Below are 71,612 nucleotides of genomic sequence, written 5' to 3'. Positions count from 1 at the left end.
TGCGCTTGGATTGCTTTTCTTATTCCTCATTCTTATTCTCACAACACTTGTAATCAAAACAAGAGACACCAACTGTGTGGTGGTCCTTGTAGTGGACTTAGTGTCCCATTTGTTTGAGAAGAGAAGCTCACTCGGTCTAAGTGACCGTTTGAGAGAGGGAAAGGGTTGAAAGAGACCCGATCTTTATGACCACCTCAACGGGGAGTAGGTTTGAAAGAACTGAACCTCGGTAAAACAAATCACCGTGCCATCCTTTCTTATTTGCTTGTTGTCGGGGACCGTAATTAGGGGTACCCCCAAGACTCCTAATCTCAGCTGGTAACCCCCATCAGCACAAAGCTGCAAAGGCCTGATGGGCGCAATTCCGATCAAGGCTCCGTCCACTCAAGGGACATGATCTCGCCTCGTCGGAGCCCAGCCTCGGGCAGGAACGGTAGACCAAGGCAGATTCGCGCCTCGCCCGAGGGTCTCCTCAAGCAATGGGCGCACCTTCGACTCGCCCGAGGCCCAGCTCGGGCAGGCTTCACGGAGAAGCAACCTTGGCCAGATCGCCTCGCCAGCCGACCGGATCGCAGGAGCATTCAATGCAAGGATCGCCTGACACCTTATCCTGACGCTCGCTTTCCAGTCGACAAGGCCGAAGTGACCGCAGTCACTTCGCCCCTCCACTGACTGACCTGACAGGAAAACAGCGCCGCAGGTGCTACTCCGACTGCTGTGCCACCCGCCAGGGTGAGGCTGATAGCAGCCAAGTCCAGCCTCGGGCGCCATAGGAATCTCCGCCTAGCCCGACCCCAGGGCTCAGACTCCACCTCGACTCCGGAAGACGGTCTCCGCCTCGCCCGACCCCAGGGCTCGGACTCCACCTCGACCTCGGACGACGGTCTCCGCCTCACCCGACCCCAGGGCTCGGACTCCACCTCGACTCCGGAAGACGGTCTCCGCCTCGCCCGACCCCAGGGCTCGGACTCCACCTCGACTCCGGAAGACGGTCTCCGCCTCGTCCGACCCTAGGGCTCGGACTCCACCTTGACTCCGGAAGACGGTCTCCGCCTCGCCCGACCCCAGGGCTCGGACTCCACCTCGACTCTGGAAGACGGTCTCCGCCTCGTCCGACCCCAGGGCTTGAACTCCACCTCGACTCCAGAAGACGGTCTCTGCCTCGCCCGACCCTAGGGCTCGGACTCCACCTCGACTCCGGAAGACGGTCTCCACCTCGTCCGACCCCAAGGCTCGGACTCCACCTCGACTCCGGAAGACGGTCTCCGCCTCGCCCGACCCCAGGGCTCGGACTCCACCTCGACTCCGGAAGACGGTCTCCGCCTCGCCCGACCCCAGGGCTCGGACTCCACCTCGACCTTGAACGACGGTCTCCGCCTCGCCCGACCCCAGGGCTCGGACTCCACCTCGACCTCGGAGGAATCACCGCCTCGCCCGACCTTGGGCTCGGACCGATCACGCCACAAGGGGGGCCATCATTACCCTACCCCTAGCTAGCCCAGGCTACGGGGAACAAGACCGGCGTCCCATCTGGCTCGCCCCGGTAAAACAAGTAATGATGGCACCCCCCATGCTCCATGACGACGGTGGTTCTCAGCCCCCTACGGAAGCAAGGATACGTCAGCAAGGATTCGACAGCCCCAACAGCTGTGCTTCTATAGGGCTCAAGCGCTCCTCCGACGGCCACGACGCCACATGAACAGGGCTCCAACACCTCTCCGACAGCCACGTCGGCATGTACATAGGGCTCTGGCTCTCTCTACTAGACACGTTAGCACACTGCTACACCCCCCCTGTTGTACACCTGGACCCTCTCCTTACGTCTATAAAAGGAAGGTCCAGGGCCCTCGTACGAAAAGGTGGCCGCGCGGGAGAACGGGCTGACGTGTAGTCTCACGCCCTCTCTCTCTCTCTCCCTCGCAAACGCTTGTAACCCCCTACTGCAAGTGCATCCGTCCTGGGCGCAGGACAACACGAGGCCGCGGTTCCCCTTACTGTTTTCCCCCCTTGTGTCTCCGTCTCGCGCCGACCCATCTGGGCTGGGACACGCAGCGACAATTTACTCGTCGGTCTAGGGACCCCCCGGGGTCGAAACGCTGATAGTTGGCGCGCCAGGTAGGGGCCTGTTGCGTGTTGACGAACAGCTTCCTGTCAAGCTCCAGATGGGGAGTCTCCAGCAACCTCTCCAACCCAGGACGAAGCTCCATTTCGAGAGTCTCGAGTTCATGTCCCTCGACGGCAGCTACGACATGATACTCCTTCCTCCGCCGCGCGACAACGACAATGGCGGCTGTCAGCCCGCCCGCCGGCGGCGGAATCGATGACGTCTTCCCCGCGTGGCGGAAGAACAGCATCCGAGTCTATCCTGTCACCTTTCCCCGTTGACGGGGAAGGAGGCGGGGCAATCGTAGCCAAGCAGGAGGCGGCGCCTCGTCGGCTGTCGAGCGAGTCGATGACGCCGGCGCCCCAGCGGGGGACACGTCGGGCGTTGACCTCGCGTCTGAGACGAAGATGAGCGTCGTTTCCCCGCGACACGCCAACCCCGAGCAGACGGGCGACGCCAACACGCTCGCGAAGGACTTGCTGGGCGTTAGCCTCGTACTTGAGATAACGGTGCAGTCTGTCCCTGACGCGACTTCGTCACCATCCGTCGATCAAGAGGTACCGTCTGTTTCCCATCCTGTGCCTTTTAGATTCAGCTTCGACCCACCAAGCAACCCCGCTTCGGTGGACGCTTTCATAAAGGCATATCCAAACCTTCCGGGGTACCATATGTGGTCAACCTGGGAGAGATTGACGGTCGTCTCGACATACGGGCCCCCGGGTTCCGATGAAGACGACGAGCCTGACTCTGGTTGGGATTTCTCTGGGCTCGATAACGCCAGTGCCATGCGGGACTTCATGACCGCATGTGACTACTGCCTCTCCGATTGCTCCGATGATAGCCATAGCCTCGGTGACGAGGACTGTGGCCCAAGTCGCGAATGTTTCCACGTCGATCTAAAGGGTCTCGACGAAGGCAACCACCTTGGTATGCCAGAGGACGGCGATCCCTCTAGGCCTGCGCCTCGCGTTGACATCCTTCGGGAGCTAGCTGTGGTCCCAGTCCCTGCGGGGGGTCAGGACACACAACTCGAGCAAATCCGCGAGATGCAGGCCAGGCTCGACGAGGAAGCAGGACAACTTGTGCAACTCCGGCAGAACATCGGGCAGGAGCGGGCAGGCCGAGCACCAGCCGGAGAAGCGCGTCATCTGGCCCAAGACGTCCAGCACCGCATCACCGACGATGCCAGGGCAAGGCTGCCCCCGGCTTCCAGTGGGGTCGGCCAGAACCTGGCTACAGCAGCAATACTACTCCGAGCGATGCCGGAACCATCCACCACCGAGGGGCGGCGTATCCAGGGAGAGCTCAAGAATCTCCTAGAGGATGCCGCGGTCCGACGAGCCGAAAGCTCTGCCTCCCGAAGGTAGGGATACCCCTCGGAGCATCGCGCCGCGACTTCCCGATTCATGCGGGAAGCCTCGGTCTACACCGGGTGCACGCGGGACATAGCGCCTGCGGCCCCGGGCCACCTCGGCAACTGAGAGCACCTAGAGGGGGGGTGAATAGGTGATCCTGTAACACTTAAAACTTAGGTCACAAAAACTTGGTTAAGTGTTAGCACAATAACCGCCAAGTGGCTAGAGAGGAATCTTCAACAAAACACAATAACCAACAAGATCAATCACAGAGATGGCACGGTGGTTATCCCGTGGTTCGGCCAAGACCAACGCTTGCCTACTCCACGTTGTGGCGTCCCAACGGACGAGGGTTGCAATCAACCCCTCTCAAGCGGTCCAAAGACCCACTTGAATGCCACGGTGTTTTGCTTGCTTTTTCTCAATTCCGTTTGCGAGGAATCTCCACAACTTGGAGCCTCTCGCCCTTACACTTGAAATTCACAAAGAACACGGAGCAAGGGAGGGATTAGCAACGCACACAAGACACAAGAATCAGAGTGTCAATACGCACACAAGTCGCAACAAGAGCTCGCAACACAACTCAATGAGTTCACAACTCCACTAGAGCTCTATATGCTATCACAATGAAACGAATGCGCAAAATCGATGTCTTGGTGCTTAGGAATGTTGTAGGAATGCTTGGTGTCCTCCTCCATGCGCCTAGGGGTCCCTTTTATAGCCCTAAGGCAGCTAGGAGCCGTTGAGAGCAATCTAGGAAGGCTGATCTTGCCTTCTGTCGACTGGCGCACCGGACACTGTCTGGTGCCCGATTTTCTTCCAAAAATGGCGTAGTCGATCGTTGGCAGCCTGAGAGCCGTTGGCGCACCGGACATGTCCGGTGCACACCGGACAGTCCGGTGCCCCCTTCTAGCCGTTGGCTCGGCCACGTGTCCCGCGCAGATCGTGCGGCCGACCGTTGGCCCTGCCGACCGTTGGCTCATCGGACAGTCCGGTGCACACCGGACAGTCCGGTGAATTATAGCCGTACGTCGCCGGTGAATTCCCGAGAGCAGCCACTTCGCTCGAGCCAGCCTGGTGCACCGGACACTGTCCGGTGCACCACCGGACAGTTCGGTGCTCCCAGACTCAGCAAAGTCTTGGCTGTTCGAGCCAAGGCATTTTCAATTGGATTTTTCCTGTTTCCAGCACTTAGACACAATACATTAGTCCATAAAACCATGTACTAAGTCTGAGAAACATACCTTTATCTTTGATTTGTACTTTGTCCACCTTTTTACACTTAGGCACTTGTGTTGGACACTAAACCACCAAAATACTTAGAAATGGCCCAAGGCACATTTCCCTTTCAATCTCCCCCTTTTTGGTGATTTATGCCAACACAACATAAAGCAAGTAGAACAAGTACAAAATCACTTCAAATAAAAACTCAAATTGTTTTGATTCAAATTTGACATATATGGATCATTCTATGCCACCACTTGGTTTGTTTTTGCAAATCAAACTCAAATTCCTATCTCTAAGTCAAATCCACTTGTAGAGACATAAAGAGAGGTTTTCTAAAGAAATTTGATCAAAGATTTCAAAAACTCCCCTTTTTCCCATAATCAATACTTCTCCCCACAAGAAGCCAACTTTTGACAAGAGAGACAATAAAAGAGTTTTGACAAACCAAAAGCTCTATTCTACTATTTTCAAAATCTCTCAAGTCTCAAGTGGTAGCTGATCCATTTATCGCTTTGGCCTTTATTTTCTCCCCCTTTGGCATCAAGCACCAAAACGGGGTCAATCTTGGCCCTTTAACACCATTGCCTCACCAAAATCTTCAAATAAGAACACAAAGGCAATAAGAGTATAAAGATGAACTCGGAAAAGTTACTCTTTTCATCGGAGTGCAGTGGAAGTCTTGCATGGTCAAAGTCCACCTTTTCCCTTTCAATCCTCTTTTGAGACTAAAAACAGCCAAACTCAAGTACATGGTTAGTCTCAAGGGGTCAAGTTGTAGCACAGCTCCCCCTAAATATGTGCATCACTTCTAAAGAGGACTTGTGAGGTCCAGGGAGTGTTTGTACAACTTGAGCACCACAATAAGCAACAAAATGCAGAATGAACATGATCAAAGGCATAAACACATGTATGCTACAATTCAATCCAAGTTCCGCGAATCTAAGATATTGAGCTCACTACGTAGCCTGCAAAAGGTCTTCTCATCTAGAGGCTTGGTAAAGATATCGGCTAGCTGGTTCTCGGTGCTAACATGAAACACTTCGATATCCCCCTTTTGCTGGTGGTCTCTCAAAAAGTGATGCCGGATGTCAATGTGCTTTGTGCGGCTGTGCTCAACAGGATTTTCCGCTATTCGGATAGCACTCTCATTATCACATAGGAGTGGGACTTTGCTCAGATTGTAGCCAAAGTCCCGGAGGGTTTGCCTCATCCACAGTAGTTGCGTGCAACATTGTCCTGCGGCAACGTACTCGGCCTCAGCGGTGGATAGGGCAACGGAGGTTTGTTTCTTAGAATTCCATGACACCAGGGACCTTCCTAAGAATTGGCACGTCCCTGATGTACTCTTCCTATCGACCTTACATCCAGCATAGTCAGAATCTGAGTATCCAATCAAGTCAAAGTTAGACCCCTTTGGATACCAGATCCCGAAGCAAGGCGTAGCGACTAAATATCTAAGAATTCGCTTCACAGCCACTAAGTGACACTCCTTAGGATCGGATTGAAATCTAGCACACATGCATACGCTAAGCATAATGTCCGGTCTACTAGCACATAAATAAAGCAGAGAACCTATCATGGACCGGTATGCTTTTTGATCAACGGACTTACCACCTTTGATGAGGTCGGTGTGTCCGTCGGTTCCCATCGGCGTCTTTGCGGGCTTGGCGTCCTTCATCCCAAACCGCTTTAGCAAATCTTGCGTGTACTTCGTTTGGGAGATGAAGGTGCCGTCCTTGAGTTGCTTCACTTGGAACCCAAGGAAGTAGTTCAACTCGCCCATCATCGACATCTCGAATTTCTGCGTCATCACCCTGCTAAACTCTTCACAAGACTTTTAGTTAGTAGAACCAAATATTATGTCATCGACATAAATTTGGCACACGAAAAGATCACCATCGCAATTCTTAGTGAAAAGAGTTGGATCGGCTTTCCCGACCTTGAAAGCATTAGCAATTAAAAAGTCTCTAAGGCATTCATACCATGCTCTTGGGGCTTGCTTAAGTCCATAGAGCGCCTTAGAGAGCTTACACACGTGGCCAGGGTACCGTTCATCCTCGAAGCCAGGGGGTTGCTCCATGTACACCTCCTCTTTGATCGGCCCATTGAGGAAAGCGCTCTTCACATCCATTTGGTACAACCTGAAAGAATGGTGAGCGGCATATGCTAGCAAGATACGAATTGATTCTAGCCTAGCCACAGGAGCAAAAGTCTCCTCAAAGTCCAAACCTGCGACTTGGGCATAACCTTTTGCCACAAGTCGAGCCTTGTTCCTCGTCACCACCCCGTGCTCGTCCTGTTTGTTGCGGAACAACCACTTGGTTCCCACAACATTTTGCTTGGGGCGAGGCACCAGTGTCCAAACTTCATTGCGCTTGAAATTGTTGAGTTCCTCCTGCATGGCCAACACTCAGTCCGGATCTAGCAAGGCCTCTTCTACCCTGAAAGGCTCAATAGAAGAGACAAAGGAGTAATGCTCACAAAAATTAACTAATCTCGAGCGAGTAGTTACTCCCTTGCTAATATCACCCAATATTTGGTCGACGGGATGATCCCTTTGGATCGTCGCTCGAACTTGGGTTGGAGGTGCCTGAGGTGCTTCTTCCTCTTCAACTTGAACATCCTGTGCTCCCCCTTGATCATGCGCCTCCACTTGAGGTACCTGTTCGTCATCTTGGGTTGGGGGATGCACCATATTTGAGGAAGACGGTTGATCTTGCTCCAATTGTTCCTGAGGCCGTACATCTCCAATCGCCATGGTGCGTATCGCGGCCGTTGGAACGTCTTCTTCATCTACATCATCAAGATCAACAACTTGCTCTCTTGGAGAGCCATTAGTCTCATCAAATACAACGTCGCTAGAGACTTCAACCAAACCCAATGATTTGTTGAAGACCCTATACGCTTTTGTATTTGAATCATAACCAAATAAAAACCCTTCTACAGCTTTGGGAGCAAATTTGGAATTCCTACCCTTCTTCACTAGAATGTAGCATTTACTCCCAAATACACGAAAGTACGATACATTGGGTTTGTTACCAGTTAGCAGTTCGTATGAGGTCTTCTTGAGGAGGCGGTGAAGATAGACCCTGTTGATGGCGTGGCAAGCCGTGTTCACGGCTTCCGACCAAAAACACTCGGGGGTCTTGAACTCTCCAAGCATAGTCCTCGCCATATCAATGAGCGTCCTGTTCTTCCTCTCTACCACACCATTTTGCTGAGGTGTGTAGGGAGCGGAGAACTCGTGCTTGATCCCCTCCTCCTCAACGAACTCCTCCACTTGAAGATTCTTGAATTCGGACCCGTTGTCGCTCCTTATCTTCTTCACTTTGAGCTCAAACTCATTTTGAGATCTCCTTAGGAAGCGCTTGAGGGTCCCTTGGGTTTCAGACTTATCCTGCAAAAAGAACACCCAGGTGAAGCGGGAAAAGTCATCAACAATAACTAGACCATACTTACTTCCTCCTATGCTCAGATAGGCGACGGGTCCGAAGAGGTCCATATGCAGCAGCTCCAGAGGTCTTGACGTGGTCATCACATTCTTGTTGTGATGTACTCCTCCCACTTGTTTACCTGCTTGACAAGCTGCACAAGGTCTATCTTTTTCGAAATGAACATTGGTTAGACCTATCACGTGTTCTCCCTTTAGAAGCTTGTGGAGGTTCTTCATCCCCACATGTGCTAAGCGGCGATGCCACAACCAGCCCATGCAAGTCTTAGCCATTAAGCATGCATCTAGACCGGCCTCTTCTTTTGCAAAATCAACTAAGTAAAGTTTGCCGTCTAGTACGCCCTTAAAAGCTAGTGAACCATCACATCTTATAAAGACAGACACATCTACATTTGTAAATAAACAATTATATCCCATATTACATAATTGACTGACAGATAGTAAATTATATCCAAGAGACTCAACTAAAAACACATTAGAGATAGAGTGCTCATTAGATATTGCAATCTTGCCTAAACCTTTCACCTTTCCTTGGTTCCCATCACCGAATATGATTGAATCTTGGGAATCCTTATTCTTGACGTAGGAGGTGAACATCTTCTTCTCCCCCGTCATATGGTTTGTGCATCCGCTGTCGATAATCCAGCTTGAACCCCCGGATGCATAAACCTGCAAGGCAAATTTAGGCTTGGGTCTTAGGTACCCAACTCTTGTTGGGTCCTACAAGGTTAGTCACAATTGTCTTAGGGACCCAAATGCAAGTTTTATCACCCTTGCATTTTGCCCCTAATTTCCTAGCAACTATCTTCCTATCTTTTCTACAAATAGTAAAGGAAGCATTTAAAGCATGATAAATTGTAGATGGTTCATTAACTCTCCTAGGAACATTAGCAACATTTCTCCTAGGCATATTATGAACAACATTTTTCCTACCAACATTTCTATCATGCACATAGGACGAACTAGAAGCAAACATGGTATGAGAATCAAAAGCATTATATGCATTATAACTCCTATAAGCATTTCTATATTGTCTCTTGTCATGATACATAAAGGCATGGTTCCTTTTAGCACTACTAGCCATAGGGGCCTTCCCTTTCTCCTTGGTGGAGATGGGAGCCTTATGGCTTGTTAAGTCCTTGGCTTCCCTCTTGAAGCCAAGGTCATCCTTGATTGAGGGGTGTCTACCAATCGTGTAGGCATCCCTTGCAAATTTTAGCTTATCGAAATCGCTTTTGCTAGTCTTAAGTTGGTCATTAAGACTAGCTATTTCATCATTTAATCTAGAAATTGAAACTAGGTGTTCACTACAAGCATCAATATCAAAATCCTTACACCTAGTGCAAATCATAACATGTTCTACACAAGAATTAGATTTATTTGCTACTTCTAATTTAGCATTTAAATCATTGTTAACACCTTGTAAAGTAGAAATGGTTTCATGACAAGTAGATAGTTCATAAGAAAGCATTTCATTTCTTTTAACTTCTAAAGCATAGGATTTTTGTGCCTCTACAAATTTATCATGTTCAGCATACAACAAATCCTCTTGCTTTTCTAAAAGCCTATTCTTATCATTCAAGGCATCAATCAATTCATTAATTTTATCTACCTTGGTTCTATCTAGGCCCTTAAATAAACATGAATAATCTATTTCATCCTCATCACTAGATTCGTCCTCACTTGAAGGAGCATAAGTAGAGTTTCGAGTACATACCTTCTTTTCCCTTGCCATAAGGCATGTGTGACGCTCATTGGGGAAGATGGATGACTTGTTGAAGGCGGTGGCTGCGAGTCCTTCATTGTCGGAGTCGGATGAGGAGCAATCCGAATCCCACTCCTTGCCAAGATGTGCCTCGCCCTTTGCCTTCTTATAGTTTTTCTTCTTCTCCCTCTTGTTCCCTTGATCCTGATCACTATCATTGTCGGGACAGTTAGCAATAAAATGACCAATCTTACCGCATTTGAAGCATGAGCGCTTCCCCTTGGCTTTGGTCTTGCTTGGCTGTCCCTTGCGACCCTTAAGTGCCGTCTTGAATCTCTTGATGATGAGGGCCATCTCTTCATCATTAAGTCCGGCTGCCTCAATTTGTGCCACCTTGCTAGGTAGCGCCTCCTTGCTTCTTGTTGCCTTGAGAGCAAGGGGTTGAGGCTCGTTGATTGGACCATTCAATGCGTCGTCCACGTACCTTGCCTCCTTGATCATCATTCGCCCGCTAACGAATTTTCCAAGGACTTCTTCGGGCGACATTTTGGTGTACCTGGGATTCTCACGAATATTATTCACCAAATGAGGATCAAGAACGGTAAAGGATCTTAGCATCAGTCGGACGACGTCGTGGTCCGTCCATCGCGTGCTTCCGTAGCTCCTTATTTTGTTGATAAGGGTCTTGAGCCGGTTGTATGTTTGAGTTGGCTCCTCGCCCCTTATCATCGCGAACCGTCCAAGCTCGCCCTCCACCAACTCCATTTTGGTGAGCAAGGTGACGTCGTTCCCCTCATGAGAAATCTTGAGGGTGTCCCATATTTGCTTGGCGTTATCCAAGCCGCTCACTTTGTGGTATTCATCCCTGCACAAAGAAGCTAGAAGAACAGTAGTAGCTTGTTCATTCTTATGTATTTGCTCATTAATGAACACAGGACTATCCGAACTATCAAAGTGCATTCCACTCTCTACAATCTCCCATATACTTGGATGGAGAGAGAATAGGTGACTACGCATTTTGTGGCTCCAAAATCCGTAGTCCTCCCCATCAAAGTGTGGAGGCTTGCCGAGTGGAATGGAGAGCAAATGTGAATTTGAACTTTGCGGAATACGAGAGTAGTCAAAAGAAAAGTTCGAATTAACCGGTTTCCTTCTCTCGTAGTCGTTGTGGTCGTCGTCCTTTTGGGAAGAAGTAGACTCATCGCTGTCGTCGTAGTAGACGATCTCCTTGATGCGCCTCGTCTTCTTCTTCTTCCCTTCTTTCCGTCTATGGCCCGAGCCAGAGTCGGTAGGCTTGTCGTCCTTTGGCTCGTTGACGAAGGATTCCTTCTCTTTGTCGTTGATCACGATTCCCTTCCCCTTAGGATCCATCTCTTCGGGCGGTTAGTCCCTTTGTGAAGAGAACGACTCTGATACCAATTGAGAGCACCTAGAGGGGGGTGAATAGGTGATCCTGTAACACTTAAAACTTAGGTCACAAAAACTTGGTTAAGTGTTAGCACAATAACCGCCAAGTGGCTAGAGAGGAATCTTCAACAAAACACAATAACCAACAAGATCAATCACAGAGATGGCACGGTGGTTATCCCGTGGTTCGGCTAAGACCAACGCTTGCCTACTCCACGTTGTGGCGTCCCAACGGACGAGGGTTGCAATCAACCCCTCTCAAGCGGTCCAAAGACCCACTTGAATACCACGGTGTTTTGCTTGCTTTTTCTCAATTCCGTTTGCGAGGAATCTCCACAACTTAGAGCCTCTCGCCCTTACACTTGAAATTCACAAAGAACACAGAGCAAGGGAGGGATTAGCAATGCACACAAGACACAAGAATCAGAGTGTCAATACGCACACAAGTCGCAACAAGAGCTCGCAACACAACTCAATGAGTTCACAACTCCACTAGAGCTCTATATGCTATCACAATGAAACGAATGCGCAAAATCGATGTCTTGGTGCTTAGGAATGTTGTAGGAATGCTTGGTGTCCTCCTCCATGCGCCTAGGGGTCCCTTTTATAGCCCCAAGGCAGCTAGGAGCCATTGAGAGCAATCTAGGAAGGCTGATCTTGCCTTCTGTCGACTGGCGCACCGGACAGTCCGGTGCACACCGGACACTGTCCGGTGCCCGATTTCCTTCCAAAAATGGTGCAGCCGACCGTTGGCAGCCTGAGAGCCGTTGGCGCACCGGACATGTCCGGTGCCCCCTTCTAGCCGTTGGCTCGGCCACGTGTCCCGCGCAGATCGTGCGGCCGACCGTTGGCCCTGCCGACCGTTGGCTCACCGGACAGTCCGGTGCACACCGGACAGTCCGGTGAATTATAGCCGTACGTCGCCGGTGAATTCCCGAGAGTAGCCACTTCGCTCGAGCCAGCCTGGTGCACCGGACACTGTCCGGTGCACCACCGGACAGTCCGGTGCTCCCAGACTCAGCAAAGTCTTGGCTGTTCGAGCCAAGGCATTTTCAATTGGATTTTTCCTGTTTCCAGCACTTAGACACAATACATTAGTCCATAAAACCATGTACTAAGTCTGAGAAACATACCTTTATCTTTGATTTGTACTTTGTCCACCTTTTTACACTTAGGCACTTGTGTTGGACACTAAACCACCAAAATACTTAGAAATGGCCCAAGGGCACATTTCCCTTTCAGCAATGAGCACCATCGCCGCGACCGTCGTGCCCAACTCGACGAGAGGGTGCGCCGAGGCTACCACCCCAGGCGTGAGGGACACTACGACAGCGGGGAGGATAGGAGCCCTTCGCCCGAACCACCCGGTACGCAAGCTTTCAGCTGGGCCATACGACGGGCGCTGTTCCCGACCCGGTTCCGGGCCCCGACTACCATCACCAAGTACTCGGGGGAGACGAGGCCGGAACTATGGCTCGCGGACTACAGGCTGGCCTGCCAGCTGGGTGGAACGGACAATGACAACCTCATCATTCGCAACCTCCCCTTGTTCCTCTCCGACGCCGCTCGAGCCTGGCTGGAGCATCTGCCTCCTGCGCAGATCTCCAACTGGGACGACCTTGTCAAAGCCTTCGCTGGCAACTTCCAGGGCACATACGTGTGCCCTGGGAACTCCTGGGATCTCTGAAGCTGCCGCCAGCAGCCGGGAGAATCCCTGCGGGACTATCTCTGGCGATTTTCGAAGCAGCGCACCGAGCTGCCCAACATCACCGACTCAGATGTCATCGGCGCGTTCCTCGCCGGCACCACTTGTCGCGACCTGGTGAGCAAGCTGGGTCGCAAGACTCCCACCAGGGCGAGCGAGCTGATGGACATCGCCACCAAGTTCGCTTCTGGCCAGGAGGCGGTCGAGGCCATCTTCCGGAAGGACAAGCAGTCTCAGGGGCGCCAGCCGGATGACGTCCCCGAGGCGTCCGCTCAGTGCGGCGCGAGGAAGAAGGGCAAGAAGAAGTCGCAAGCGAAACGCGACGCCGCCGACGCAGACCTTGTTGCCGCCGTCAAGCACAAGAACCCTCGGAAGCCTCCTGGAGGCGCCAACTTGTTCGACAAGATGCTCAAGGAGTCGTGCCCCTATCATCAGGGTCCCGTCAAGCACACCCTTGAGGAGTGCGTCATGCTTCGGCGCTACTTCCACAAGGCCGGGCCACCGGCGGAAGGTGGCAGAGCCCCCGACAACGACAAGAAGGAAGCCCACAAGGCAGAGGAGTTCCCCGAGGTCCATGACTGCTTCATGATCTACGGTGGGCGGGTGGCGAACACCTCGGCTCGGCACCGCAAGCAAGAGCGCCAGGAGGTATGCTCGGTAAAGGTGGCAGCGCCAGTCTATCTAGACTGGTCCGACAAGCCCATCACCTTCGACCAAGACGACCACCCCAACCACGTGCCAAGCCCGGGGAAGTACCCGCTCGTTGTTGATCCCGTCATCGGCAATGTCAAGCTTACCAAGGTCCTCATGGACGGAGGCAGCAGCCTCAACATCATCTACACCGACACCCTTGGGCTCCTGCAGATTGATCTGTCCTCGATCCGGGACGGCGCGGCGCCCTTTCACGGGATCATTCCCGGGAAGCGCGTCTAGCCCCTTGGACAACTCGATCTGCCCGTCTGCTTCCGGACTCCCTCCAACTTTCGAAAGGAAACCCTCACGTTCGAGGTGGTCGGGTTCCGAGGAACCTACCACGCGGTGCTGGGGAGACCATGCTATGCCAAGTTCATGGTCGTCCCCAACTACGCCTACCTCAAGCTCAAGATGCCAGGCCCCAATGGGGTCATCACCATCGGCCCCACATACCGACACGTGTATGAATGCGACGTGGAGTGAGTGGAGTATGCCGAGGCTCTCACCGAATCCATGGCCCTCATCGCCGACATGGAAAACCTCTCCAAGGAGGCGCCAAATGCGAAGCGCCACGCCGGCAACATCGAACCAGCAGAGGCAGTTAAGTTCGTCCCTCTCGACCCCAGCAACGACACCTCCAAGCAGATCTGGATCGCCTCCGAGCTCGACCCCAAATAGGAAGCAGTGCTCATCGACTTTCTCCGCACGAACGCCGAGGTTTTTGCGTGGAGTCCCTCGGACATGCCTGGCATACCGAGGGAAGTCGCCGAGCACTCACTGGATATCCGAGCTGGAGCCTGACCTGTGAAGCAGCCTCTGCGCCGATTCGACGAAGAAAAGCGCAGAGCCATAGGCGAGGAGATCCACAAGCTGATGGCTGCAGGGTTCATCAAAGAGGTATTCCATCCCGAATGGCTAGCCAACCCTGTGCTTGTGAAAAAGAAAGGTGGGAAATGGCGGATGTGTGTAGACTACACTAGTCTAAACAAAGCATGTCCGAAGGTTCCCTACCCTCTGCCTCGCATCGATCAAATCGTGGATTCCACTGCTGGGTGCAAAACCCTATCGTTCCTCGATGCCTACTCAGGGTATCACCAAATCAGGATGAAAGAGTCCGACCAGCTCGCGACTTCTTTCATCACACCTTTTGGCATGTACTGCTACATTACTATGCCATTCGGTTTGAGGAATGCGGGTGCGACATACCAAAGGTGCATGAACCACGTGTTCGGGAGCACATTGGTCGAACGGTCGAGGCTTACGTCGATGACATCGTAGTCAAGACGAGGAAAGCCTCCGACCTCCTCTCCGACCTTGAAACTACATTCAAGTGTCTCAGGGCGAAAGGCGTAAAACTCAATCCTGAGAAGTGTGTCTTCGGAGTCCCCCAAGGCATGCTCCTAGGGTTCATCGTCTCCAAGCGGGGCATCGAGGCCAACCCGGAGAAAATCGTGGCCATCACCAACATGGGGCCTATCAAGGGCTTGAAAGGAGTACAGAGGGTCATGGGATGCCTTGCGGCTCTGAGCCGCTTCATCTCGCGCCTCGGCGAAAGAGGCCTGCCCCTGTATCGCCTCTTAAGGAAGACCGAGCGCTTTACTTGGACCCTCGAGGCCGAGGAAGCCCTCGGGAACTTGAAGGCGCTCCTTACAAGCGTGCCCATCCTGGTGCCCCCCGCTACCGGAGAAGCCCTCTTGATCTACGTCGCCGCTACCACTCAGGTGGTCAGCGCCGCGATCGTGGTCGAGAGACGTGAAGAAGGGCACGCATTGCCCATCCAGAGGCCGGTCTACTTCATTAGTGAGGTACTGTTCGAGACCAAAATCCGCTACCCGCAAATTCAGAAGTTGTTGTACACGGTGATTCTGACACGGCGAAAGTTGCGACACTACTTCGAGTCTCATCTGGTGACTGTGGTGTCATCCTTCCCCCTAGGGGAGATCATCCAGTGCTGAGAGGCCTCGGGTAGGATTGCAAAGTGGGCGGTGGAGATCATGGGCGAGACAATCTCGTTCGCCCCTCAGAAGGCCATCAAGTCCCAAGTCTTGGCGGACTTTGTGGCTGAATGGGTCGACACCCAGCTTCCAACAGCTCCGATCCAACCGGAACCCTAGATCATGTTTTTCGATGGGTCGCTGATGAAAACAGGAGCGGGCGCGGGCCTGCTCTTCATCTCACACCTCGGGAAGCACCTCCGCTACGTGATGCGCCTCCATTTCCTGACGTCCAACAATGTGGCCGAGTATGAGGCTCTGGTTAACGGGTTGCGCATCGCCATCGAGCTAGGGGTCCAGCGCCTCCACGCTCGCGGCGACTCGCAGCTTGTCATCGACCAAGTCATGAACTCCCACTGCCGCGACCCGAAGATGGAAGCCTACTGCGACGAGGTTCGGCGCCTGGAGGACAAGTTCTACGGGCTCGAGCTCAACCACGTCGCTCGACGATACAACGAGACTGCAGACGAGCTGGCTAAGATAGCCTTGGGGCGGATGACGGTTCCTCCGGACGTCTTCTCCCGAGACCTACATCAACCCTCCGTCAAGACCGACGACACGCCCGAGCCCGAGAAGGCCTCAGCTCTGCCCGAGGTGCCCTCGGCCCAGCTCGAGGCGCCCTCGGCTCAGCCCGAGGCAGCCTCGGACCCGCCCGAGGCACCCTCGGCCCCCGAGGGTGAGGCACTGCGCGTCGAGGAAGAGCGGAATGGGGTCGCGCCTAATTGAAACTGGCAGACCCCATACCTGCAATATCTCCACTGAGGAGAGCTACCCCTCGATAGAGTCGAAGCTCGGCGACTGGCGCAGCGCGCCAAGTCGTTTGTCTTGCTGGGTAACGGAAAGGAGCTCTACCACCGCAGCCCCTCAGGCATCCTTCAACGATGCATATCCATCGCCGAAGGTTAGGAGTTATTGCAAGAAATACACTCGGGGGCTTGCGGTCACCACGCAGCACCTCGGGCCCTCGTGGGAAACGCCTTCCGACAAGGTTTCTACTGGCCAACCGCGGTGGCCGACGCCACTAGGATTGTACGCACCTGCCAAGGGTGTCAATTCTACGCAAGGCAGACCCACCTACCCGCTCAGGCTCTGCAAACAATACCCATCGCCTGGCCGTTTGCTGTGTGGGGTCTGGACCTCGTCGGTCCCTTGCAAAAGGCACCCGGGGGCTTCACGCACCTGCTGGTCACCATCGACAAATTCTCCAAGTGGATTGAGGTCCGACCCCTAAACAGCATCAGGTCCGAACAGGCGGTGGCGTTCTTCACCAACATCATCCATCGCTTCGGGGCCCAGAACTCCATCAACACCGACAACGGCACCCAGTTCACTGGCAGAAAGTTCCTAGACTTCTGCGAGGACCACCACATCCGGGTGGATTGGGCCGCCGTAGCTCACCCCATGACGAATGGGCAGGTAAAGCGTGCCAACGGCATGATTCTGCAAGGACTCAAGCCGAGGATCTACAACGACCTCAACAAGTTCGGCAGGCGGTGGATGAAGGAACTCCCCTCGGTGGTCTGGAGTCTGAGGACGACGCCAAGCCGAGCCACGAGCTTCACAGCGTTTTTTCTAGTCTATGGGGCCGAGGCTATCTTGCCCACAGACTTAGAATACGGCTCCCCGAGGACGAGGGCATACGACGCCCGAAGCAACCAGACAAATCGAGAAGACTCACCGGACCAACTGGAAGAGGCTCGGGACATGGCCTTACTACACTCGGCGCGGTATCAGCAGTCCCTGCGACGCTACCACGCCCGAGGGGTTCGGTCCCGAGACCTCCAGGTGGGCGACTTGGTACTTCGGCTACGACAAGACCCCCGAGGGCGCCACAAGCTCACGCCTCCCTGGGAAGGGCCGTTCATCATCGCCAAGATTCTGAAGCCCGGAACATACAAGCTGGCCAACAGTCAAGGCGAGGTCTACAGCAACGCTTGGAACATCCGACAGCTACGTCGCTTCTACCCTTAAGATGTTTTCAAGTCGTTCATGTACCTCGTTTACTTACGCAAATAAAGTCTAACCTTCACGGAAGGGTCAACATTGCCTCGGCAAAGCCCAACCCTCCCTCGGGGGCTAGAAGGGGGGAACCCCCTCTGCGTCAAAATTTTCCTCAGAAAAAGTCTTTCCGCCAGAACATCTTTCGTGCTTTTCGACTACTTCGATAGTGGAATCCTGAAAACGACAGAGTACACGTAAGCAGGCAAGGCCGACCGAGCCGAGGGACTCCTACGCCTCCGGGATACAGATACCTCACTTATCACTGAAAGTCGCCTAGAGGGGGGGTGAATAGGGCGAAACTAAAATTCTCAAAAATGATCACAACTACAAGCCGGGTTAGCGTTAGAAATATAATAGACTCCACGAGAGAGGGTGCAAAACAAATCGCAAGCGAATAATCAAGTGAGACACGCGGATTTGTTTTACCGAGGTTCGGTTCTCTCAAACCTACTCCCCGTTGAGGAGGCCACAAAGGCCAGGTCTCTTTCAACCCTTACCCTCTCTCAAACGGCCCCTCGGACCGAGTGAGCTTCCTTTTCTCAATCACTTGGAACACAAAGTTCCTACAAGGACCACCACAAGATTGGTGTCTCTTGCCTCAATTACAAGTGAGTTTTGATCGCAAGAAAGATTGAAAGAAAGCACGATTGCAAAAACCAAGCGACAAGAGCGACAAATAACACACGGATCACTTTTTCTCTCAAGTCACTAATCACTAATGATCTCTTTTCTCAATTGTGAAACTTGGAGAGATGGAGGCTTTGAATGTGTCTTGGAATGGATTGCTAGCTCTTGTATTGAATGTTGAAGGTTGGAATGCTTGGGTGTAGTGAATGGAGGTGGTTGGGGTTGTATTTATAGCCACCAACCACTTCCTAGCCGTTACTCCATTCTGCTGAGCGCGGACGGTCCGCCCGCCAGGTCCGGACGGTCCGCCCCTGTAGATCAACGGCTGAAAATGCAACGATCAGCAGTAACGGCTATATCAACGGCTATATTGCATTTAATGCGTCGTCAGATGTCAGACAGACCCAGTCACGGACGGTCCGGTCGTGCACCCCGGACGGTCCGCGAGCCCGCTATAATTCATTCTTCCGAACCCGTCACCTTCGGGTTTTTCGGATCCTTGCCTACCGGACGGTCCGCGCCTGAGGCCGGACGGTCCGAGCGAGGTCTCAGACGGTCCGCGCTTATCCTCCGGACGGTCCATAGTGCAGACTCGGATTTTTGCATTGGTTCTGTCCGAGGGTCATCCCTGTGTCGCGGACGGTCCGCCGCAAGGGCCCGGACGGTCCGCGCTTGGCCTGTTTTTCCAAAAAGCTTCTCCTGTCCGGAATAATCTACGGTATTCCGGACAGTCGATTTAGTATAGTTGTAGATGAACCTTTGACACCTGTAGAACATATAATCTAGAGCAAACTAGTTAGTCCAATTATTTGTGTTGGGCAATTCAACCACCAAAATCAATTAGGAAGTAGGTGTAAGCCTATTTCCCTTTCAATCTCCCCCTTTTTGGTGATTGATGCCAACACAAACCAAAGCAAATATAAAAGTACATAATCGAACTAGTTTGCATAATGTAAGTGCAAAGGTTGCTTAGAATTGAGCCAATATAAATACTTACATGATATGCATGGATTGTTTCTTCATTTTTAACATATTGGACCATACTTGCACCACAAGTTTTGTTTTGCAAATTCTTTTGTAAATTCTTTTCAAAGTCCTTTTGCATGATAGTCAAAGGTAAATGAATAAGATTTTGAGAAGCATTTTCAAGATTTGAAATTTTCTCCCTTTGTTTCAAATGCTTTTCCTTTGACTTAAACAAAACTCCCCCTCAAATAAATTCTCCTCTTAGTGTTCAAGAGGGTTTTAAGACAACAATTTTGAGAATACTACTTGCTCCCCCTTTAGAACATAAAGATATACCAACAATTTTGAGAATACTACTTGCTCCCCCTTTAGAACATAAAGATATACCAATTTGAAATTTACCAATTGAACATCATTAATTTTTAAAATTAGGGTGGGTGGTGCGGTCCTTTTGCTTTGGGCCAATACTTTCTCCCCCTTTGGCATGAATCGCCAAAAACGGATACTTCGAATGAAATATAGGCCCTTGTAGGTACTTTCTCCCCTTTGGCAAGGAAAACATATAAGAGAAGATTATACCAAAGATGGAGAGTGATGCGGAGCGACGGCGAAGGATGAGTAGTAGAGTGGAGTGGAAGCCTTTGTCTTTGCCGAAGACTCCAATTCCCTTTCAATATACCTATGACTTGATTTGAAATATACTTGAAAACACATTAGTCATAGCATAAAAGAGACATGATCAAAGGTATATTTATAAGCTATGTGTGCAAATTAGCAAAAGAAATTCCTAGAATCAAGAATATTGAGCTCATGCCTAAGTTTGGTAAAAGTTTGTTCATCAAGTGGCTTGGTAAAGATATCGGCTAATTGATCTTTAGTGTTAATGTATGAAATCTCGATATCCCCCTTTTGTTGGTGATCCCTAAGAAAATGATACCGAATGGCTATGTGTTTAGTGCGGCTATGCTCAACGGGATTATCCGCCATGCGGATTGCACTCTCATTATCACATAGAAGGGGAACTTTGGTTAGTTTGTAACCGTAGTCCCGCAGGGTTTGCCTCATCCAAAGCAATTGCGCGCAACAGTGGCCTGCGGCAATATACTCGGCTTCGGCGGTAGAAAGAGCGACCGAATTTTGCTTCTTTGAAGCCCAAGACACCAAGGATCTTCCCAAGAACTGGCAAGTCCCTGATGTGCTCTTCCTATTAATCTTACACCCTGCCCAATCGGCATCCGAATAACCAATCAAATCAAATGTGGATCCCCGAGGGTACCAAAGCCCAAACTTAGGTGTATAAGCCAAATATCTCAAGATTCGTTTTACGGCCGTAAGGTGTGATTCCTTAGGGTCGGCTTGGAATCTTGCACACATGCAAACGGAAAGCATAATGTCCGGTCGAGATGCACATAAATAAAGCAATGAACCAATCATCGACCGGTATACCTTTTGATCCACGGACTTACCTCCCGTGTCGAGGTCGAGATGCCCATTGGTTCCCATGGGTGTCTTGATGGGCTTGGCATCCTTCATTCCAAACTTGGTTAGAATGTCTTGAGTGTACTTCGTTTGGCTAATGAAGGTGCCCTCTTGGAGTTGCTTGACTTGGAATCCTAGAAAATACTTCAACTCCCCCATCATAGACATCTCGAATTTCTGTGTCATGATCTTACTAAATTCTTCACAAGTAGATTCGTTAGTAGACCCAAATATGATATCATCAACATAAATTTGGCATACAAACAAATCATTGTCAAGAGTTTTAGTGAATAAGGTAGGATCGGCCTTGCCGACTTTGAAGCCATTTGCAATAAGGAAATCTCTAAGGCATTCATACCATGCTCTTGGGGCTTGCTTGAGCCCATAAAGCGCCTTAGAGAGCCTATAGACATGGTTAGGATACTCACTGTCTTCAAAGCCGGGAGGTTGCTCAACATAGACCTCTTCCTTGATTGGTCCATTGAGGAAGGCACTCTTCACGTCCATTTGGTAAAGCTTGAAGCCATGGTAAGTAGCATAGGCTAATAATATGCGAATTGACTCAAGCCTAGCTACGGGTGCATAGGTTTCACCGAAATCCAAACCTTCGACTTGGGAGTATCCCTTGGCCACAAGTCGAGCTTTGTTCCTAGTCACCACACCATGCTCGTCTTGTTTGTTGCGGAAGACCCACTTGGTTCCTACAACATTTTGGTTAGGACGTGGGACTAAATGCCATACCTCGTTCCTCGTGAAGTTGTTGAGCTCCTCTTGCATCGCCATCACCCAATCCGAATCTTGAAGTGCTTCCTCTATCCTGTGTGGCTCAATAGAGGAAACAAAAGAGTAATGCTCACAAAAATGTGCAACCCGAGATCGAGTGGTTACCCCCTTATGAATGTCGCCGAGGATGGTGTCGACGGGGTGATCTCGTTGGATTGCTTGGTGGACTCTTGGGTGTGGCGGCCTTGGTTGTTCATCCTCCTTGTCTTGATCATTCTCATCTCCCCCTTGATCATTGCTATCATCTTGAGGTGGCTCATGTCTTTGATCTTCTCCTTCATCAACTTGAGCCTCGTCCTCAATTTGAGTTGGTGGAGATGCTTGCGTGGAGGAGGATGGTTGATCTTGTGTATTTGGAGGCTCTTCAGATTCCTTAGGGCACACATCCCCAATGGACATGTTCCTTAGCGCAATGCACGGAGCCTGTTCTTCACCTATCTCATCAAGATCAACTTGCTCTACTTGAGAGTCGTTAGTTTCATCAAACACAACGTCACAAGAAACTTCAACAAGTCCCGAGGATTTGTTAAAGACTCTATATGCCCTTGTGTTTGAATCATATCCTAGTAAAAAGCCTTCTACAGTTTTAGGAGCAAATTTAGATTTTCTACCTCTTTTAACAAGAATAAAGCATTTGCTACCAAAAACTCTAAAATATGAAATATTGGGCTTTTTACCGGTTAGGAGTTCATAGGATGTCTTCTTGAGGATTCGGTGTAGATATAACCGGTTGATGGCGTAGCAAGCGGTGTTGACCGCCTCGGCCCAAAACTGATCCGGTGTCTTGTACTCATCAAGCATGGTTCTTGCCATGTCCAATAGAGTTCGATTTTTCCTCTCCACTACACCATTTTGTTGTGGAGTGTAGGGAGAAGAGAACTCATGCTTGATGCCCTCCTCCTCAAGGAAGCCTTCGATTTGAGAGTTCTTGAACTCCGTCCCGTTGTCGCTTCTAATTTTCTTGATCCTTAAGCCGAACTCATTTTGAGCCCGTCTCAAGAATCCCTTTAAGGTCTCTTGGGTATGGGATTTTTCCTGCAAAAAGAACACCCAAGTGAAGCGAGAATAATCATCCACAACAACTAGACAGTACTTACTCCCGCCGATGCTTATGTAAGCGATCGGGCCGAATAGGTCCATGTGTAGGAGCTCCAGTGGCCTGTCACTAGTCATGATGTTCTTGTGTGGATGATGAGACCCAACTTGCTTTCCTGCTTGGCATGCGCTACAAATCCTGTCTTTCTCAAAATGAACATTTGTTAGTCCCAAAATGTGCTCTCCCTTTAGAAGCTTATGAAGATTCTTCATCCCAACGTGGGCTAGTCGGCGATGCCAAAGCCAACCCATGTTAGTCTTAGCAATTAAGCATGTGTCGAGTTCAGCTCTATCAAAATCTACCAAGTATAGCTGACCCTCTAACACACCCTTAAATGCTATTGAATCATCACTTCTTCTAAAGACAGTGACACCTACATCAGTAAAGAGACAGTTGTAGCCCATTTGACATAATTGAGATACAGAAAGCAAATTGTAGTCTAAAGAATCTACAAGAAAAACATTGGAAATATTATGGTCAGGTGATATAGCAATTTTACCCAATCCTTTGACCAAACCTTGATTTCCATCCCCGAAAGTGATAGCTCGTTGGGGATCTTGGTTTTTCTCATATGAGGAGAACATCTTCTTCTCCCATGTCATGTGGTTTGTGCACCCGCTGTCGAGTATCCAACTTGAGCCCCCGGATGCATAAACCTACAAAACAATTTTAGTTCTTGACTTTAGGTACCCAAACGGTTTTGGGTCCTTTGGCATTAGAAACAAGAACTTTGGGTACCCAAACACAAGTCTTGGAGCCCTTGTGTTTGCCCCCAACAAACTTGGCAACTACCTTGCCGGATTTGTTAGTAAGCACATAAGATGCATCAAAAGTCTTAAATAAAATGTCATGATCATTTGATGCATTAGGAGTTTTCTTACTAGGCAACTTAGCACGGGTTGGTTGCCTAGAGCTAGATGTCTCACCCTTATACATAAAAGCATGGTTAGGGCCAGAGTGAGACTTCCTAGAATAAACTTTCTTAATTTTGCTCTCGGGATAACCGGCAGGGTACAAAATGTAACCCTCGTTATCCTGAGGCATGGGAGCCTTGCCCTTAACAAAGTTAGACAAGTTTTTAGGAGGGGCATTAAGTTTGACATTGTCTCCCCTTTGGAATCCAATGCCATCCTTGATGCCAGGGCGTCTCCCATTATAGAGCATACTTATAGCAAATTTAAACTTTTCATTTTCTAAGTTATGCTCGGCAATTTTAGCATCTAATATTGCTATATGATCATTTTGTTGTTTAATTAAAGCCATGTGATCATGAATAGCATTGATATCAACATCTCTACATCTAGTACAAATAGAAGTGTGCTCAACGGTAAATGTAGAGGGTTTGCAAGATTTTAATTCAACAACCTTAGCATGCAACATATCATTCTTGGTTCTAAGGTCGGAAATGGTAGTATTGCAAACATCAAAATCTTTAGCCTTAGCAATTAATTTTTCATTTTCAATCCTAAGGCTAGCAAGAGAGATGTTTAATTCTTCAATCTTAGCAAGCAAATCATCATTATCATTTCTAAGATTGGGAATTGAAACATCACAAACATGAGAATTAACCTTAGCAATTAAACTAGCATTTTCATTTTTAAGGTTATCAATAGTCTCATGGCAAGTGCTTAGCTCACTAGACAATTTTTCACACTTTTCAACTTGTAGAGCATAAGCATTTTTAACCTTAACATGCTTTTTATTTTCCTTGATTAGGAAGTCCTCTTGGGAGTCCAAGAGATCATCCTTCTCATGGATGACACTAATTAATTCATTTAATTTCTCCTTTTGTTGCATGTTTAGGTCGGCAAAAAGGGTACGCAAATTATTCTCCTCATCACTAGCATTATCATCACTAGAGGATTCATATTTAGTAGAGGATTTAGATTTAACCTTCTTCCTTTTGTCGTCCTTTGCCATGAGGCACTTGTGGCCGACGTTGGGGAAGAGGAGTCCTTTGGTGATGGCGATGTTGGCGGCGTCCTCGTCGGAGGAGGAGTCGGTGGAGCTCTCGTCCGAGTCCCACTCCTGGCAAACATGGGCATCGCCGCCCTTCTTCTTGTAGTACCTCTTCTTTTCTCTCCTCTTTCCCTTCTTGTCGTCGCCCCTGTCACTGTCACTAGATATAGGACATTTTGCAATGAAATGACCGGGCTTACCACACTTGTAGCAAACCTTCTTGGAACAGGATTTGTAGTCCTTCCCCTTCCGTTGCTTGAGGATTTGGCGAAAGCTTTTGATGATTAAAGTCATCTCCTCATTATCGAGCTTGGAGGCGTCAATTGGTTGTCTACTCGGTGTAGACTCCTCCTTCTTCTCCTCCGTTGCCTTAAATGCCACCGGTTGCGCTTCGGACGTGGAGGGTTCGTCAAGCTCGTTGATCTTCTTTGAGCCTTTAATCATACATTCAAAGCTCACAAAATTCCTGATTACTTCCTCGGGAGTCATTAGTGTGTATCTAGGATTACCACGAATTAATTGAACTTGAGTAGGGTTAAGGAAAATAAGTGATCTCAAAATAACCTTAACCACCTCGTGGTCATCCCATTTCTTGCTCCCGAGGTTGCGCACTTGGTTCACCAAGGTTTTGAGCCGGTTGTACATATCTTGTGGCTCCTCTCCTTGGTGAAGACGGAAGCGACCGAGCTCCCCCTCGATCGTTTCCCGCTTGGTGATCTTGGTGAGTTCATCACCCTCGTGCGCGGTCTTGAGTAGGTCCCAAATCTCCTTTGCATTCTTCAACCCTTGCACCTTGTTGTATTCCTCCTTGCTTAGAGAGGCGAGGAGTATGGTTGTAGCTTGAGAGTTGAAGTGCTCGATTTGGGCCACTTCGTCCGTATCATAGTCTTCATCCCCTACGGATGGTACCTGTGCTCCAAACTCAACAACATTCCATATACTTTTGTGGAGTGAGGTTAGATGAAATTTCATTAAATCACTCCACCTAGCATAATCTTCCCCATCAAAGGTTGGCGGTTTGCCTAATGGAACGGAAAGTAATGGAGTAGGTCTAGATGTACGAGGATAGTGTAAGGGGATCTTACTAAACTTCTTGCGCTCTTGGCGCTTAGAAGTTACGGATGGCGCATCGGAGTCGGAGGTCGATGTTGATGAAGTGTCGGTCTCGTAGTAGACCACTTTCCTCATCCTCTTGTGCTTGTCGCCTTTCCGATGCGACTTGTGAGAAGAAGATTTTTCTTTCTTCTCTTTGTGGTGAGAAGAGGAAGATCTTTTCTCCTTCCGTTTGGAGGAGTCCTTCTTCTTCTCCTTCCTCTTGGTGCGGGACTCTTCCGATGAAGTGCTCCCTTGGCTCGTAGTGGCCTTGTCGCCGGTCTCCATCTCCCTCTTGGTGTGATCTCCCGACATCACTTCGAGCGGTTAGGCTCTAATGAAGCACCGGCCTTTGATACCAATTGAAAGTCGCCTAGAGGGGGGGTGAATAGGGCGAAACTGAAATTCTCAAAAATGATCACAACTACAAGCCGGGTTAGCGTTAGAAATATAATAGACTCCACGAGAGAGGGTGCAAAACAAATCGCAAGCGAATAATCAAGTGAGACACGCGGATTTGTTTTACCGAGGTTCGGTTCTCTCAAACCTACTCCCCGTTGAGGAGGCCACAAAGGCCGGGTCTCTTTCAACCCTTACCCTCTCTCAAACGGTCCCTCGGACCGAGTGAGCTTCCTTTTCTCAATCACTTGGAACACAAAGTTCCTACAAGGACCACCACAAGATTGGTGTCTCTTGCCTCAATTACAAGTGAGTTTTGATCGCAAGAAAGATTGAAAGAAAGCACGATTGCAAAAACCAAGCGACAAGAGCGACAAATAACACACGGATCACTTTTTCTCTCAAGTCACTAATCACTAATGATCTCTTTTCTCAATTGTGAAACTTGGAGAGATGGAGGCTTTGAATGTGTCTTGGAATGGATTGCTAGCTCTTGTATTGAATGTTGAAGGTTGGAATGCTTGGGTGTAGTGAATGGAGGTGGTTGGGGTTGTATTTATAGCCACCAACCACTTCCTAGCCGTTACTCCATTCTGCTGAGCGCGGACGGTCCGCCCGCCAGGTCCGGACGGTCCGCCCCTGTAGATCAACGGCTGAAAATGCAACGGTCAGCAGTAACGGCTATATCAACGGCTATATTGCATTTAATGCGTCGTCAGATGTCAGACAGACCCAGTCGCGGACGGTCCGGTCGTGCACCCCGGACGGTCCGCGAGCCCGCTATAATTCATTCTTCCGAACCCGTCACCTTCGGGTTTTTCGGATCCTTGCCTACCGGACGGTTCGTGCTTATCCTCCGGACGGTCCATAGTGCAGACTCGGATTTTTGCATTGGTTCTGTCCGAGGGTCATCCTTGTGTCGCGGACGGTCCGCCGCAAGGGCCCGGACGGTCCGCGCTTGGCCTGTTTTTCCAAAAAGCTTCTCCTGTCCGGAATAATCTACGGTATTCCGGACAGTCGATTTAGTATAGTTGTAGATGAACCTTTGACACCTGTAGAACATATAATCTAGAGCAAACTAGTTAGTCCAATTATTTGTGTTGGGCAATTCAACCACCAAAATCAATTAGGAAGTAGGTGTAAGCCTATTTCCCTTTCAATCACCTTCTGCGATAAGTAACTCACGCTCGGATAAGCGATTTCGCTGACCGAACAAGTCTTAACGCTCGAAAACTTTTTCTGCCAAAACGATTTTTCGTGCCTTCTCGACTATATCGATAACAGAATCCTACGGACGAGTAAGAGTACACGTAAGCGGCAAGGCCGACCGAGCCGAGGGACTCCTACGCCTCTGGAATACGGATACCTCACTCATCACCTCCTGCGATAAGTAACTCTCGCTCGGATAAACGATTCTGTTACCGACGAACAAGTCCTGATACTCGAAACAAAGGGAAAATAAACGCAGCTTTACAACACGACGACGGTATGTTTTGGCCTCGGCGGCCGCAAAAAACATACGCACACTACAGACAAACTGTTCCTGCAGGTTCAGACGTCAGTAGGGGGAGCAGCAGCACCCTCGGCATCGACTCCACCTTCGGCGGAATCTGACCCGGCCTCGGACAGCAACATGGTCGGAGGATCTCCAACTCGAAGGAAGATGTCAGCACCGCGCCTGGGCCATCATCGCCAGGGTCTCCTCCAGGAACCCGGCCCAAGCAGACGGCCGGACCGGCCGCTCCATAGCCTCAGCCAGCTGTCCCCTAAGGACACCAGCCCGGCTCATGGCCTCGGCAAACCGACTCCAGGGTTGGTCCCGCCAGTGGACGACCTGGCCAGGTCCCAGCCGCCACTGCAACGCCTCCTTGGCCTAGGAAGTCCCCTACTCCTGGGCCGACGAAGTTTCTTCTCCGACCAACTCCGCCTCTGTCCATGCTGACACCGCTGCCTCCGGCTTCGGCTCATCGCCGAGCAGCCGAGAGTTCCTTCACTAAGCAAGAGAAGCCTTGAGCGGCAAGGCCGACCGAGCCGAGGGACTCCTACGCCTCCGGGATACGGATACCTCACTCGTCAACTTCCGCACAGGGCAACTCACACTTGGTTAAGCGGTCCAGCTAGCCGACAGGCGAGTCCTGGTGCACGAAATGGGGAAGAAACACGGCTGTACCCCCAAATACACAAATGTTTAGGCCCCGACAGCCGCAATGAACATACGCCAGCACTCAAGGTGCCATTACAAACGGGACTCCGGTTCCGTTCCCGCGGGTATGAAAAACCTCCATACCAGGAGGCCCGCAGGACGACGAACTCCAAGCGGCTCACCGTCGCCCGCTCCTGCAACAGCTGCAACGACCTCCGTCCCGGGCGGCAAGACAGCTGCAGCAACGGCTTCTGGGCAAACGCTGCAGCGGAAAAGCTCTCGCCCACAAAGGACGAGAACCAGACATTCAAGCTGGGAGCCGGAGGCCCGGAGCGCCGATGGCGCCGACGACCCCGTCGGCGACGAGGACTTCTCCAGCTGCCACCATCTCAGCACCGACGACGGCGTCCACCTGCCCACCAACACCGCACCAGCGGGCGCCGGCCGCCCCAAAGCGTGCCGGCAGGTCCTCACTCTCGTCCTCGACACGAGAACGAGAATGGGACAATCCCAGAATACGAGTACCGCCCTTGCGGCGTACGACGTGTTGCGAGACCCCCTGGTGCGGTGGGCCACCGTCGCCCGGACAGAGGACGGAATGCTGCACCCTGGCTGGGCAGCAGCAGTTCGCCTCCCCCGGCATGACTATAGGACGCCTCCTCCGCAGATCTGGAGGATGGTTTCCACCCCTAGAAGCTGGAGGAAGAAGCGGGACGCCAGCCCACGCCGAGGCAGGCCCCGGCTCGCCTCGCCCTCCGCCCCAGCAAGGATGACGAAGATCCTTGAAGCTGAGGGCGGGGCAGAGGCCGCAGCCCGGCTTGCTTCTCCCCACCATCGAACTGGTGGTCACTGTCTTGGGTGGCCATCGGTGAGGGGATGCAGCCGGGCTGCATGACGAAAATCCTTGAAGCCGAGCGATGGCTGAAAGGTACCAACCTCCACGAGGTTGCGCTCCTTCCACAACGAGACAAAGACAACGCGGGTGCTCCCCATCCGGGGGCTCGGAAGGCGGAAGGACGCGATGCATGAGGAAAGTGCGAAGGCATGGCTACCACCCAGGAGGTCGATCCCTTTTTAAAGGCGACTCTCCCCGCTCGCATCCTCAGCCGTCGCGGACTGAGTCTTCACCAACACACTCTAAAGTCCTCCCCCTACGACACGGGGGCTGGGCACCACGCGACATGCAAGCTGCCCCAGGACAGAAGAAGCCAAACCGCCGCGCGCAGAGCGTGTAACCGCCCAGCGGTTACAAGCATTCCTCTGTCTTCGCCCAAACCAGCGGGTGAAAGGGCGGACCGCCATGCAGGCGGCATGCAACTGCACCAAGGGGGTGCACCCTTTCGACTTCGACGCATCCAGCATAGAGGCCCAGGCCCACACGTCATGTAACCGGCGCGCCGGTTACTACGTGCAAAAAATTGCAGCGCCACTTGCGCCAGCGCCGCGCCTTCTCGACTACGGAACCGGTGTCGCAACTCGAGGCAACCCTGCGCATGGCCCAGCAATGCCAACCAGGCACGCCGGTGACGGGTCAGTCATCCGTGGGAGAAGGCGCGACGGTCAATATGGCTAGAAGTGGGCCGACAGTAATGGCGGTGGCAGGCGGACGGAAGCAGCAGTCAAATCGTCTGCAGGCTCACGTCCCCTCCTGGAACAGCAAGAGAGCCCTCTCCCACGGCGTGAAGACGACGCACCCGTGTTCCGTTCCTCGAGCGGCTCGCGCATGCACAACGGCTGCCCCACGAACCACTTGTCCCGTCGCATTAACTCTGCGGCAGGGCAGGCGACACCTTTGGCAGGAGAAGTGGGCGACGCTTCACCTCCGCCATAATGACCGCGTCAAAAAAGGTATGCCACGACGTTCGATTTCGTATCCTTTTTCGTTTCCCCTTTCTCTCTCTTGCTACAGGGACCGAGAAAGGGGATACTCCGAAAGGGATCCTTCTCCGCGAAGGAAGCGGGCCCCGAGCCCTCCTACTGATCAGAGGTTCGAAGGCTGGCCCCCGGAAGGGTTCGACTGCCGCCTCAGAGCACTCGGGCTCCGCGCCCACTACTGGTCAGAGGTTCGAAGGCTGGCCCCTCGGAAGGGTTCGACAACCGCCTCAGGCCACACGGGCTCCGCACCCACTACTGATCAGGGGTTCGTAGGCTGGCCCCTGACGGGTTCGATAGTCGCCCCAGAGCACGCAGAGTGAGGGATGACTCTGGGTACGTTCGATACATAACCAAGGTTCGGGCTACGCTACCGAGGTACCCTAGGGCATTTCCGAGACCAGCAGGAGCGATTCTGTAACAGAATCCCATCAGAGGGAGGCATCGAGCCCTCGGACCCTATCGAACGGGACCGGGTCCGGCAAATCACCTGCAGGTACTTTTGGAGCGCGCCTCTGGGCCACTAGCCGACCCTTATCGAATGGGGCACGGGCGTCCACTCGGATCACCCGTTAGCAACTCACTGGAGACACCATGTTCGGCGCCCTCCGAGGGCAACATGGCGCTTTCCCCCTCCTCCTTGCGGAAAGGCGACGAAGGGGCGTATGAAAAAAGCAGAGTCAGTCCTTGACCGTCCTCTCGCCCTGTGCAGAGGCTCGGGGGCTGCTCTCGCAAACCCGGCTCCGGCCAAATCGTTGACAGCGTCAACATACCAGCCTGAGAACTCGGAACCTGACTATGCACCCGGGAAATGACCAGTTCGCATGAGGGAACAACCAGACCGGCCGAGGCATCACGAAAGGCATTAGACCTCAAAGGAGTCAAACCACTCCTCCAAGGCCTCGGGGGCTACACCCGGCGGGTGCGCTCGCGCGCACCCACCGGAACAAAATGCAACCGAGAAAGGCCGGTCCCCTTGCAAAAAAGTGCGACAAAGCCTCCAAGCGAGTACCCACACTCCCTTCGAGGCTCGGGGGCTACTGTCGGGGACCGTAATTAGGGGTACCCCCAAGACTCCTAATCTCAGCTGGTAACCCCCATCAGCACAAAGCTGCAAAGGCCTGATGGGCGCAATTCCGGTCAAGGATCCGTCCACTCAAGGGACATGATCTCGCCTCGCTCGAGCCCAGCCTCGGGCAGGAACGGTAGACTAAGGCAGATTCGCGCCTCGCCCGAGGGTCTCCTCAAGCAATGGGCGCACCTTCGACTCGCCCGAGGCCCAGCTCGGGCAGGCTTCACGGAGAAGCAACCTCGGCCAGATCGCCTCGCCAGCCGACCGGATCGCAGGAGCATTCAATGCAAGGATCGCTTGACACCTTATCCTGACACGCGCTTTCCAATCGACAAGGCCGAAGTGACTGCAGTCACTTCGCCCCTCCACTGACTGACCTGACAGGAAAACACGTTGTCTGCGCTGCTCTGACTGCTGTGCCACCCGCCAGGGTGAGGCTGACAACAGCCAAGTCCAGCCTCGGGCACCATAGGAATCTCCGCCTCGCCCGACCCCAGGGCTCGAACTCCACCTCGACTCCGGAAGACGGTCTCCTCCTTGCCCGACCCCAGGGCTCGGACTCCACCTCGACCTCGGACGACGGTCTCCGCCTCGCCCGACCCCAGGGCTCGGACTCCACCTCGACTCCGGAAGACGGTCTCCGCCTCGCCCGACCCTAGGGCTCGGACTCCACCTCGACTCCGGAAGACGGTCTTCGCCTCGTCCGACCCCAGGGCTCGGACTCCACCTCGACTCCGGAAGACGATCTCCGCCTCGTCCGACCCCAGGGCTCGGACTCCACCTCGACTCTGGAAGACGGTCTCCACCTTGCCTGACCCCAGGGCTCGGACTCCACCTCAACTCCGGAAGACGGTCTCCGCCTCGTCCGACCCCAGGGCTTGGACTCCACCTCGACTCCGGAAGACGGACTCCGCCTCGCCCGACCCTAGGGCTCGGACTCCACCTCGACTCCGGAAGACGGTCTCCGCCTCGCCCGACCCCAGGGCTCGGACTCCACCTCGACCTCGGACGACGGTCTCCGCCTCGCCCGACCCCAGGGCTCGGACTCCACCTCGACCTCGGAGGAATCACCGCCTCGCCTGACCTTGGGCTCGGACCAATCACGCCACAAGGGGGCCATCATTACCCTACCCCTAGCTAGCCCAGGCTACGGGAAACAAGACCGGCGTCCCATCTGGCTCGCCCTGGTAAAACAAGTAATGATGGCACCCCGCGTGCTCCATGACGACGGCGGTTCTCAGCCCCCTACGGAAGCAAGGATACGTCAGCAAGGATCCGACAGCCCCGGCAGCTGTGCTTCTACAGGGCTCAAGCGCTCCTCCGACGGCCACGACGCCACATGAATAGGGCTCCAACACCTCTCCGACAGCCACATCGGCATGTATATAGGGCTCTGGCTCCTCTGTACTAGACACGTTAGCACACTGCTACACCCCTCGTTGTACACCTGTACCCTCTCCTTACGTCTATAAAAGGAAGGTCCAGGGCCCTCGTATGAAAAGGTGGCCGCGCGAGAGAACGGGCTGACGCGCGGTCTCACGCCCTCTCTCTCTCCCTCGCGAACGCTTGTAACCCCCTACTGCAAGCGCATTCGCCCTAGGCGCAGGACAACACGAGGTCGCGGTTCCACTTACCGTTTTCCCCCCTTGTGTCTCCGTCTCGCGCCGACCCATCTGGGCTGGGACACGCAGCGACAATTTACTCGTCGGTCCAGGGACCCCCCGGGGTCGAAACGCCAACACTTGTGATTTGTTTTCGCCCTCTCTTTCGGACTCGTTTATATTTCTAACGCTAACCCCGGCTTGTAGTTGTGCTTAAGTTTATAATTTTTAGATTCCGCCTATTCACCCCCCTCTAGGCGACTTTCAGAGTGCACCCGCCCTAAGTCCTAAGATGTGGAGGGGGTTTAAGTGTTTTGCCTGTTGCGAGATGTAGGAATGAACACAAGAACACGCAAGGGTTTAGAGTGGTTCGGGCCGCTGGAGCGTAATATCCTACTCCACTATGCGTTGTATTGCTTGAGAGCTTGAGTTGGGTGTAAGCCTGGATGACTTGCGTCTGAGTCCCTTTGTAACGTTGCATGCTCCCCCTTTTATAGCTCAAGGGGGGCATGTACAAGAGTCCTGAGCCCCGACATGTGGGCCCAGGAGCATGATGGATGTAAGATTTGGGGCAGCAATAGTTGTCTGCTGGAGCAATCTTCCCGCGCTCTGACACCCACGGTTCGCGTAGTCTTGGTGTGCTGGGGAAGCTTCCCTGGTAATGCACAAGTGCTCGTGGACATAGCGTATCTGCGTATCCTACTGCACGGACATACTGTTCGGATTAGACGGGCACGCCGCCTGCTGCATGGCTTGGGCGTCGTCTGCCAGCGAAGTGGACAGGACGCATTAAATACCGAAGGGGCACATCACCTGTAAGCAGGGCGGGCAGGCGGCGCATCCCCTCCGCAATAAATGCGGAGGCCGCGCGGCCCAGAGTCCTTACATCATGCTCCGCCCGCTGGCCTACGTCACGGGCAATAAACCATGTGGCAGTATCGGGCCCTCGGCCGAGCGGGGAGCGGAGGCGTACCGGATAGGGCCCGGACACGTGTCAGCACCGGACCTATGCCTAGGCCACGACGCTTCCTCCCCCGGAACCTTGTTATGGGTGGTCCAGAGCTTACTTGGTGGGGTCCGAACTCCACCCAATGGCTCTAGGCTGCTTTACTTCGTGGGTCCGGCTTTGTGCGCACAGGGGTCCTGCGCCTTCTTGAGGAGGTCTGGGCCTGATGATGGTGTCTCGGACAACGTCACCTTAACCGCTCACAAGATACCCTTAGGGCTGTTCTCCACATGGCTAGGAATAGCCGCACAGGCATCATGCCTTCATACCAAAGTAAGGGGTACCCCTGAACTAGGGTACCGATACCATGTATTGAGGCGCTCCACTAATTTAGTGAATCTAAAAGCAGATCTATACATTTAGTGAGACGTATCCCCAAGTTAAATTAATAGTATATTTAAGTAATAACTAGGTAGGTGCCCGTGCGATGCCACGGAACATAAATTGCGAACCTCCAATGGACTTCATTTGAGATCCAGGCCACCATCCCGTCCACGCCGGGGAAGCCGTCCAAGAAGCCCATGTGGAAGGGCGTCATCGTCGCCTACGTCGTCATCGCCGCCTGCTACCTCCCCGTCGCGCTCGTCGGCTACTGGGCCTTCGGCAACGACGTCGATGAGAACATCCTCATCACCCTGAACCGGTCGCGGTGGCTCATCGCCGCAGCCAACATGATGGTCGTCGTCCACGTCGTCGGCAGCTACCAGGTGTACGCCATGTCGGTGTTCGACATGATCGAGACGATGCTGGTCAGGAAGTATTGGTTCACGCCGGGATTCAGCTCCGTCTCATTGCCCGGACTGTCTACGTTGGTAATGAAACGCCTCTTTCTCAACTGAAAAAGTTCTAGTGCCTGCCAATCACACTGATTGCAAGACTGACATGAGATGCAATGCAACAACCTCTGCAGCACTCACAATGTTCGTGGCCATCACATTCCCCTTCTTCAGCGAGCTGCTCAGTTTCTTCGGTGGATTCGCCTACGCACCCACGAGCTACTTCGTGAGCTGTCATCTGCCACTGTAGTTTCATTTCATCAGCAGCATGTACAGTCAAACAGGTTCAGATTTTTAGCATCACAACTGACCAAATCTCTCTTGTCAATTTCTGTCAGCTTCCCTGCATCATGTGGCTCATCATCTACAAGCCCAGAAGGTTCAGCCTCTCATGGCTTACCAACTGGGTAAGAATAACATGGATGCAATGCAACTGAGTACCCAGAGTCCCTCTTCAGCATCATCAGAACGTGTCGGCCTGACCTCTACTTCCTTTCCCCTGTGTTCTACATGTTCTTCAGATATGCATTGTCATTGGGGTGCTGCTGATGGTGCTGTCACCGATTGGCGGACTTCGGCAGATGATTCTGAAAATCAAGACATACAAATTCTACCAAGACTACTCTGGTCTAAGCCATAATTAACACACGCCCATCATCGGCTGAAACTGGTTTCTGAATCTCATCGATGCCATGGAATTCCAAAAAAAATAAAACATTCTCAGAGAAAGATACATGTACAGTCTCATGACTAATGATGATCAGTGGTCCTGTTAATTTATCTTGAACCATGAATTGGTTATGGATTACCATATGCATATATGTATCAGTATTGTAGGGGAAATGTTTGTGTGTGTTCACTTTGGACTTTGATAGAGTAGCTTGTAGTGGGGACATTGAGAAAGATGCATGGGCCTTGCATGCTCTATGCTAAATAACCCCCCTCCCCAAAACCTGATATCACTGTATATTCTCTTGTTCTTCAAATCATTCTTCGTAATATATTAACTCAAATTGTTGTTCACTCTAGCTACATCCCAGGTCAACTTTACTTCACTCGTGTTTTTCAAAAATAAAAATTAATATTACCAAAACATATTTCATGGAGAATTTAAAGAAACTATTTTTTAATTGAAATTGCATATGCTATATATAAATGTAGTCGATCAAAGTTAGAGAAGTCTATTTGATTTTTTAGAGAGGGAACCTATAAGGGATTAGGGCTTGTTTGTAAGCTAGAAGAACAGGGGAATAGATGAGCTAAAATTCTCTTAGTATTTAATTTTGAGTAGCAAAGGTATTTTAGCCTCTCTAATCCTCTCCATTTCCTTTGCTTCCAAACATGACTTTAAGAAGATGAGAAAAAAATTCACCTCTCACACCAATTCACTGGTAATAGGAGAACAATTTTATCCAAACAACCCAATGTACTATCCAATTCTAGTAGGACAATTGGACAAATGGATTCAAGGCCACATAAGAAAGTCAACTACCCTCCTCTCTACACAGCATTACATAATTCCACACTAATGCAAGCAGAAATAATGGCGTCAGCAACACTTCTATAAACAGGTCGGTAAGCATCACTACTACAAGATCTTGTGCATTCATGCCAAAATGATAAGCAACACAGGATCCCAGAACAATATGAAAGAGCACCATCTCATGAAAACAAATACGTAAAAAAAGTGAAGTGATCGATGAAGAACAGGCACCGCATAAATTCAAGTCAATGTTTTCCATCTATCAGGCTAACTTTTGTACAATTTCTGATGTTACATTCACAACACGGAAATGGCTCTAAAACTACCCCTAAAAAACGGCTCGCACCTGTGCAAGAGCCAAGAACCATCACCATCACTCCTTGTGGTCCCTCCTCCAACCCTCTCCCCTTTTATGGCCTCATCATATATGCAATAAACTCGCTGTTCCATTGTATGGATATGGAAAGTCCAGAGAGAATTCTCAATCCAAACGATACGCACGCTCGATGCTCTCCTCACATGCAGCACGACGAACTTCCGACATGTCTGAGGCTCCCTGTCATTTGCCAACTTGGCTCCAAAACTTAGGCAGTTACAAAAATGAATACCAGACCTTCAGGTTTGATGTGACACGATCTTTCGTCAGGTCACTTTGTATACCAAAGGAAATCTATGCAGATCAGTCATGCCAACAGGTCTCCTGTAACGTATCAAAAATGGTCCAGAAACACAGTTAATCTATTTCTCCCTCTTCAACATCAGACACTGGTTCATCTGTGAAATCACCATCCTCATCATCTTCATCGTTTTTCATGTACAGCCCGAGCTTTTCTAGTGTGTTGCTTCCCATTTGAAACCCAGGACTTGTTTCACCAACCAAGTTGGGTATCTGTTCACCTGTGACACTTCCGAGCATTTCAAGATCTTTCAAAAAATGGCTCCCTTCATTGATGTCAACAGTTTTCTCCATCTGCAAGCCAACATTGCTTACACTACAGTATGGCAATAGCAGAGCATATGATGTTGAATGTGGAGAGCATACAATAGATATTACCTCTTGCAAAGCTTTGCGAGCTGCTTCTCTCTCAAGTTCTCTTTGTCGCTTAGCTTCAGCAGCAGCCTCAGCAGCAGCTGCTGCTTCAACCCTCTTGCGAACGTCCTCTGCAGCTTTAGCCTCAGCTTGCAACCGAGCTCTCTCTGTAACAGAAATTCTGTCACATGACTGTTGTCAGCTAAAAATGATTCTATTGCATCTCACCTTCTCTTTGTACCCTCTCAAGTTCCTCCCTTTCGCGTCGAAGCTTCTCGGGGTCCTTCTTTGTAGTATAATATTAACAACCAGGTGAGCTTACAGTGAATAACACAAAACGCAGACAACAACACTCTCTAGGAATCATTTTCACAGACACACCTGATCAAGGGCCTTTTCACGAGCCTTAAGGATCGTATCAGCAAAGCGGCTTCTCAGAAGGGCAGCTCGGATTTGCTTGTCAGGGGAGACCTGCTTCTCAGATACATTTCCCCCTAAAATTTGCATTATATCGACCTGTAAGGGAACCCATTTTCTCTACCACAGAAGATTGGGTATTCACCGGCCATCATGAAAATTCATGCTTACCCTCACCATCAGCAGAAACAGATATAGGGTTTGTACTTTACTCTGGTAAATTTAATGTGCTCAGTGAATCTGCAAATTAAATCAAGACTGTGTAAGATATAAGTGGTTATATATTCCTGGGTTGTAAAACCAGGAAATGTTATCTGCAAACATATAGAGGTGTAAGTGTCAACTGTCATTTCTTTTCAATAAAACAAGTTATGTATAGGAATTGTATAGAAAGAAAAGGTCCAGATCAATGGTTCAAAGGCAACAAGGGAATGATCCTACTCAAAAGACATGCACAATTATCAACCTCTGAAGATCACACCCAATAATTGACCGATGAAAATAAACTCTAGTCCTGCCACTGCTAACAATTGCTATTCATTAGATTAAAACAAATAAAATTTGGATGGGCGGTTCAACCAATTGGTTCCATGAATCTCAAGTCAAGTGTAACCTGAATCACTGTCTAGGATATAAAAATCAAATCTGTCAGCTCACACAACACAAGACAGTAATTGCACATGTGCTAATTATCTCATCTAGAAAAGTGTAAAAGAATGGACTTTGGGCATGTATGTAGCATTGCATCATTATTCTCGTTGAGTTTTGTGTGGTTCCATAAGGTTATGTTAGTAGTCAGAAAACAAGAGGGTTTGATTGAGATTCCAAATATTGATACACCTATGAAGCAAAACTTACCCTTTTCCTGATCCACGCCATCGACAGATAGAACTTTTTCCTGCATGTAGACAAGAGAAGACAGAGAGAGAGAACAACCATTGAGATAGTGTCTTACAATATCCTTCACATCAACAGAAAGAGATAAATTTGATTGAAACTTCTGCTACTCAGAAAAGAATTCAGATAACAAGATATATATATATAAGAACCTTTGACCCTCTGTTTTGTTGAGGAGCTTTGGCATCGGTATCACTTCCAGAAGAGCTACTTGAATCTGAGTCTTCAGAGGTAAAAAACAGAAATATCATCATTGTGTTGGACATGACAACTCAGGCAAGGCACAAGAAAGAGAAACAGTATTCGAACGCCGTCTGGTTGGCGTCCGTGTTGCGCAGCAGGTCCTGGTAGTCGCTCTCGGAGCAGATGTAGAAGCGGCTGGTGAAGAGCGAGGACGGCACGCAGATCTCCGATATGAAGCGCGCCGTCTGGCTGAGCAGCAGCGAGATGACTCCGAGCAGCATCAGCTCTGCGTGCAGACATGGCTTCTATTGGTGAGAGGCTAACAGTCGACTATGAGTTAGTACATTTAAAGGTTCATCTGTTTCATTGGCAATGGGTGAAATTGGCAGGTGGAGGCATTATAGTGGACCCTGAATACGATATGACAAATTGACAACCAATAACCATGGACCTCAAAAATATTGGATATAGAGACGAACCTTTTGTCCTCACGAAGGATGTGACTCAGGAATTCTACAGACATATTAACTTCTAAACCCAAAAAGTGACAAGAAACAAGATGATGAGCCACATTATTTTGCCCAGAAAAAAATATTATCAGAGTCGAGGATATTAATGATGAATAAGATTATGATCAATTTGATGATGTACCCTCCTTTTAAAGTGGATGCTGACACAAGAATCCTATTTAATAATGTAGAAACTCCATATTTGTGGTAAGACCATTACTAATGAAGAACTATAAATAAGAAGTTTTTTATTGTATTCTTGCGATGAATTATTATTAGTGGCAATAAGTTTTGGTGGCTAAAATATCTTTATCTGTTTGTGCCAGAAACATGAGAATGCCTATTTGGGCATCCTCAACGGATCCAAAGTCAATCTCAAATACCCGAGCATTCTTGGAAGTAGGAAGTTCAGACAAAACCAATTACTCCAATTAAGAAGTTTATTCATGATTCGCACAACAATTGATCCAATGGAAGTAAAACTGAACTCTAGTCTCCAGTAAACAAATGTCGACTAAAATAAATTGAGATGACAATAGTCAAACGCAGGAGCTGAAGAATTTGCAAACCAACTAAAATAATCTTCAAACTTTACATTTTTCTAGAAAAATAATTAATGTGTGACCCAACACACATTCACATATTATATTCGATTACCAGGTATGAAACTTATATCAAAAGTAATAGTACGTCATATGTATGACATCAGCATATTAAATTTGTAGTGAGGTGTGCAAAGGTTATGATATTGTTTTTTCTTTCGGTTCTGCTCCTGCCATGTTTATTATTTATACACTAAGACAACCTTTAAGGTTTTCTTTTGCTCATGTAATAGCACCCAATCCACATTAGACAAGATGAACATCAATTCTAAAACCTTATTTAGCGCCAGGAGATAACTTTGATTTGTATCTACATTACTCCAAGATTCACCTTGACAAACTGTGCTACTGCCAGAATCCCAGCAATCCATGCTACAAGAGAGGAACACTTATATAGAAAACAAGATCAGACTGACCGTACCTTTGCAGATAACATGTCATTGCGCTTGGTAGCCACCCTGATGTCTTTCTCCACATTCTTCATCTCCCTCTGCACATCTGCAAAGACAAAGAGAAAGAAGAACAATCCACTCCAAAAATTAACAAGAAAAATAGTGAAAACAACATGAATAACTGAGTTCAATTATTTTGTTAACCAATAGCTCAAAGAAATCTAGTGTTCTGATATACAATGATGTACAAAGTATGAAGCTTTAAAAATTGTGAAGGTTCTTAACCAGTCACCTTCTACAAAGCAGCCTCCTACAATAGCATCATGCAATCTAGTCCATTATCCTTAAATGTATTAATATATTGCAATATATCATATACATCTCTGCTCGACAACAATGCCTGAATTTGCTACCTCAATTCCTTCGGAATTAGCCTTCCAAACTGGTGTTCTTCTTGTTGATGTGCCATGCATCAAGGCAGCATGGCAAACGTGGGCAAGTCACCGCACCACGGGATTGTGCTCCCTGGCCCACAGTTGTTGTTTCTCGATGTGGCGTTGTCGTTGTTGCCGCTGATGTTGACAACATTCAGTTGCTGGTGTATCATGCCGTGTTAGAATGTGCTTCAACTTCTAACCTTCAACTTCTCAGTCGCAACTGCAAGCTGCTTCTGAAATGTTTGAATCTGTTCTTGCTGTGTATTGCACGTTTCCTAAAAATAGAGAACAATTTATGTCCAATAGTTACACACAGGAGACTGGAAGCATCAGCTAACCCTCGAGTGTGTTCTTGTTCAACAAGTGTACGTAAAGGGCAGCCAGAAGCTACAGCAGGTGCTTGTTCGTAGTCCCCTTCTTGACCTGAGATAGTGCGCTCGTCTGCTGAGAGCACCAGAAAATGTGGGTGGCTACTTGCTCCTGATCTGCTCTGGTGCCCATCTCTTCTATTATGATGACAGTGTGACCTACGCACTGCAGCTGCGGCAGCCAAGTGCTGATTAATGGTTCCTTTATGGAACTAACACATAAAATATACACCTGAAGAGGAAAACAGCATACGAGTGTTCATTTGTGTCTCCAACCAGAGTATATAGGTTTTTCCCTGAAGGTACATACCATTTGAGAGATCATATGGAGGTCCAGTTGCTTCAACATTAGCGTGGTTTGATGCATCCCTTGGAAAATGTTCATTGTCCAAGTTAGAAGTTCTTGATTGGTTCTGCAGATCTGCAAAAGCCATAACCATTTTTTTGTAAATTACAAGATATACATTTGCTATTCAGTGAGCAATGAAAAAGTTAACAACAATTCAGTTTCATCTACAACCGCCTTTGTATATCTCATCGTTGCTAAACAATTCATATCGGCTAGCTTCTGCGTGATCAATCATTTGTTCTCCTTCATTCAGCTCCATGTTAACTTCCATATGGCACTCCAAATGCTCCACATGGGAGTAGTTTGACTTTGACCAAAATTCTGTGTTCTCAAGCATTTCTGCTGATCTCACAAAGCGACAACATTAGCAATAAATCAACGGTTATAGGGAAGAAAATTTGTGCATCATGCAAAATCATATGCTAAAATGGCCACATCATTATACCTTCATGGCTTTGGAATAAATCTTCAGAACAATCAATGTTGGCAGGCATCTCGAAACAACCTTGATTGACCTGTATTCAGCAACATAAGAAATACAACAGTCTAAGGTTATACAAGACTCGAAACACAAAAGAAAATATTATATATGATATTTTTCTCACAAAGTCACAGCATTTAGAACCTGTTTTCTTTGCTCCCAGGCAGCTTTGACAGGCACTGTGGGCGTCTCCAGGCATCCGATTTTGGGCACCTGGGGATGACATCCTTGCCTGGCAACGAAGCTGCCTAGGAAGCTCTGAACCAAACAGTCCGTTACTGCATGAGTGCTCAGTGGTGGGCTGCAGGTATACCCTGTATACTGAGTGCTGGCTGATAATAACCCCCCAACCCCAAGAATGACCAATTTTATCAAACAAACAAAGAAATATGTAATGCAAGATATGCAAGAAAAACTGAAAAAAATGACAACTCTTAAATTTCTTTATGTTCCATTCCTAGTACAAAAAATAAGGTCATTGGTTCAACAATACAAATATCACCATCTCAAGTTGAATGAGCCATCCAAAGACCAATGCATCGTTGAAAGTACAGAAATCTGAACTGCCTTCATATTTGCAACATATAACTAAAATATATGTTGGCAAATGTTCCTAACGATACTACGAACCTAAAAGGCAATAAAATTAATTAGGATAATAAGTTGAGTATCATTACAAATAAAATCATATCTATCTGATGTGCCTAATAATTTCTTGTATTTCTTCTGGAATGTTGTCTTTGGATTCATTGTCCTTGTACTTCAATAATTCTACTAAGAATTTGGTCCTCAGGTCATTCCCATTCTGCACATTCATTATTACATATCATAGAACATGATTAATAATCAATTATAGAAGAACAATATTGACAAAGTATTAGAACAAATAGGGTACTCACAGTGCAAATGCAGGGTAACCTTATACCATTCCAATCGTGCATAAAGTTGATAACAAGAAAGCCAGATAAATCCCTACAAATTAAAATAATACGTTGTTACATATATGTAGACAAAATTAATAAGTTGTTCGAGTTAAAAAAATTACCAGTTTAATGTTCTTGGAACCCATGTTGGTACTATACGACGCCACATATAAATATCGTCTTTCCATGTAGGATTGGCCAATTCCATGGCAGCATTCATATTATTGGCAATATAATGTATATTATGTATATAATGCATGCTAGGATGATCACCCTTAAACCATGATGGTATAGGCATGGAGTCCATTATATAGATGCTTCTCGTGTCCATGTTAAGTACATATAAGGTGAAGTGACCCATGAAAGAAAAGGGCAATAGAATCTGCAAGTTAAAAAAATAGTTCAAGTAAGAGAAAAAACAAGATTACAAAAATGATGAAGAGTATAGCTTACTTGTTTGCAATCTGAAACATCGTACTCCATGTCAGGCCAACATTCTAATAATTTTGCCAACATGTTGATATCTGGCTTTGCACGAAGGCGAGGGTCTCGACCAAATTTAGTTATGGACTACTTTTTGTTAGTAAAATAATTATATAATGAACACACTTATATGAATAAAGACTAATTACTTGAACTTACACAGAACTGTAGATCCATGTAGTGGTATTTGTCTTCCAACAAGAACAAGGCATCATTGCATGCGATCATCCGAACAGCCATGTTAAAACAATCTGTATCCATCGGCTTATTTACATCCAATATATCTTTAAGTTTTTGAAGACTTAAAGAAATTGGATAAGGTTTAGTGCTCTGAATCCAATGTTTCCTATTCAATGAACAATTGTTTTTATAGTTAAAGCAAGAACATATGTGTTGAATATTTACCATGCATATACTATATTAAATGAGAATTAACTTACTTTAAATATTTGGCGTTGTCTATCCCCATGATATATGTGCACAATACAAACATCAGTTCTTGCGTGTTTGTTGATGTTACTTTAGCAGGCAGAACATATGGAGATATATATGGTTCAATCTGATGTGATGTATTTGACGATTTAGATAACTCACATGGAGTATCGATTATTTGAACATCACTTGAACTCTCTCCATCTTCATCCACATTGTGGTCAAGATTTTGATGTCCTTTCTTTGTGTTTAATCTCGAGTCCCATAATATTGCAGGTAACTTAAACCTAAACATTGTTATATCATCCTGCAAGTATATAAATTAGAACAAAAGAAACATTGTTCCTATAAATAAATATACGTCCTCTACCTGAGTTACGTTATCAGATAGGGAGGATCCTGTCCAGTATTCCATATAGTTTATCATCCATAGCCCGCAAGATACCCTAATATGAAATTTAACAGATCAGGTGAGTTTCTATGTATATATGAAAATAAATATAACCAATTTTGTAGAGTTGTGGTCACATGAATTTTACCCATCCGTTTGCATTTGTGTTGTGATCTTCTCTATAACTGGCCATGATGCAACATCAAGGTTCGACCACTTGCCTTGGTAAAGCTCTTTATGTTCTGCTGCAAGTTTAATCTGTCTTTCTATACCTTTTAACTATGTGTATATATAAAACATATCAAGATTTATAGATAACAAATAATGTAATGATGAAATAATCATAATATAAAAGAAACGATTACTCACTGTAGTATAAAGGTCTCGGCGATCCGTTATTTGTTGTCCCATAGAATCGAGTACATGTACCTCATTTTTTTTTGCATTCAGAACTGCCAGGTACCAGTGAAAATTTTCTATATTCATTGGAATGAACACCTTCATAGAACATACATTAACATTAATTTGTAAATATTGTGCACCAATATATTACATATTACATATATTAAAAATGAGATGAGTTTTAGGTCAACCATGTCAGACTGTAAATAGTCGTCCACCCTTTTTTCAATTGTGTCTTCCTTACAATTTAAGAGCATTTTAGGGTCGCCATCACGCTTAAGCAGACTGGAAATGAATGTGTTCTCCAAGAAGACCTTTCCACCTTCTCTATGAAGTAAATGCTCTTCATCCCTAATACAGTGTATATATGCACTGAGGGCCTGTACACCAAAAGAATACAATTAACAGATCAAATATACATGCTAGCTTTAAATATGTATACCATACTGTATAATATGATAATTATAAATATATATACTTTATATTATTGTATATAATATGGACATACAGATGTACTTACTTCGCCAGACACTTGGATGTCACCATGAAAAAGACATTCCATATCATTTCTATTTAACCATGCGCTGTCGATGTCCACCACAACTTGTTTCCCCGGTAATGTTTTAATGTATTCAATAAGCTGAACATCTTCTGGGGTGCACTTATAATCTATACAATGAAAAATATTATACGTAATAAGCAAATGATATATGCGAAAACCAATAAGATGCAATAAGACAAGAACAAAAAATTACCTTCAGAGACAACTCGAGCTACATTCAATTTCTTTGGTTTCTTATGTTGTGATATTCTAATAAGTGTGTCCAAAGCATCTTGTTTGTTCTGCTCAGAACTTATTTGACTTGATTCATTTGGAACATCCAAAGATGTCAGGTGTATCACATCTGTATGAGGAGTGAATGAAACATAAGTCTCTTGACAAAAGCATTTTTAGGAGTACTCATAAGACAATATTTACATTTAGGAGTGTAGATAAGAGAGCCTACCCGGTTGTGTCCCAAGATCGGCTTCAGTTGACACTTTTACATGATTGAAAATACAGTCAATGCCTACTCCCACAACATCGTGTGATTGTTTTGCAGCATTACCAACACTGACCTTACTATCCTCGCTCTCTATATCTATGGCGCACAAGAGAAAAATTAAGTGTCAAAAAAATATTTAATATGCAGACCTTAGTTTTTTTGTAATTGATAATAGCACTTACCCAATTCATGTTCATTAGTGTCATTAGTTGACAATTGTGCTGAACAACCACTTCTAGCCACAACCTCATACGATGGTTCAACAGTATTGCCAACATCGGTATTTCCTTCCTCCACCACTATATCCATTGTAATTTGGTCTGTACCCATCAGATTGAAAGTGTCAAACATAATTTTATTGACAAAAGTATTTTAAGTATATAAAGTACATCGTCAAATAGCACGAAACTAAATAAAACACAAACTTTAGCTTAAGTTCTTCATTCATATAGATAGATGTGACAAGTGAACTTGTATAAACTTACGGAGGAAAGGGACACAGGCCTGCCACCATCCTATTTTGATTAAGTATACCCGATGCCATTGATCTTATAGGATGTATATCATGGCATTATTGCAAAGATACAACATTGCTCCTTATAAAAATGCTAAAATAATATGAACAATATATTGTTGTATTATTATGACTGAATTTAGAGGTATCAGAATTTAGCAACAAACAAAGTCACTATCAATTTAAAGGTCTCAGAATTTAGCAGCAAACATGTAACTTGGAGTTTAGAAAAAAAGATAGCAGCAAACATGTAACTTGGAGTTTAGAAAAAAGAGATAGCAGCAAACAAAGATCTTGTTTGCTTGCGCTAAATGGTAGATCCAAAAAAGATGTTGCTCATCAATATTATTGCATTGAAACAAACAAAATAACAAGAGGGAAAATAGGTTTATACTCTGTTTGATTTGCGATACCACATAGATAACGATTCCATGTGTTTACTCATAGCACCGCACGGGCATAAACCTATGAATACATAATTATCATGATATTATAGGTCCCCGTTGCAACGCACACACAATAATGGTGTGAAATAGGACATACAAAGATAAATTAACCCTTCGGTCGTAATTGTGATTCTGCCCCTCCTTTGAAAAAGCAGGGATAAATCACAATTACGACTGAAGGGTAAGTTTGTCTTTGTATGTCCTATTTCACACCGTTACTGTCATCTAACTGAAGCAGGGACGGGCTTGTTTTGTTTGTTTTCAAAAAAAGAGGCCCAAAATCACAAAGTCGAATTTTGAGGGGCAAAATTACAGTTGCACTTCCATCTAGGGACAGAAAAACAATTGCCTATATTTGCTGATATGAGCCTCTGAGGTTCCTTTAGTCAAACAAATAACTAAAAACCATGTGAAAAATGTCTATAGCAGCCCACATGCAACAGCATCCCATGCTTCACGTGCATTTGGCCATTTCCTAATCACGCAGCCCCATTCTCTCTCAGCCTTTTCTGGCATGCATGTGCTAAGCTCATGTGTCCAAACCCTTATGTAGTCTGGGCTGTTGTCACTATATTCACCCATTGGCATGTTAATAAACATTTGTGCATCATCTAATTATGGCATATGCATCCTCAGGACAAGTTGCGGTGCTGCCAATAACATAATTAGTAAGTTTTACCTTTTTTCTTCCTCTTACTTCAGATATCTTCTAAAGATAGGAACTGGAGCAGCAAACCATGTAGACAGAAGAAAAGCTAAAGGACTACATGTTGAAGTAGTAATAGTTACTGCAGTACTGCACACACTGCATCTGATTTGACTTGTTGTATGGTAAATTGCCCATCCACGCAGGTTTGAACCACAAAGGTTTCAGCCATACATTTCATTTCCTGAATAGTTGTTTCTTCTAGATCCTAGCGCATGGCTGGGTACCAAATTCAGGCTGAAGGCGGCACATTCCCCATGCCAAGACAATCTTTATTATGCCATGACAATGGAAATGATTTGTTCATTTGACTTATAACTTGCTTACTGACAATATTATGAACACTTTTGCTTCACAGGAAGCATAGCTGATGAACTCATGGAAGAAATAAAGAAGGAAGTTGAAGAATAATGTTGCTACAAGTTAGTTGTGCTTTGCTGTTTATTTATATAATAGGCTGTTTTCTTGAACTGAAATTGCATGTACTATTACTGAGTTCTCTTTACTCTGGTTGGCAGAGTATTCATATATGGTTCCAACTTTGTAAAAATGGGGCATGCTTGTTTTATGTTATACAAGAGAAACCTGAGAATATGGTATTATTTGTTTGTATATTTTGTTCTGACATATATGTGACTGGACGACCGGTGCAGCACTCCTCAATCTGCTCTGAAGATTATAGAAACTGAACAACAAAAAATGAAAATATAACAATTGTATGCCCTTCTCTTAACCTTTAGCATCACTGCATAACTACTCTAGCAGTTAAAGCTTCTTAGACTGTCTCCAGTAGAGCTTGTAAATTAGGGGACACGGTATTATAGATGACAATGTTTAATATTGTTTACGGAGAGAAGTTTGAAATAGGTGATAAGATAGAGGATATAATAGGAGATCTGTTGGAGATAGCCTATGAAGCTGTTTACATCTGGGAAGGCCTTTTTTTTACCTGTGGCTTTGTGAGGAGCAGCTTTAGTCATGTTGTGTTTCCAAGTGCTAAGCCATATCTGTTGACTGTTGTTTCTATACTCAAGTCTGCTCTATCTCACTTGAAAGCAGACCATGCAGGAGATTTTCTTAGTTGCCATGGCCAGAGAGTATGTGCCTTCTACATATATTTTTTTAGTTTTTTTACTACTACCACTCCCTGTCCCAAATTATAGGCTGCTTTGGTTTTCTAGTTATATATAGCTTTGTTGTGAACTCTGTCACTTTCATTCAAACTGTGAATCCCAGTTCTGTGCATTTTGGGCTGCTCGAGACCTGTATTATAGAGTTGCAGCTTCCTAGGCCGTGGAAGCTCGCTGGCCACCGGTTTCCTGCCCGTGGTGGATGGTGGCAAGGTAGATAGCAGGGAGATGAGATAACAGAGATTTTTTTTTGGGAAAACACAGGAGAACTGCGCCTCAATATATTAAGAAGAAGAGATAAATCCAGATCAAAGAGATCTGGACAGATTACAAGGCCTCCTCAGGGAGGCCAGAAACACAGGAAACTGAAAAAATCCATCAAACTAAACAACTCCCTAGTCTCCATGAGATAACAGAGAAAGGAGGTGAAAATGGGATTGGCTGTAATTGCTTGTTCAAACCAAATACCCCTCCTTTTGCCTAATTAGCCCCTGTTACGAGCGCCTATAAATGTTCCCGACCGTAACAATATCTCAAGGTTACACCTGGAAACTGGGGAGAAAAGGAAGATGTAATTCAGTCTGAGTTTTATAATATGTTATTTAGGTGATCATTAAGATAGATGGAAATCACAACTTGCTTGTCAGATCATTTCAAATTCAAATGTGCAGTTTCAAATTCGAATGTGTCTATTCAATAACATCTATTCAATGCTCATCTGCTTTCTTTGTTGTATCAACCAAATGACCACTAAACAATAGGAAGCTAAAAAGGAGCCAAAATAGAGAAATAAAAGGCAAAAATACATCTTCACCTAAAAACCAAAATAATTAAGTGCATTACAAGTTGTTAATTGCCATTCATTCATCAATGTCAGTTACGGCGTAAGGACCTCCTTATAAACGATATTCTTTGTGTATGTTGCGCCATTTATCGCTGAGTTCCTTTCAACCCCCTTCTTCTTCTTCTTCTCATCGTGGACTGGAATGGCAAGTATCTTCACTTTCGATCGAGCGGTGGCCCTTGATAAAGCAACATAAAGTTGACCATGAGAGAACACTGGTTCCGGCAAGTACACACCAACATTAGGAATCGTCTGGCCCTGGGCCTTGTTAACTGTCATGGCAAAACTTAGTCTTATCGGAAACTGCTTCCTTTTAAACTGGAAAGGGAACATCTCATCATCAGAGGGGCACAGGGGTATACGAGGCAAGAAAATTCGCATTCCAGCATGTTGACCAAGGACAATTTCAGCATCAATACTGTTTTTTTGGAAACCACGAACCACCAACCTCGTGCCATTGCAAAGTCCATTAGCAGGGTCTATATTCCTAAGCAACATGATTGGGCATCCAACTTTGAGCTTCAGAACATGCGGGGGTAGTCCATTAGGAGTCAGCGTGTTTAGAAACTCTGATGGGTAATAGTTATTAGGATCATCCACCGCGGTGTCAAAACTATGGTACATCATCTGCTCCCCTTGGAAACGATCAATCATCCTCATATTTATCATATCCACCCAGTCATTCCGTGTAGACAATATTGCTCTTGAAGTGATGTAGCTTGTGTTAGACATGTTTTCATTTAGATTGGGGTAAATGTCATCTATCAGTCTATCAAGGTCGCGGTCATTACCAGTATATGGCACACATACCTCATCTGGAAGACGAACATCACCATCGTTGTTCGCTTCCTCAGTTCCACCACCGACGCGCAACAAATATTCTGCAAACCATGGGTCGCTCTGTGCCCTCATGTTTTGAAACAGCTTTAGGTGGCACATGGATTCCCAGAGGTAAGAACTCCGTAGAGAGGCAGCAACTATCTGAGCCCTTGACCCCTTGCGTACAACAGGAAGTACTTGTCTGAAATCACCCCCGAACACAACAGTCTTCCCACCAAAGGGCAACCTAGACTGTCCCATTATATCACGCATGCTATTGTCTAGCGCCTCAATTGCTTGTCTCTTAGTCATTGATGCCTCGTCCCAGATAATGAGCGATGCTTTTTGTAGCAACTTTGCTGTCCCGCTTTGTTTCGTGAAGCTACATACAGCACCATCATCAATAGTAAGTGGTATCTTGAAGCGCGAATGGGCAGTCCTCCCCCCAGGCAATATAGAAGCCGCAACACCAGATGTAGCTGTTGCAACTGCAATCTTGTCCTGACTGCGTAGTGCTGCAAGCAATGCCTTATACAGATAGGTCTTTCCAGTCCCACCAGGCCCATCCACAAAGAACACTCCACCGTTATTGGTGTCAACGACAGATAGGATCTTATCATAAGCAGACCTCTGCTCCTCGTTTAGGGTTTCTTTCAGAGCAACGTCTTCTGTCGTCGGCACTATACTTTCCTCCTCATAAATCTCTCTATCAGTACCATGTAAATCGTCATATCTATCAATGATAGCAGGGAGAGGGAATGTCTTTATGTCTTTACCCATTGACTGCAAAATGTTTCTAATGTCAATCAAGACCATCTGCTGCACATGGATTTTGCTTTGAGTACTACGGTGATAGTCCTCTGACATTGAGTCAAGGTGTCTCTGCCATAATTCTGCCACATCGTTCGGCTCGCAGTATACTAGTATTGTTGCAAACAACCTTCGTAGTGCTGACGGCATTTGGTAAATAGCGGCTTCGTTGAGACACTCATCTATTGTGTCGTCTGCTTCAAGCAGTCCCCTCCTTTGTGCTGCCTCACGAAAAGTTGGTAGTGTGTCACCATCTACTGTCCTTAGATCCGCATAGGAGGTAGCACCCGTCACATGGTTTAAGAGAAGTCGAAGATAAAAGCGCTCCCCCTCAGCTGGATGAGCAGAGACTATTCTACCAACCTGTCCACCCGTGTTTCGTTTCCTCCTTTGCCACACCTTGCCCTGCTGCAAAGTGTACCACTCAGGAAAATCACGGTAAAGGATGCCCCGAGCCTCTTCGTGTAGCCTATTTGCCTCAAAATATGCCGTAAGCATTGACCTATCGGCACCTGGACGTTGGACAACATGATTTACTTTAGCACGCTCGTGAAATGACACCATATGCATGTTTTCAAGATGGAGCTGCAGTTGCATCACTGGTGGAGAGTTTTGACTTAGATCAAAGCTGAATATCCTCCAAAGGGCTTCTGGAGGGGTCACCCACCTAGCATCTCTATACTGCTTGATCTCATCAACGTCACCATCAGCCTTGTTTGCGTCTGTCACAGCCACAGACGCACGATCGTGGCCTTTGTATATGTATTTGAACAAGTATTTGACAGCCTTGATGCTCCCGCACGCCTCAACATTGATGTGACAGTTGAAGAGCCGGAGGAGGTAAGGGTTGTAAGGGACGACCCATCTGTTGTCCAATTCACAACCTCGAACCGTTTCCTTACGCCCATCATCACGACGCCTATAAATAGGATATGAATCCTTTCCTTGAGACGTTGCATTGCTAAAAGCTCTAGGATAATGGTTTTTGCATGAAGCACGACCCTTAGTGCATGGGCATTTAGGATTTAGCAACCCGCACGGTCCATGCATCATATGCTTGATAACCATCTTGTATAGTTCAGGGTACTTCTTGTCAGGGATCTCAGCGGAGATAAGGTGATCATACTGATCAGGACAAGTTAGCTTGTACTTTCTCTGCATGATGAGTAGGAAATGGACATGAGGCAAACCTCGCTTCTGGAACTCCACGACATAGACATAAGCTCGGATTTTTCCAAGAATATGATGCTTAGTCAATCGCTTCTTCAGTTCCTCTAGTTTTGCACGGAATATGCGAACAACAAGGTCCGGACGATCCTGTGGTGACTGCATAGGGAGAAGCTCTCTGGTTATTTCATCCCAATTGGGGTTGCACGTCATAGTGAGGAATATGTCTGGCTTCCCAAACTTCCGCACAAGGGCCATAGCATCCATATACCGACGTCTCATGTCACGAGGACCACCGATAAATGATGTAGACAACACGGTTCGCTTTCCAATTTTGTCTGCTCTGTTCTCGCCTTCATGCAAGCTATCTACCAAACCCTTGTATAGATCCGCCCTTAATCTGTCTTGGTTTTTACGTATGAAATCCAAACGAGAGCTCTCAATCTTGATGTAGGTGTCAACCGCGAACTGTTGGAAAAGCCGCTTCCCATGAAGTATTGGATTGAATATACTTGGACGAATTTGGAATCTGTAGCAGTAATAGTCACGTACAGACACGCATAGATGGCTAGGTCGTTCTGCAACAGCAAGGTTTATTAATTAGTGTTGCTAAAAACATATTTAACAAAGGATTATATAAGAATCACAAAGAAAGAACTAACCTGTATCATCATTGTTTGCATCACTTCTCCTATGTTGATCGCGGTACGCGTCTACTTCGTCCATGGAAACATTGGACTTAGGAATATTGGCATGCCATCCAAGTTCACCTTTAGGGAAGAACAATGGATATGATAGTGCATCATAGCATCCATGATATGAACGGATGCCGTGGCTTGATCTATCCTTCCCATGTAGCATAACACTATTACTGAATTGACCTCGACGTTCACTCCCCTCAATCCAAATTGCAGCTACCTCCGAAGTAATGGGTGAATTATATAACTTCTGGTTCAGCGTTTGGTCAAGGTTCAAGGCGATGTGGTAGTCTTCAATGTTATCAACGTGCCCCATACTCCTAAGGTGCTCAGAGTATGGATTTCCCTTAAGTATTTCAACCAATTGTTTAATAACTGCCTTATCTTTCTCAAATTGTTGTTGACGACATTTACGATATCTATGCTCGAGGCTGGGATCATCATCATAGAAGTAGAGTTCAAGGTGTTTATGTTCTGCCCCAACTTCCCTACCGAACGACCTTACGTTGTGGTACATCATGCCATGTGCACGAAACGTATAGATACCACAATCCATGTTTGTAGTCATACTGTCAAGGCAACAGTACAGAGAAGTGAACGAGAAATGGCCGTTAAAAAATCGAATGTTATCACGAAAGTGCCTCGCATCAGCATCTGCAGACTCCCACAACCTCCTAAGCTGGAGCGGTGTCTCGAATGCGGCTAAATTAATCTGTCCATTACGACAACAAAATCCAGGTGGTTCATACTGAAACTTCTTCGCTTTGCAGTAATCGCAGTCAGCAACAGTGCTCAGCAAATGTGTTTCTTCTGGTATGTTACTATACACCTTGTCGTACAAGTCAGGTACGTCAGGGTTGACAGTAAAGGCATCTTGGGTTTCATCAATCTCAATATCCTCACCAGATTCACCATCTAAATTTGTTTTGAAAGAACAAGGGATAAGACATACAACTTTAGAAACTTTTAAATCATATATCCTATATTAAAAACATTACGTAAGTACCTTGCCCAGCGAATAGGTATCCTTCTTCGTCATCATCATCTTCTTTAAAAAGTACAGTCTCATCAGCATCCTCTGTAAAGAGCACACCTTAATCATATTAACCACTAAGAATAATTAGGGAACTAATGATGTAATGAGCTTGTAATTACCATTGGTGGTAATAGTCGAAGATGTCAAGTGCTGCTTCCCAACGTCTACTCCTTCGGTCATTTTGTCACTATTTGTGGCAGGGACTGTACACGGATGTCTTTGTCGTCTAGGAGACTTTGTCAGTATCTTTGTCTCAACATCCTCAGTCACCGATGGAGTAGGAACAAATGGAGTTGGGATCAATTCAGGAATAGCCATGAGCTCGGAGCTAAATAGAGACCCAGTAGGTGCTTGAGCATCTGTTGAACTCCACACAAGCTCCGGGGTAAAAGTAGGGTTCTCAATGGCGATTGAGTCCTGACTTAGCATAACTTGTTGTCTTATTCTATAGTTTTCCCTTGCTCTCTTTTGACATGGTTTCATATTACGCAACGTCCTTTGTTCCTTAGTTTGAGTTGCACATCGAGCTCTTTCTCGGATTCTCTTACGTTCCTTTGGATCTAACACTTTTGAATACTCATGGTGTACAACATTTTCTTTGTTGCGTGACGCACGACGTTTCTTCAATTCATTTTTTGTTTCATCACTCATCGCCGCGTATCGTGCTCTTTCCTTTTCCCGTTTACATTGCCTTGCATCCGCACATCCTACTAAACCATTATAGGTTTTATTTTTTACAACCTTATTGAAATGTCAAATAAGGCATCTTATATTATTAGTAGACATACCTTCAACAGTGATGTTGGACAGTTCTTTTAATGGAGAACGAACATCATTAGTTTGGAGCGGATCCATTTACGTATTTCAGGCAGCCACAAAACCTATATGAGAGGATGAATCACCTTATCATACTTCACCAAAGGATAAGATACGCTCAATTTCTAATCTAATCAGATAACATTGATTCTTAGAGATAGGGAAAGTACTAACGAGCAAATTGATACGTTCAGTTAAATGGTAGACAATCAATGAGAATCAAAGTCAACATATAAGACTAACTCCAACACGGACCTCTAAAGGGTCCTATACCCTAAATTTAGAGGATGAGGTCATCCTCTACTCCCTCCGGCAGCGTCCTTTAAATGGTCTACTAAATTTACAGGACAAATTAAAAATGTCTCTAATATAGGTATTTATGTATAAAAGACATGATTTAGAGAATGTTGTTGAAGAGGAAAAAAATATAGAGAATGTAAGCTTTTAGGATGTCTCCGACAAGGGAATGCTTAGGATGGTGGTACATGTTGTGTAGTTGCGTTATAATTACTTCTTTCATTGTAAGGAATATAGATGTTTTACATCAACCCGAAATGTACTCCACATGCCATGGATATTCGTTTATGTACTGCTAAGGAAATCCTCCTCCATGAGGATTTTTTGTTCCTCCAGAAGGAACTTAAGTTTTCAAGAGTGCACTTATTCATGTATCAAGACTAAATTCTGTTTATGTTACAAGTTTTCAGTTGTCCTTTCTTCACATGCCAGCATGTTAAATCTGCTGATCTTGATTCATTAAGATAGTAGGATGGATGGAGTCACACAAGCTGTTGAAAATCTTCCAAGGTTGAATGGTTCTGCACAGGATGCTCTGCAGTTGCTGAAGTCACTGCAGTTCCAGCTTGATCTTCTAGCACAGCAGCTTCCCACTTTTGATGAGGTGCAATCTGGTCAAGCAACCTTGAAGTCATGGGATGAACAATACAAGAAGTAAGATATTCTTGGAGACTTGGAGTTTGTTTACTTTTGTTATCCTTTTTAGCCTTCTTTTTTATATAAACCTTGAACATTTTAGCAGGCTTCGTATTAGCCTGAGGAATGCTAACTTATAAGCAAAAGACAACATTAGACAAGCTGCTGAAGAGGAGGTACGTGATTATGCCTGGACTTTGATGATATTAATCCAAATGATGCGTTGTCTGAGTGGTACATGCTTCTAGGGCTTATTTGGATGGCTCCTGGACGGAGCTGCCTAGCCCAGGAATCCATCCCAGGCGTCCGATTTTGGTCGCATGGGGCTAGGATGATTGCCTGGCCGGCGAGCTGCCTGGCAAGGTAGCAACCAAACAGGCCCCTAGAGTGTCACCAATCACCAATGCAATGTGAAAGATTAAGAATTCATGTTAAATTTTAAGGACATATTCTTTATATGCAGTATGTCTTCTCAGAGGTTTTTTATGTACTCATTTAAGTTCAAAAGCACCATTGAAACTAATGCTGCTTTAGTTTTTTGCAATTTCCCTGGCAAAATTAGCAAGAAAATGACCTGTAGGCACCCTACCACATTTTTAAAGCATCGCAGGTGCCATTATAACTTGGCTATCGGTTTCTAATTGACTTTTCTCTAGAGGACACTTCTTCTAGGCGATGGTGAAGAGTCTACCATCCGTAGGCGTAATCTCCAGTAAGTTGATTTCAATTAGGTCTCTTTCCCTTAAGACAATATATATGGGATATTTAAGGAGCTTTTATAATTTAATCAGTTACATGTGTATCCCATCCATCTGGTTTGATCAAATTCAGGTTACCTGAAATTGAAAACGCAGATAATGTGGGCTGTCATTTGTGAATTCTAGAACATAAAAAACTGATCAAGCCTCCTATTACATGATATTGTGTTAAACATAAAACACTGATGCTCTTTCTTTCACAACAAGCTGGCCAAGTTTATGGAGTTCCTCTTTATGGATCTCTACTGATCAAGCCTGGAGTTTAACCAGAGCAAAGACCATGTAATGAGGACACCCGCAGAAAATGGATTGAGGTCGAGCAGACTAACCTGTCATTTGTTGTTATAATAATATAATGTTTTGTTCAATAGAACCTCGGTAAATATTTCATGTTTGTTATCTAAGTTTGCAAATTTTTAAGCTTGCTTTCGCCTGATAGTTAGATGTTTGGCTTCCTTTTGAGTATTTGATTGATAGTGTACTGCTAGAATAACAGCTAAGGACATATGACCATTCTTACTGTGAGGTTGCTTTTGGCATTTAAATCTTGAACAGCATTGTTACTTGGGACAACGAGCATTAGCCTTTTTCACATGTTTCATCTGTGGAATTCAAAGTTATTCAGCTTGGAATATTCGATTTATGGTGCTGAATGCTGTTGTTTACTTTGTTATGCTGGTGCTGCAGCAATGAGCTCAGTTTGCTTACATTCATTAGTTTTCTTTCTTTACATCCATTATTGCCTTGCAGGCCCTTGCTCAGCCAAACAAGCGACTGTGTTCATTGTCTGAGCACGTTCCTCATGGTTACCGTAGGAAATCACTTTCTGAAGATCAAGGGCCACATTGCACCATTGTGATGATGTGTATTCAATTTTATATAGCTACAGACCCGACAGACACCTAACAGTATTTCAGTACCAGGTTCTGATAACCAACGCTCTCAGTGGACAAAGGATGTTGTTGACTATTTACAACATATGTTGGACGAATTTTGTTCTAAAGAGGGTGCATTCGTGCATCCATCTTTTAGAGAGCAGTCATCACCAGGACCTACTGCTGGAACCAATCAGATAAAAATGAAAACTGAAGCATCTCCAGCTGCTGGAGAATTTGAAGAACACTTGGTGCACTTCAAATGGAGGTATATGGTTCGTCTCATCCAATGGGATCTCACAGAAGAATTGCTTGTTCCCTCAGTACTTATCGAATGACTATCTAACCAACTCCAGGTACTTCTGTCGAGAATTCAATCGACGTGAAAGTTTATGTTTCAGTTCCTATTCATCTAAGGAATACCCACTTTTCTAGGAATATGTTTCGGTTTAACTTCAATCTATAGATTCTTTTGTCTAAAAGCATGCTGCTACAATGGATCCTAAACAGGTAAGAAAACACATGAAGGCAGTCCATTAGTCGTAGAACAAAAGAATTTACTGTTTGGTAACTTCTGTTTACTGTGGGTTCTTTTTTTTTTTTTGCTTCTAGGACAGCATCCATGTGATTGATCCTTTTTGAAACTGAATTTAATTAGATTACAGCCTAAATGCCTAATAGCATGTTGCTAGTTGCTACAGTGGATACTAAAACAAATTCTAAGGAATACTCACTTTTCTAGGAATATGTTTCAGTTTACCTTCAATCTGTAAGATTAAAGCCTAAAAGCATGCTGCTACAATGGATCCTAATTAGCTAAGAAAAAAATGAAGACATACCATTAGTCGTAGAACAAAAGAAAACATCATAAAATTTAGGGTATGAAATCCACACAAACAAGTGGCACGGGCGTGTTTTTCCCAAATATATTTTGGGTACTTCAAATGACATTGATCTTGGTAAAGCTGACAATATTCGTATCTTGAAATTACATTGCTTACTTAGCATGATGTATAAGTTTTAGTGCACAATTTAGGTACTTGAATTTTCAGAGATGCTCTGAATGTAATTACTCAAATTTTCTAATTGAGACACTGATGGGTTAGCACTGCAGGGGAGTCAATTTAATTTACCAAACTTGCATGCTCAGCGGATTCCCTATTTTAGTAACATCTAGAATCAATTTTGATTTACCAAAACTGCATGCTCAGTGGTTTTTTGTAACTGGAATTTACATTATTTTACAGAATTCCATAATTCTTTAGTGCTTATTTGTGTTTTATTTTCAGGTTACAAAGTAGACATCCCCTATTTCTATAGTTCATGCTTCATGGATATGATGATCACACTTCATGATCTCCGGTGCTGAGGGAACAGTGATACATTGATATGAGGTTTGCAGGTGTAATCATGTGCATAATAACCCCTTTTTATTTTCCTCTGTCCCTGTGGTGTAGTACCTGATTTTTATAATTCTAACAGGTCAGAGCCTTGCTTCCTAGCTGTAGCTAGAATGCATAGCGTTATGCTCTTGCTTCCTAGCTGTAGCTAGAATACATAGCGTTATGCTCTTATCAGCTTTGCTTGGCCTCTACATCACACAAGTTGTCTGCCTTGAGGGCATTCATTCATGTGGCCAAGTGTTGGTTTGTGATCTCCCTTGCTGGTGAATTCCTGGAGACCCTCCGCCACAGAAGAAGTCCCTATCTAAAGCTTATCGTATATACAAAATTAAAGTACTTCTGATTTATTATAGTATAATTTTTTGCTCGTGCAAAGACAATTTGGTCATTTGTTCTCTCTCTTAAGCTTAGTTCTTGTCAACAATTAGACCTTATGGATGAAGCATTGTCAATCTGCCCGTCAAATGAGTCTTCTCTTTGTTTTCATGATACAAGAGTTCAGTTAGACATGTCAATCTGCAAGTACTGAGGCAATGATATGATTCAATAAATTGAGGACCTGCGCAAACAACACTCAATAATAATATTGTTCTTCTATGCTCATTATTTGTTCTCATATCCTCCTTTTCTTGTTTTCGGCCCTTTTGACACCACTATACTCTGGTTTGACATGTGGAAGCGTGGATCATGCAATTCTTGTCATGTGCTGCAGATGATACTTTAATGTCGTGTCATGTTGTTGCTGTTATCAAGATTCATGAACATGGCATTATCTGTCATTTGACATTATATGTTATCTGAAATTTCTTTCTCCCCTTGTGCTTATGATATATGTCTCGTGTGTGGAATTTGGATATGGATTATGGAAGTATCATTAACAATGTAATTATAGAACGGCTTTTGTGCTTATGAAATATGACTCGTGGGTGGAATTTGGATATGGATTATGGGAGTACTGACTAATATATTGTCAAAGCTGAAGTCAAGTAAAACAGGGTTGAGGAGGGGCCAAGGCAGCAACCAAGAGTGTGAAGAGGAAAATGCCTTTCGTACTACTATCTAGAACTGGTTTATGGGGATGACAGACTGACTGAACAACAGAGCAAGAAGAAAGAAAAATAAAACGAAGAGGAAAACAATAAAACAATATATTTATCCAGTAAGATTATGTTCTATGCCTACCAAGAATGTTATCTTACTCTGAATCTTCTTGCCAGTCCTTTTGTGATTATGTTCAATTGATGCTGCTAAGAATATTAGTGCAGTGGAGTGTGGTGTATACTTGAATCTCTTAATTGATGATTGCAGGAAGTTGTTTTCCATTTAAATGCTCGGATAGGTTGAGCAATCCCATATGTAGTAGATGTCCATAAATTCAACATGTAAAAGCCAGAATGCATATGTTATTATCAAACCAAGTCCATCCTCAGTTGTGTGTTAATAACCATGCTACAGCCTACAACTCTTGTAATGAGAGATTTTTCATATTCTTAACTGGTTTGTGTATTGTTTACTGTCGTTTAAGTGTTATCTTGCTTCTGCCTCACCCCTCGAAGAGGTGCCGGCGAGTTTCGTAAAAAAAGGGAAGAGGTGATATTTGCTGGTTTAGTTTTTGGAAAGGTTTCATTTTTTTCCAAGAGTGTCGTATGATCTGAGTGCCTTCAGTTAAAGAAGGAAACACCCGTCTCAAGTGTTACTACTGTTGCAAGGTTCAAGTTTTTGTTCCAAAACTGCTGCATCGTCTGGAGTGTTTTGAGATGAAGAATGAAGTGATCCTCTTCGGTGAGCAATTTTTTTGTTCTTTCAATTTGCAAAAATGCTATCATCATTATGTCGTTCCTACCGCATGTTCCACATATCTTTCGTAAGCGGATATTGTTTTCAATAGTTTTGTGATTACCAGGCCAAGGATTACAGTGGACTAAATGCAAATGACATAGGCTTGTATAGATCAAGAACCATGCTAACAGTGATGAAGAAAGATGAATGAAGAATAATGATGGTGAACTTATTTATTAGCTCATAGAAAGGTCACATAGTTTTATACAAAGTGATCAACATTGAGACCGAACACACGACTAATACAAAATAGAGAACAAATCATTACTACTAAGTTTCATCTAAATCATAACTAACAAAGTATCTACTATAACAAGCTAGAATACGTCTCAATCAGATATCACAGTTGTGAGATGTGCCCGTCTGTTCTCAAGAAATTTGTCGACGATACGACGCCTTGGATTTTGAATCAACGAACGTCGAATAGCTGCAATTTAGAACATAATTTGTAAGAAGATGATTATTTTAAATTATTAGCATTTTAATTTTAGCTATAGTTTATAAATCTATTATAAGAACCACTCACTCTTCAAGTGGTATGTAGTGTGATGATCTGGGTTGAAATGAACGGTGCTGTAATCCGAGGTTTCCAAGCATCCTATTGTTAGGATAATAAATAAGCATAAGAATTGAGTTCAAGTTGAAAGAATTTAGGTACAAGAGAAATTACTATGTTTATTGTTACGACGCAACATAGTTCCAATAATGATGTTATTGTCAACTCTAGCTAACGACCATCGTAGAGCATTTCTTTGCAAGAGGTCAGTCCATACCCCCACGACGATTAGATCCCACCTATAAAAACATTAATGTTGTCTGAATAAGACCTAACAATTACTTAATACTTTCAAAAAATAATGTAGCTATAAATTAGTGTCACCTGGAATCCATTAGTACAGCCTCTCTATACGGCCTTCCACCGATATGCTTTAATGGCTCTAAATGAAGAACTATGCCAATAATGTCTGAGCAATTCACATGTGATTAGTTATCTTTGAATAACTTATACATCAGCCATTAGTACTATATATATATATAAACCATATGGAAGGAATGATCATTACCTACGAACGACTTATGCGGTTGTTGATACACCTTATGGAATGGCATAAGATACTTTGGAAATGGAGGAAATTGGATTGGCTTAATGAATGGCTCCACAATAGTATGTGTTATCAGTCCGATCTCTAGCCCATGTCCAATATTCCGAAATTGAATCCCCTCCCTATTTAGACAGAATCCCACTCTATACAATGTATATGTGCATCCTTGTGTGAGTAAGGCATCGAAACGTGGAACATTATTGCGACTTGAAATTGCTTCCATTTTGGATCCCTAGATATATGGGAATACAGGTCGTATGAGTCAAAGAATTTTATTATAACATGACTATATGGACTCTATTTTAAAGCTTGAAGTAACTCACTGTGATATCCTGTAGGATGAAGTGTTGACTATCATGACGCCTAGGAAACTTAACAACTACCCTCGCAAAGATACTCTTTACGTGTGGTAAGTTATTGAAATCTTGAATATCATCAAATAACACGAAACTATATAAAACACAAACTGTAGCTTAAGTTTGTAATTCATATATAAATGTGACAAGTGAACTATATACTTACGGAGGAAAGGGACGAATGTCTGGAACTGTCCTATTTTGGTTTATTCTACCGGATCCTGCCATTGATCTTGTAGGACCAATCATGACATTATTGCAAAGAAAACATCATTAAAAGGATTAAATGACAAAGTCCCTCTGTCAAACAAATAGATTTCTTTTACATCATAATGAAATTACAAGAAACTATTTTGTAGAAAGTGTAGACTCTATCTACGTCTTTGTTCTTTAAGAAACCTAGCATCAAATTGAAGATTTTTCATATAACAATATTTAAAGTTAAATCATAAAATGTAACATAATATGTCTCATATGTTTATCTACATCTTGTGACAGTTGCTGGTGAATAATAGGACAGCAAGCGCCAGTGAAATAGTAAGTACACATTTGCGTCCACCGACAGTAATGAAATGGCATGTAGTCAAAGCTCACGCACCAATAATTTTTTAGGTTGCTTCAGCACTTCATGTAACACCCTAAAGTTCAATCTTGTGAAGACAAGGAAAAATTCTCAAAGATTTTAGATCAAAACACCTTTCCTTAAAAATAATCATAATTTAGAAGTTTCCACTCATGAATATGTTAAAAAAAACACATAATTAAAGATACTTAGATAATCTAAATTGCCTTTGGGTTAGGATATATAAAAGAATTAGGATTAAACTATTTCTTAATATATATAGTCTACAGTATAAATTTGATTTCCCTAGAAGTAATAAGGTAGGGATTATTCTACTATATGATTAAAAGCTTGTCTAAAAGAACTAAAATAAATAAAGAAATATATAAAATATGTTTTTGCACATTATACTGAAGTTCTATATGTGTATCCAAATTAAGTGTTTGAACTTTAAACTTGTGTTGATTTGAAATTCAAATGGAGAAAAGAAATAGAAAATAAAAAGGAAAAAGAATAAAACCCTACCTGGGCCTCGGAACCACATTTCGGCCCATCTGTGTTCAACCCCGCGCGCAGCCCAAACCCTCCCCTTCCTCCTCGCGCGCGCGACAGCTGTGGACACTGACTTGTGGGCCCACGTTCTCAGCCTCGGTTCCACCGTGCGGATAACGCCCTGTGTGGCTGACCATGGGGCCTACCTGCCATCCCCGTCCCTTGGGCTGTTACGAGCTTCGCGCGAAGCGCGGACCGGCTTCAACCGATCACCGCGATTTCCCCGCTGCGGACTCCCCTGATGACGCGCATCGGCCTCGGTGGATTTGAACTGCCGGTGCGGTCCCTATAAAGCTTGGCGAGCTCGGGTACCATAAGCCGTTCGATCGGATTTAGCTCTAGCCTCCATTAGAACCGAAGGTGCGGCCGCGTGGAGATTTTGGACTCGTCGGCATCCGGGCCTTCGGTATTGTGCCCGGCGTCTTCTACGAGTTCGTGCGGGAGTGGAGATACCCTCACCGCGCTGGATTATTAACCGGAGCTCGGGGAATTGCTCGCCGTGGTTTAACTTCCGCCACCATGCGGTGGCAGGGGTCTTCGCGACGACAATCACTGGTATGAAGCCCTCCCCCGAGTTCGCCTTGATCTCCTTTATAAGTAGCATCTGTCGAAATAGAGTTTGGGGCACTAGAACGACGAATCGCGGGCGCGCCGGCGATGGTCCGCCGCGGGCGCGGGGCGGCGCTGCCGTGCGTCGGCTCGGTTGGGGAAGACGCGTTCGCGGCCGTCGATCAGGGCATGGACGGTTGAGATTAGAGCGCGAGATAACGGTTCGGAGGATTGGATCCGGACCGTCCATCTACGATCGGGCGAACCTGTGTGATCCCCGCGTTTTAAAATCTGTGCCGTTGATCTCGGATCCAACGGGACGCGCTGCGTACCGCTTCGGAGTGAGTTAGATCTAATCCGAGCCCTCCGTTTCTGATCGGACGGCTCAGCCCATCCGATACCCCTTCACGCTGGCGCTTTTGTTAAAGAGCCCTTCCCCTTATTTGAAATCAACCCGCAGTCCTGGGAATAGTTTTCTGAGTCTTAGGTTTATTTGCGCCTAGCCCCCTGGACTTTCCTGCAATTGAGGCCCAGTCCAGAACTCGTTTAAATTGAATAAATAAAATAGAAAATGGATTTTTTTTAATATGAAAATAATTGCTAGAACTTAGATAATTCATAGAAAATTCATTTTAGCTCCAAATTGAACCATTCCAGTTTCTAAAATTTTGTAATTTTATTCTCTATCACCTTGAACCTCTGTTTTGTCATGAAAACAATTGGAAATTTAATCCCTCACTTAATCCATATTAAACACATAAAATCTTTGAAAATTCATAACTTAAAATCTACAACTCCAAAATTAATAATTCTTTTTCCTGTGATCTTATTTTAATATGTAGATTATTAATATGTATTTTGGCATACATGTTTGGTGTAATGTTAATTTTGCCTATACACTGTTTGTTTGTATTGCTACGACTAGTGCGAGGTCACGTATCACCTGAAGATCATCCTGGTACCTGGAATCTCAAGGCCCAGGCAAGTTGTGCCCTTGATCACTTCTTTTTACCTACTCATGTTCTGATTAATCATAATGATCTGCATAGGTTAATTTTGATGGGACCCAATAGGTTACCCTAGTTTGTCTATCTTTATACCTTGTTTACCACTGAACTTTTTGGGTAGTACTTGCTAGTGCTTTATGTGGTTTTGGGTATGAAGATACATTATTCATGATCACACTTTTATTATCTGTTTATTATCACTGTTCATGATAAGATCATTATGTTAATTGGAACATGGAGAACCACCCGGGAAAACAGTGCTACCACAAGGGTTTAATGGGACGCCCTTGGCCGATTAATTAGGAAAGCTAGTGGAAGACTACCTTACCCGAAAGGGGCAAGGGCAGTAGGGGAGTGGTCAGTGTAGGGAGGCCCTCGGGAGGATTTTGCTGTGATGGCGGTCCTGCAAGGGATTCCTGGGAAGGCCCTCGGGAGGATTTTGCTGTGATGGCGGTCCTGCAAGGGATTCCTGGGGAGGCCCTCGGGAGGATTTTGCTGTGATGGCGGTCCTGCAAGGGATTCCTGCATTGGAGCTTCCTATAAACTGTAGCGGGTTTTCTGAAGCTAGTGGAACTTTGTAAAGGCCTCGTAGTGTTACCCTGCCTCGCCTCCTCGGTAGAGGTGTATGGGAAGTCGCGATCCCTTGGCAGATGGGTAACATGACTTGTGGGTAAAGATGCGCAACCTCTGCAGAGTGTAAAACTGGTATACTAGCCGTGCTCACGGTCATGAGCAGCTCGGACACTCACATGATTAAATTATGGAATTAAACTCAATTTGTCATATGCATTGCATCGCAGGTGAGGTTGTACAGGTGATGTTGTTACTTTTGTTCTACTACTTAATTGGGCTGGTATTTACTTATACTTAGTAATTGCTAATAAAATTTTGACCAACTTTAAAAGCAATGCTCAGCTCTAACCATCCTCTTTGGTAAGCCTTACACTTCACGTGAGCTCCCACCTTTGGCGAGTTCATGCACATTATTCCCCACAACTTGTTGAGCGATGAACGTATGTGAGCTCACTCTTGCTGTCTCACATACACCACAGGTCAAGACCAGGTACTGCAGGATGATGCTCATGGAGGATGCTGCGATGTGTTCGTGAGAGGTCTAGGTCGTCGTCTCCCAGTCAACTTTGGGTTGCTGGACCGTTGTCTCCTTATAATGTAATTATTTATTTTGTATAGAACTCCTGTTATATATAAAGATGTGACATTCGATCCTGTGCCACTATACATCATATGTATGAGACTTGGTCCCAGCATACCTGGTGTTTATGTTCGCGCCCGGGTCTTGGTGCCCCAAAATCCGGGTGTGACAGAAGTGGTATCAGAGCAATGTTGACTGTAGGACGAAACCTAGATAGAACTGGACAACCATTATCTACTTACCTTACTCTGATTCTTTCTATACTTTCCTTGATCCTGTCTCACCTTCTACTGTTCTACTCTGATTAACCTTACCTTTGCTACTCTGATTCTTTTCTAAAACTTATCTTAATCTTTTTCTCATCTATTTCCGCTTACTCTGATTATTCTTATCTTTTCTTTCTAAAAGACAAATGTGGATTTTACACTTTGAAATCCCATGCCTAAAGTGACCTCTAGGAATAGGAGACCTATTCTTAGAAACAAAAACAAAACTATTTTTATGGTTATCTGTGCACTTGAATGTTTGTTTTTATGATACTTGTCTGATTTGGATCTTTGATTGAATGTGATGGGTTGTGGAGTAATGTCCACAATTGCATCTGCATATACACATAGGTATAAAAATATATTTATAAAATAACTAGACAACTTAGATAATCCCATTGGAACATATCTAGCTTAAAGAGATTTATCTTATCCTAAAAGATCTCATTCTAACCAATTCATCTTATCCTAAAAGATTCTCCCCTATCTTAATAGATTCATCTCATCTTAAAGAAATTCTATCCTACACTCATAGATCTATCTTATCTCAAAAGGTCTTAACTTATCCTAATGTAAATAGATCCATCTTATCTTAAGAGGTTTTCTCTTATCTTAATAGATTTATCTTATCTTGAGGAGATTTTAACCTACCTACATCATATAATCCATCTTATCCTAAAAAGATACTCATCTTATCTTGAAAAGATTTTATCTCAGCCTAATAGATCTAACTGACCTCAAAAGATTCATCTTATCCTAATAAGCATACTTATCCACCCTAGATTAAACAGCCATGATCTAAGGCAACTTAATTAGATCTTATTTAGTCAAACTAGTAATACCAATCTAACCTAGATTCAATCTTGTGTAATAGATCCATCTTATATTAAAGGATATTCTATTACCTTAATAGATTCATCTTACCTTAAAAAGATTTTATCTGGTCCTAATAAATCTAACTAACTTCTAAAGATTCTAACATATCCTAATAATATTTATCCTACCCTAGTAGATCTATTTAACCTAAACTAGTCTAATCTAGTCATATTCAATCTAATCTAGCTCCTACTTAATCTAATACGATCTAATCTAGTGTGTGTTACTTAATGCTGGTACAAAGGATAAGGCCATACTCCTAAATCACTTAAGCCTAATTTGGAGACTTATATCAACTTGGCCATACACAACAACTCGATCTATATAACAAGTTATATAACTTACCCAATCAATAAAGTCTTAATGGATTGCATAATCTATCAACCGCCACCTGACATCAAACCAGATTTTGACCTATATCATGTAGTCTATCTTACCACATATATCTTAATCATATGTCCTTAACTCGGATGGCAACTCCAAGAAGAAAGGCCAAAGAAGACCAACCACGTCAAAGAAGGATAAAGCATCAACTCAAGACTTCAAAGATCAAGTTGAATCGCCAACGGAGTCAAGATCCACAATCTTGGATGGAGTCTTTCTTTACCCCACTCTTTCTTACCCAAACCTATATATACCCTAAAGACATCTTCTATCCTACATAATAAAGTGGACATACATATAATACCCATGCTCTCCTATCACTTACTAATAATAAAAAGAGAGACCCTTGATTTAGAAATTAAAAGCTAAATTGCAAACCAATCCTTTTGTATTCCCTTTTCTTACAAATCTCGAGGACGAGATTATTTTTAAGGGGGGTAGGATTTGTAACACCCTAAAGTTCAATCTTGTGAAGACAAGGAAAAATTCTCAAAGATTTTAGATCAAAACACCTTTCCTTAAAAATAATCATAATTTAGAAGTTTCCACTCATGAATATGTTAAAAAAAACACATAATTAAAGATACTTAGATAATCTAAATTGCCTTTGGGTTAGGATATATAAAAGAATTAGGATTAAACTATTTCTTAATATATATAGTCTACAGTATAAATTTGATTTCCCTAGAAGTAATAAGGTAGGGATTATTCTACTATATGATTAAAAGCTTGTCTAAAAGAACTAAAATAAATAAAGAAATATATAAAATATGTTTTTGCACATTATACTGAAGTTCTATATGTGTATCCAAATTAAGTGTTTGAACTTTAAACTTGTGTTGATTTGAAATTCAAATGGAGAAAAGAAATAGAAAATAAAAAGGAAAAAGAATAAAACCCTACCTGGGCCTCGGAACCACATTTCGGCCCATCTGTGTTCAACCCCGCGCGCAGCCCAAACCCTCCCCTTCCTCCTCGCGCGCGCGACAGCTGTGGACACTGACTTGTGGGCCCACGTTCTCAGCCTCGGTTCCACCGTGCGGATAACGCCCTGTGTGGCTGACCATGGGGCCTACCTGCCATCCCCGTCCCTTGGGCTGTTACGAGCTTCGCGCAAAGCGCGGACCGGCTTCAACCGATCACCGCGATTTCCCCGCTGCGGACTCCCCTGATGACGCGCATCGGCCTCGGTGGATTTGAACTGCCGGTGCGGTCCCTATAAAGCTTGGCGAGCTCGGGTACCATAAGCCGTTCGATCGGATTTAGCTCTAGCCTCCATTAGAACCGAAGGTGCGGCCGCGTGGAGATTTTGGACTCGTCGGCATCCGGGCCTTCGGTATTGTGCCCGGCGTCTTCTACGAGTTCGTGCGGGAGTGGAGATACCCTCACCGCGCTGGATTATTAACCGGAGCTCGGGGAATTGCTCGCCGTGGTTTAACTTCCGCCACCATGCGGTGGCAGGGGTCTTCGCGACGACAATCACTGGTATGAAGCCCTCCCCCGAGTTCGCCTTGATCTCCTTTATAAGTAGCATCTGTCGAAATAGAGTTTGGGGCACTAGAACGACGAATCGCGGGCGCGCCGGCGATGGTCCGCCGCGGGCGCGGGGCGGCGCTGCCGTGCGTCGGCTCGGTTGGGGAAGACGCGTTCGCGGCCGTCGATCAGGGCATGGACGGTTGAGATTAGAGCGCGAGATAACGGTTCGGAGGATTGGATCCGGACCGTCCATCTACGATCGGGCGAACCTGTGTGATCCCCGCGTTTTAAAATCTGTGCCGTTGATCTCGGATCCAACGGGACGCGCTGCGTACCGCTTCGGAGTGAGTTAGATCTAATCCGAGCCCTCCGTTTCTGATCGGACGGCTCAGCCCATCCGATACCCCTTCACGCTGGCGCTTTTGTTAAAGAGCCCTTCCCCTTATTTGAAATCAACCCGCAGTCCTGGGAATAGTTTTCTGAGTCTTAGGTTTATTTGCGCCTAGCCCCCTGGACTTTCCTGCAATTGAGGCCCAGTCCAGAACTCGTTTAAATTGAATAAATAAAATAGAAAATGGATTTTTTTTAATATGAAAATAATTGCTAGAACTTAGATAATTCATAGAAAATTCATTTTAGCTCCAAATTGAACCATTCCAGTTTCTAAAATTTTGTAATTTTATTCTCTATCACCTTGAGCCTCTGTTTTGTCATGAAAACAATTGGAAATTTAATCCCTCACTTAATCCATATTAAACACATAAAATCTTTGAAAATTCATAACTTAAAATCTACAACTCCAAAATTAATAATTCTTTTTCCTGTGATCTTATTTTAATATGTAGATTATTAATATGTATTTTGGCATACATGTTTGGTGTAATGTTAATTTTGCCTATACACTGTTTGTTTGTATTGCTACGACTAGTGCGAGGTCACGTATCACCTGAAGATCATCCTGGTACCTGGAATCTCAAGGCCCAGGCAAGTTGTGCCCTTGATCACTTCTTTTTACCTACTCATGTTCTGATTAATCATAATGATCTGCATAGGTTAATTTTGATGGGACCCAATAGGTTACCCTAGTTTGTCTATCTTTATACCTTGTTTACCACTGAACTTTTTGGGTAGTACTTGCTAGTGCTTTATGTGGTTTTGGGTATGAAGATACATTATTCATGATCACACTTTTATTATCTGTTTATTATCACTGTTCATGATAAGATCATTATGTTAATTGGAACATGGAGAACCACCCGGGAAAACAGTGCTACCACAAGGGTTTAATGGGACGCCCTTGGCCGATTAATTAGGAAAGCTAGTGGAAGACTACCTTACCCGAAAGGGGCAAGGGCAGTAGGGGAGTGGTCAGTGTAGGGAGGCCCTCGGGAGGATTTTGCTGTGATGGCGGTCCTGCAAGGGATTCCTGGGAAGGCCCTCGGGAGGATTTTGCTGTGATGGCGGTCCTGCAAGGGATTCCTGGGGAGGCCCTCGGGAGGATTTTGCTGTGATGGCGGTCCTGCAAGGGATTCCTGCATTGGAGCTTCCTATAAACTGTAGCGGGTTTTCTGAAGCTAGTGGAACTTTGTAAAGGCCTCGTAGTGTTACCCTGCCTCGCCTCCTCGGTAGAGGTGTATGGGAAGTCGCGATCCCTTGGCAGATGGGTAACATGACTTGTGGGTAAAGATGCGCAACCTCTGCAGAGTGTAAAACTGGTATACTAGCCGTGCTCACGGTCATGAGCAGCTCGGACACTCACATGATTAAATTATGGAATTAAACTCAATTTGTCATATGCATTGCATCGCAGGTGAGGTTGTACAGGTGATGTTGTTACTTTTGTTCTACTACTTAATTGGGCTGGTATTTACTTATACTTAGTAATTGCTAATAAAATTTTGACCAACTTTAAAAGCAATGCTCAGCTCTAACCATCCTCTTTGGTAAGCCTTACACTTCACGTGAGCTCCCACCTTTGGCGAGTTCATGCACATTATTCCCCACAACTTGTTGAGCGATGAACGTATGTGAGCTCACTCTTGCTGTCTCACATACACCACAGGTCAAGACCAGGTACTGCAGGATGATGCTCATGGAGGATGCTGCGATGTGTTCGTGAGAGGTCTAGGTCGTCGTCTCCCAGTCAACTTTGGGTTGCTGGACCGTTGTCTCCTTATAATGTAATTATTTATTTTGTATAGAACTCCTGTTATATATAAAGATGTGACATTCGATCCTGTGCCACTATACATCATATGTATGAGACTTGGTCCCAGCATACCTGGTGTTTATGTTCGCGCCCGGGTCTTGGTGCCCCAAAATCCGGGTGTGACACTTCATGACAATTGCAAAGCTGTTCTTGTTGGCGAAAGGACTTTTGGCAAGGTTTGAACCACCCAAAAGAGGATATTGTGACGTTTTCTTTCCCTATGATCAACAGGATTATATTATGCCCTTTTTGTGTCTGGTAACTCATGTCTAGGGTGATGCAGGGCTTAATCCAATCTGTATTTGAACTTCATGATGGTTCTGGTATTGTCGTCACAGTTGGCAAATACATGACACCAAACCACAAGGATATCAATGGGAATGGAATAGAACCGGATTACAATCGTCTTCCTGGTACTCTAAGAAAACGCCAGATTTCTTTTGTGGCAATTGAATTCTGCAATGTAATTCCCGTTTGCTGGTTTCCCTTTTGTGGCAGATTTCAATGAAGCCAGAGGTTACATTTCACGATGCGGAACAAATAAAGCGGATGCTCTGCCTGACTACTACACGACCCTCCATGTCGCGCGCGCTGATACGATAAGCAGCGTATCGGCGAGCGTCGATACAGCCTCTACAGCACAGGGCGAGCATGTTGCTGGTGGCCTCTGCGGCATGGTGCAAGAAATATAGTACACGTGGCGCTCACCATATAGTGTATTGCAATTTAATGGAACATCGGTGCTAATAATAAATCAAAAGATACTTTGCTTGCAATTTATGGTCTTTTCTGACTATCAGTACACACAAACGTTTATATGGTGCATTTTGTCACCAAGCATTGCCTTAAATTAGTTCAATGTTTTGCCTCACAAAGTAATGCACCATTTTCTATGGAATGGATCAGTGCTACCTAGATTTGGATAAGAAATACGAAACAATGTATTGGTTAATATGATAATAATATAGATTAGATAAAAATAAATAT

General features: G+C 45.7%; 3 protein-coding genes and 2 long non-coding RNA genes across 5 annotated transcripts; 2 read left to right on the top strand and 3 right to left on the bottom strand.

Annotated features, from left to right (window-relative positions):
• Nucleotides 1-34,133: 34,133 nt before the first annotated feature.
• Nucleotides 34,134-35,062, top strand: LOC103633035 (lysine histidine transporter 2-like). The gene is made up of 4 exons (XM_035961248.1): nucleotides 34,134-34,549; nucleotides 34,648-34,739; nucleotides 34,852-34,920; nucleotides 35,035-35,062. The coding sequence occupies exons 1-4, from the start codon at nucleotides 34,259-34,261 to the stop codon at nucleotides 35,060-35,062; spliced, it is 480 nt and encodes a 159-aa protein (XP_035817141.1). The 5' UTR covers nucleotides 34,134-34,258.
• Nucleotides 35,063-36,231: 1,169 nt separating this feature from the next.
• Nucleotides 36,232-40,633, bottom strand: LOC118473037 (transcription factor GTE9). Its single transcript, XM_035961247.1, has 11 exons — nucleotides 40,531-40,633; nucleotides 40,056-40,132; nucleotides 38,639-38,828; nucleotides 38,493-38,563; nucleotides 38,302-38,341; nucleotides 37,745-37,757; nucleotides 37,615-37,649; nucleotides 37,408-37,520; nucleotides 37,255-37,321; nucleotides 37,051-37,193; nucleotides 36,232-36,966 (listed from the first exon to the last, which is right to left on the bottom strand). The coding sequence occupies exons 1-11, from the start codon at nucleotides 40,631-40,633 to the stop codon at nucleotides 36,730-36,732; spliced, it is 1,089 nt and encodes a 362-aa protein (XP_035817140.1). The 3' UTR covers nucleotides 36,232-36,729.
• Nucleotides 40,634-42,209: 1,576 nt separating this feature from the next.
• LOC103633039 (uncharacterized) lies at nucleotides 42,210-42,873 on the bottom strand. Its single transcript, XM_008654722.3, has 3 exons — nucleotides 42,707-42,873; nucleotides 42,561-42,633; nucleotides 42,210-42,466 (listed from the first exon to the last, which is right to left on the bottom strand). The coding sequence occupies exons 1-3, from the start codon at nucleotides 42,841-42,843 to the stop codon at nucleotides 42,353-42,355; spliced, it is 324 nt and encodes a 107-aa protein (XP_008652944.2). The 5' UTR covers nucleotides 42,844-42,873; the 3' UTR covers nucleotides 42,210-42,352.
• A 17,407-nt stretch (nucleotides 42,874-60,280) lies between these two features.
• LOC103641680 (uncharacterized) lies at nucleotides 60,281-61,773 on the bottom strand. The gene is made up of 5 exons (XR_002263551.1): nucleotides 61,559-61,773; nucleotides 61,197-61,467; nucleotides 61,013-61,097; nucleotides 60,659-60,927; nucleotides 60,281-60,559 (listed from the first exon to the last, which is right to left on the bottom strand). It is a non-coding gene; the product is annotated as an uncharacterized lncRNA (long non-coding RNA).
• An 8,977-nt stretch (nucleotides 61,774-70,750) lies between these two features.
• On the top strand, nucleotides 70,751-71,141 carry LOC109940846 (uncharacterized). Its single transcript, XR_002263550.1, has 3 exons — nucleotides 70,751-70,801; nucleotides 70,909-71,038; nucleotides 71,124-71,141. It is a non-coding gene; the product is annotated as an uncharacterized lncRNA (long non-coding RNA).
• Nucleotides 71,142-71,612: the final 471 nt, after the last annotated feature.

Source organism: Zea mays, chromosome 7 (genome assembly GCF_902167145.1).
Source record: "Zea mays cultivar B73 chromosome 7, Zm-B73-REFERENCE-NAM-5.0, whole genome shotgun sequence".
NCBI lineage: Eukaryota > Viridiplantae > Streptophyta > Magnoliopsida > Poales > Poaceae > Zea > Zea mays.
Note: the sequence above shows the minus strand (reverse complement) of the source record. Positions and strands in the feature narration are given on the sequence as shown.

Excerpts from the sequence above, each read along its gene's own strand:
- LOC103633035 (XM_035961248.1), top strand. The coding sequence starts at position 34,259 with ATGTGGAAGGGCGTCATCGTCGCCTACGTCGTCATCGCCGCCTGCTAC. Across the intron at positions 34,740-34,851 it reads ACGCACCCACGAGCTACTTC|CTTCCCTGCATCATGTGGCT; the intron begins GTGAGCTGTCAT and ends AATTTCTGTCAG. Across the intron at positions 34,921-35,034 it reads TCTCATGGCTTACCAACTGG|ATATGCATTGTCATTGGGGT; the intron begins GTAAGAATAACA and ends CATGTTCTTCAG.
- LOC118473037 (XM_035961247.1), bottom strand. The coding sequence starts at position 40,633 with ATGATACACCAGCAACTGAATGTTGTCAACATCAGCGGCAACAACGAC. Across the intron at positions 40,133-40,530 it reads GAGCACAATCCCGTGGTGCG|ATGTGCAGAGGGAGATGAAG; the intron begins GTGACTTGCCCA and ends TTGTCTTTGCAG. Across the intron at positions 37,322-37,407 it reads GTGAAAAGGCCCTTGATCAG|ACTACAAAGAAGGACCCCGA; the intron begins GTGTGTCTGTGA and ends TGTTAATATTAT.
- LOC103633039 (XM_008654722.3), bottom strand. The coding sequence starts at position 42,843 with ATGCATTATATACATAATATACATTATATTGCCAATAATATGAATGCT. Across the intron at positions 42,634-42,706 it reads GTTCCAAGAACATTAAACTG|GGATTTATCTGGCTTTCTTG; the intron begins GTAATTTTTTTA and ends TTTAATTTGTAG. Across the intron at positions 42,467-42,560 it reads GGTTACCCTGCATTTGCACT|AATGGGAATGACCTGAGGAC; the intron begins GTGAGTACCCTA and ends ATGAATGTGCAG.